Source organism: Solanum pennellii, chromosome 5 (genome assembly GCF_001406875.1).
Source record: "Solanum pennellii chromosome 5, SPENNV200".
In the NCBI taxonomy this organism is placed as follows: domain Eukaryota; kingdom Viridiplantae; phylum Streptophyta; class Magnoliopsida; order Solanales; family Solanaceae; genus Solanum; species Solanum pennellii.
In genome coordinates, this window is record NC_028641.1 from 48383637 (window position 1) to 48455725 (window position 72089).

The following is a 72089-nucleotide window of genomic DNA, read 5'->3' on the forward strand; positions in this document are numbered from 1 at the left end:
TAAATGGAGTCTATTTCAGGAAAGGATATGCAAGGAAGTATGTAAACAAATCAACGAGAAAAACATCATTGGGTGAAGAACTATCTGGCGCGAGGAACCTAGGCCAAAACTATTGAAGGTCTTCTCAAATGCACCGTATGGAGTGAGGCGCCAAGGCCTCAACTACTGAAGCACATTTTAGATGCACAGCTTGGTGCAACGCTCCACAACTTGAACTACTGAAGGTTCCTGCTGGTGCACTAATCTAGCGGAGCGCTCTAGCCTGTGTTCGACTTGGCCAATGGAGGTTGAATTAATTAGGACTCTTTTGTAATCAAGATTTAGAAAATACTTTCCCTAACTCTACAAATAGGGCCTTAGAGTTGTTATTTGGGGGCTCCACTACTTTTGGTGTGCAAGATCAAGATCAAAGTTTTGTAATAGGTTTTGATTTTCTAACTCTTATTTATTTTGGGAATCGCATCAACAATACTCTTTTGTGATTTTTGAATTTATGAGTGGGTAAATGCCCTTGTTTTGGGGGTGTTGCTACATATTAAGTGTTGGGCATAAAAGATTTTTGAATAATTCATAGTTATCATTTTTCAGTCACTTCTACATTTTTGTTTTAGTATTTCTTGACTGACCATCATAGAGATAAATCTCTTGTCTATTCTTAAAATTGGGAGAGGCTAAGGTAGATAGACCAAACTTTATAAAAAGTTTTAGCTTCCATTCAATTGAGTAGATTTGTGTTTAGGAGAGACACCCAAACAAACACCTCGCTTGGTTATAAAACAAGATGAGAAATAAATGTTTGCCAATTAGGACAACCTATCCCCGCTCAACGATGTAGTTTGACAGCTAATTAGAGTGGACAATTAGAGGTAAGGAGACCATAATCATATGATTAACCATATGAAATAATAAGTTGATGACAATAATTAGTTCATTGCCTGAGTTACGATACATGACATCCAATGCATGATACATCCCTGGAATTTTATTTTACTTGCTTAAAACCTCCATTTGACATTGTTCATATTAGTTATTTATTTATTACATGAGTCATAGTAGTAGTTAACAACATTCAAACTCTTTTAAAATTTACTTTTATCGAATTGTGGAATTAAGTTAGTGAATCTATGTTGATAATAAGTACCATGGGAAAAAAAACTCATTTCAACAGAAAATATATTACTTTTGCGACTACATACACTTGCGTGTGCAATAATTTTTTGGCACCGTTGACGGGAACTTACAAAATTAACTTATATTTAATTTTCTTAAGTCTACAATTAGATTGTTCAAGTGCTAATAACTTGATATTAGCTCTTGTTTATTAGGAAAGTTAATCGCAAATCTTGCGAAGTAAGGAGATCTTGTTGAACCAGACGACGAAGCCGAAAGAGCTTTACGAATATGAAGAACGCTGGTGAATCAAGGGCGGCACATGAATTGAGGTTGGGCCCCCGAAAAATATTGAGGGTGACCGATTGGAGAACATGAATGGTCAAGAACAAGAGGTACCCCCGGTTATATTGGAAAGACTAGTTTTTGATGTGGCAACCCCACTCATAACCAATGTGACGTCTCATACAGGAAAACCACAACCGGGTGGAAGATTTTATCTGAAATAGAACATGGTATAACTTATCTATGCAATAGGAAAATTCACTAGTCTTCCTCACGAGGATCCTCAAATTCACATTTTAAACTTTGTGGAGATAAGCTAAACATACATCTCGAATGGTGTTTCATCATACTATGTGACATTGAGTCTTTATCCATACTCATTAGTGGGAGCCGCTAGGCAGTGATTAGATTCAGAGCCACCAAATTCCATCACTACATGGGATTATCTAGAAAATAAGTTCTTGAGTTGATTCTGTTTCGGCAAAACTACATGGTTAAGAATTGTAATAATGATTTCGAAGTAGAAAAATAGGGAGGACTTGTTCCAAGCATAATCTTGTTTCAAATAATTGTTGACTTCCTGTCCATATCACTACCATGCTAATGCGGTAATTGCTCACACTTGGTTTGAGGGTCTGGATTAAAACGTACGAGTACTTCTTAATAGTGCAACAAATTGATAAGCTTTAGCAAAGAACGAGGAGGAGCTATTTGACCTCCTACATAGACTCTTCGAAGGAAACCCCGTTTGGGATGGGGAAGTGCCAAAGACCACAACACAAAGGGTTGCAAGAGTTTTAAATGTGGATCAAGATACCAGAATAAATGAAAAACTGGATAATAAACCACAATATAACCATGCAGTACAAAAAAATTTCATTACATCAAGCAGCAGTGAATGCTATGCAACAATCAACAAATTGGGGCAGTGTATGTGCTAGTGGAGCACATGACAAAAAATCATGGGAAGCAAATCCCGATTCAGTAAACAATGTAGGAAATGTGCAAAGAGGTGGAGGTCTACAAAGTTTTTGAAATAATTATAACTCTTGTTTGAGAAACCAACCTAAATTCACATGGGGTGGAAACGAAAGCCAAAAATAGGAGCAAGGGTCTAAACAATATGAAGCATAAGGAATGGGGAAGAAATATCAAAATACTAGCCAAGGAGGAAATCCTAGTGCTAGAAAAGGGGCGATGACTAATAAATATTAATTCCAAAAGATAATGATAGAAATCGGTATGAAGATTAATGGATGGATAGATAAGGAGGTTGAGAACATAAGAAACATCCAAATGTCCCAAATGAGTCTGGAAAAACAAGTTTCGCAAATGGCTAATTCACTAAACTTGCATCCACAAGGAGGTTCTCCTAGTGACACTAAACCCAATCCTAAGAAATTGAATCTTGTGAGAACCAGAAGCGGGACACAACTAGAGGAACTAGCTCCAAAAAAGAGAATAATTAAGTAGTTAATAAAGAAATAAACATGAAGAGGCAGCAAAGAACTCCAATGATGAGAAGAATGTTCCTCAAATGAAACCACCCCTTCTATTTCCACAAAATTTCAAAATGTAGAATGAAGATGTATGCTTTGTTAAGTTTCTCTATCTCATTATTATATCAACCTATCTTTGGTTGATATTCTGCAGGGAATTTCAAAGTATTCCATGTATGTGAAGGAGATAGAGGCAAACAAGAGGAGACTCACGGAGTATGAACTGGTAGAACTTACTGAGGAAGGAATCTCTCGAATTCAGAATAGAAGTGTCCATGCCCGTGGTTTATGTGATTTGCGTGCCTTCATTAATCTTACACCGGCATCCTTTTATAAGTTCTCTGGTTGGGGAGTCTAAAACCAACCATTGTTGTTCTCCGACTTGTAGATAGGTCCATAGCTAGGCCACGATGGGTAGTAAAGGATGTGTTGGTGCAACTGGAATTAGTGATCTTTTTAATGGACTTTGTGGTCTTGAACGTTGATCCTGATGTAGATGTCTGGAGGTCCCATTTATTTTACGGTGTCTTTTCTTTACCGTGGGGAGAGCATTAATTAATGTAGAATTTGGGCAGTTGACTATGAGAGCACACGATAAGGTTGAAGTATTTGATATCTATCACTCTTTGGAATTACCTTCTCTTTATGAAGAGTTATCCATCATTACTATTATAGATCTGGTAGTAGAATAATAGTTTATTGCTTCCGAGGATCCCTTAAAAAGATTTCTAGTAGGATATGACATAGAGGAAGATACAAAATCTCAAGAGATAGCGGCTAGTCTAAATTTGGAAATATCGAGAACACGAAGAGGTAGGGTGGAATTATTGGATCGTGAATTTGGTCCTCCACCAAAACCATCAATTAAAGAAGTATCTAAATTGAAGTTGATATCTATGCTTTCTCACTTAAGGTATGCGCATTTGGGTACCAATGAAACCTTACTAGATTACTTTTTATACATTTAGTTGAAACACAGGTTGATAAAGCATTGAAATTCTTAAAGAGAAGGAAGAGAGATATTGGCTGGAAGATGGCAGATATCCATTGAATTAGTCTAGCGTCATGTATAATGCGTATGGATAATATCAAAAACTAAGTGCAGAACACCAACGTAGACTAAATCCCTTGATGAAAGAGCTGGTGAGAAAAGAATTAATAAAGTGGTTTGATGTTGGAATCGTGTCCCCAATTTCTGATAGCAATAAGTTAATTCTTATGAGGTGTATCAAAAGAAGGTAGGTATCACAGTGGTTTACGACGATAAAACTAAGTTAATTCCCATTAGAGAAGTAATCAAATGGTGAATTGTCATGGATTACCAGAAGCTAAAAGAGGCCACATAAAACGATCACTATCTTGCCCCTTTCAGTGATTATATGCTTAACCGGCTAGCAGGAAGGAATACTATATAATCAGATTTTGATAGCGCACGAATATCAAGAGAACAACACATTCACTTGTCCTTATGGTACATATGCTTTCAAACGCATGACATTTTAACTTTGCAATGCACTGATAACTTTTCAAAGGTGCATGATGCCAATTTTCATGATATGGTAGAGTACTTTTTAGTGGTATTCATATATTATATCTCGTTCTTTGGTAAGTCTTTTGATATATGCCTCCAGAATTTTGATAAAGTACTTGTTAATTGTGAAGACAAAAATTTAGTTCTCAACTAGGAGATGTGTAACTTCTTGGTTCGAGAAGGCATAGTATTGGGTCATAAGGTGTTGATGTCTTGACTAGAAGTAGATAATTACAAGGTGAAAGTTTTTGAAAAATTTCCCCATCCTATCTCTACAAAAGGGGTGCGAAATTTACTTGAACATGCAGGCTTTTACCATAGATTCATCAACGATTTTTACAACATTGCAAGACCTATGTAAAGTATCTTGGGGAAAGAGATGAAATTTGAGTTTGATAAGATATGTTTGAAGGATTTTGAGGCGTTGAAGAGGAACATAATTGAACCTCCAATCTTGATTACTCCTAATAGTGAGTTACCATTTCAACTCATGTTGGATGCAATCAACTAGTAGTGGGTGCAGTATTTAATTCTGCTTAAGCTAATTACATAATGGCTGTGAAGTAGATCCTGACTCTAGTGTTCGCTTTCAATAAATTCAGATCATATTTTGTAAGTAACAAGGTATTTATGGACCATGCAGTTATTAGAAACCTATTTAATAAGAAGGATTCTAAAAGAAGGCTGATTTTGTGTTCCTTCTCAAAGAATTTGACCTTGAGATCAAATACCGAAAGGGTACTAAGAATCAAATAATCGATCATTTGTCCAGGTTAGAAGATTTTTACCATGAACTTGATCTGGAGAGAGTATCCGGATTAATAGTTGATAGCACTGGATATCTCTCGAGTGACTTTGTCTGTTGATATAGTGAAGCTGGTAGTAAGTAGAGAGTACCCTCCACATGCAACCACCCAATAAAAGAAAAAGCTAACTAATGATGCTAAGTTCTACAACTGGGATGGACCATCCTTGTTCAAGGAAAGAGTGGATTGAGTAGTAAGAAGATGCATTACAGAGTATGAGGTAAAGAAATTACTCGAAAGTTTTCATGTCAGCCTATATGGAGGACACCATGGAGGAAAGCGCAAGGCACATAAGGTACTATAATTTGTTTTTTTTAACACTTTGTATTTACTGATTTTATTGCTTATGTGAAGGGATATGATGAATACCAATGGTTGGTACTACATTAAGAAGACATGAGATACCACTGAGTAACACTCTTGAGGTAAAAATATTTTATGTGTGGGATATTCACTTCATGGGTATCGTCCCAACATCTAGTGGAAATCTATATATTCTAGTTATTGTTGATTAAGTGTCCAAATGGCTTGAGGTTGTAGCTCTTCCCACTAACGACTCAAGAGTAGTAATTAAATTCATTAAGAAGCATATTTTCACTTATTTTGGCACTCCGAGGGAAATCATAGTTGATGGAGGTAATCACTTCATTAATCATTAAGTGAAAAATCTTCTTGAGAAGTATGGTATTCGACATGAAGTTTCTACAGCTTACAATCCCCAAACAAATAGACAAGAGGATGTATCGAATAGAGAGGTGAATAAAATATTAAAGAAGAAAATGAATGTGCAAAAAAGGACATGTTTGAGAAGCTGGAAGATGCGTTATGGGTCTATAGAAGTGAATATAGCATCCATAGAGACTTCTCCCTATCACATGGTGTTCGGCAATGCATGACATATTCTGGAAGAATTAGAACACCAAGCATATTGGGCAATTAATAAAGTTAAATCTAGTCCCTGATCTCATAGGTAAGAAGTGAGTGGATCAATACATAAACTTGAGGAGTTTAGGCTCCATGTGTATGCGAAGGCCAAGCTCTACAAAGAAAAGATGAAAAAGTGGCATGAATAACACATAATTCCTCACACGTTCACTCTAGGAGAAGAGGTACTACTTTTTTACTCAAGCCTTAAGTTATTTCTCGGAAAACTAAGGTCGAAATGGAGTGGTCACTTAGAAGTTGTGAGGATGACGCAAGATGGTGTCGTTAAACTTGAAGGTAAAAATGTGTCGTCATTCTTGGCGAATGGGCAAAGGGTCGAGCATTACTTTGGTGAAGATGTGAATCATGATCAGGAAGATATTGAGCTTAATGATGATGATCCAAGTTGTTTCTTGCCGCGACGTTAAACCAGGCGCTCCATGGGAGGCAACCTGTAAAGCTATCAAATATATAGTTAGCTTGTGTAATTTTGATTTTTGTAATCACTTAATTTCAAGTCCTAGTATTTAGTGACATTTTGTTATTTTTGGTATTACATAGTTTGAAGTATAATTACTTGTTACCTATTTTGTAATACATAGGCGAAAAAGATTTGAGGTGGACACACTGATATGCACGGAGTGCGATAGACAAAACCACAAAACAGGTGTCCTGGCACACTGAGTAGGGTGCCATGCCAGGACCAAAACCTCAAAGTCTTTATTTTTGTGCACTACCTGGCGCTACACACCATCATTGCTACCTAGTGTATATTGCTAAACCTTGTGTTTGACCCGACCCACCAAATCCCATTCTTTAATTTTCCCAAGAAACATTCATCCCCTATTCTCCCTAAAACCCAACCAACCTAACCTTAAAATTATCTCAACTCTTATACTTCTTTTTCACTTATTCTCCTAACTTCCTCCATAAAACCCCCAAATTGTCCCATTATTCCTTTCGACAAAACTTTTTCACTCTTTCATTCTCCATCTTCGTCTTCCTTCTTCCCATGAGAGCCCCTCTTGTTCTTTTTCCCGTAAGTTTTTCTTTTTTCTCTCTTTTATTTCTCTTGTTAGTTCTAAGGGCGCCTAAGAATAAGAATGTGGAAGGGGGTGAAGGTTCTAACTGTTCTAGGAAGGGTGATGCTCTCAAGTTTTCTAGTAGCCGCACTCCATTTCAAAAGTTTGGCAACCAAGTGGTGGAGAAATATGGAAAAAAATGGTTTGAATTCCCAAAAAGACAAATATCTCGGTGATGAGTTTTTCAATGAAGTACACATACAATCTGAATTTCTGTTGATTCATGATACTATGTATAAGTTGTGGCAGCACTTTATTTTTCAAAATTAAGGGGATTGTAATTTCAGTTTTGTCAGAGATTTCTACTCCAATTGGATTATTGATACTTGGTATAACATGTTTGTTCCAATTCGGGTTAAGACTGTATGCTTTACTTCTAAAGTTTTAAACGTGTTTTGGTACTCCGTATTATGATGCAGATGATTATAATAGACTGAAAGAAACCCCTTTTTTATACATATATTAAACATTATTTGTATGGGGTGGACACAGGTAGGTGGACCATAGTAAGGATATCAGTAGACATGCCACTCTCCACTTTTCCAATTTGAACGAAGTGGCTAGAGTTCAGACAAAAATCGTGTGTAATGTCTTATTACCAGGTAAGCGCACCTAGGACGTTACTAAGAATGGGTACTTTTTGTTTATATGTTGATGAAAGGTATGCAAATTAATGGTTGGACCGTGTTGCGGAAAAAGATAATGAAGTTTCACAACAATAAGAGATTGAGGTTTTGCTTTCGTTGTTTGATAACCTGATTTCTGTAGGATTAGGGTATTGAAAAAGAAGGTCTTGATATGATTGTACCTAGGGCCGTCTACCATATCATGTCACATGGACCTATCCTAAGCACAAGAGATACAAGCGCAAGATTGAAGTTGGATGGCCTTTATGTTTGGTATACCCGTGTTGCAGCTTAGGATCGGGGTCCACCCTTTTATTAATGATGAGATGGAGGACTTAGCGAAGAAAAACCCGATGATAGACAATGCGACGTATATGTACAGCATAGGTTTTGCATTTCAGAAACCTTCGAATGATTATGAGGCTATTACTGACAAAGCAATGGATGAGAAGGACGATGATGTTGTTGTTGTTTTTATTTTATGGAGACACTGATGTGGTGGATGGTCGTGATGATGACGACGAGGCCTAGAGTCCTGAAGGAGTATCTCTTACTATATACTTTGTGTTATTTGTGTGCATTTAGAATGGTTCTATCTTTAGGTGTTGTGAGGGATCTAAACTCTCGGTGCATATATTTTTACTACTTTATTAAGTCTAGTTTTCTTATTTTGGTTGCTCAGTTTTGTTTTCGGTACTTTTCCTTAAAATAGTCCCATTGAACTTACTAGGTCTATATTTTTTATTTCTGTTGAGTCTTAGAGTTTTCATAGTAGTGAGATCCCAATGATGGATTTATGATGATCCTCTTAAGCGGACTTTATTCACAAAGAGGAGTAAAATCGAGAATCCAACCTATTGGAATTTTTAAATCATGTGCTAAAATGTTATCCATATGTCGTAGGTAGTGATAACTGTATATAACGTTGAAATGGTAATGTTGAAACAAAAATGTGTTCGTTGTTTTGACTCTCAATGAATCTAAGTGGTCTTAATTGAGTAGAAACAATGTAATGCAATTTATATGATCTTTCTAGAAATGATGTTTTTCTTGTTTATATTTTGATGCCATGTGTGGTGATTGATTGCTTGGTTCTTGCTTAGATTGATATTTAGAACTTTCCAGGCGTGTTAAATGAATAGCTTGTATGAATTAGGGAAAGTGATTGGGGCATTTCTTTTTAAAAAAACAATTCTTGACTCTATTATATGCCTACCCAGGTCTAGGAAAGCAAAATTATTTCTGGTAGAAGAGTATCCCATGAATAAACAAGGATTAGACTTAGGATCAACTTTAATTGACGTGTAGGGATATCACCATGGATAAACAAGACAACCAAATACCATTAGTTTAATAGGCTTTAGGGTAGTGTCATATGGCCACTCAAAATAGTGATTTAAGACCAAAAGTGGGGTTAGCAGCCTGTTAGTGAGGTAGACTGCAGACTGGAACACGAGGGGCCAAAATTTTTAGATGGATCGAAGCATGGTGAAAAAGATTTAAAGTGGTGTCAGGAACATGGCGATGTTTTGTCTCGGTAGTTCCATCTTTTTTGGGACTGTATGTAGGACTTATGAGTTGTTGGATCCCAAAGTTCAAGAGAGTGAATGTAAGGCCGATGTATTCAATTTCTCCATTAGTGTATAAGATTTTAATTCTCAATTTAAATTGGTTTGGAACAGCTAGAACGTAATTGGTTAAAAACTATTTCATGCCTAATTTGGATTTGACAGGAAATAACCAAATATATTTCATGAAATTATCAACGAAAAATCATAGATATGAAATTATCAAACGAGATAGGTTGAGAGGGACCCTAAACATATGAATAAACAACATCAAAAGACGTAGAACTTGTAATTTAATTATTACTAAATGGTATACAATGACTCTTATTGCATAAAAATGAATTACAGAATGTAAAAGACTCGACATGGTTCACTGGTAGGTTGAATGAAGAGACACAAGCTTTGGTAATATGTGGTTGACGATGCCCAAGACGAGAATGCCATATATGCAATGATGTAGATGATGATGCAATAAAATATGCTTGAGCACGAGGTGTGAATGATTTTTTCATGTCCGTGTGCCACTCAAAGAGATAACCCTTTCTTGAAGAAGACATGTCGTTCTCAAATCCTTCATAACAAAAGAATAAAAGAAAATCAATGGAAGTTAAATTTCCCCAACAAAATTGAGCAAAAAATCAATTTTTTATAGACAGAGAATAAATAATATATTGAAAAAGAAAGTTCGTTGTAAGATTAGGAAAAGATAAAGTAGTGTGACCAGTATGAGTGATAGGAATTATTTTACCATCACCAATAATTATCGCATCCATTCCACAAAATTCAGTTGGAGTCTAGAGTGAGATTTGTTTATAATATTATGAGAGGCTCTGGAATCAACAACCCAAGGGATTGGGTAATTTGAAGCATAAGTGTGATGATTCAAAAAATTTGCAAATTCAGCATCACTATGTGATTTTGACCTACAGACCTTAGCAAGGTGACCGAATATATCACAAAGTTTATATTGGACACATTGATTGTACCCTTTGGTGGTAATTGATGGGTGAATGAATTGTATTCTAGGCAGAAGATTGATAGTGAAAGTTGTAGGAACTGTTGGACTAGTGTTCCTATGGTTAGAAGAGTTAGGATATTTATTTTTGGGACCGTTATTGGTGGAATGTTGATGATGTTGAGAAGTGACAATGGGTGTGTCGAATTTAGATTCTCAATGTTTGATAAACATCTCTTATATATATAAGATAGAACATAGTCTTCAAAGATTGTCTCATCTCATAACCATCTAACACGATTAGCAATTTTGGTATAGCTCATACATTAATTTAAAGAGAGCCACATATAGGCTTTATACAATCCGTACTCAAATGAAAGGAGATAGAATATAAGAGTTTTACAACTAAAACAACAACATAGGTCGATATTGGCATTGCCTTCGGAAAATGAGGACCTACACTACTTGGATGATCAAAGGATCCAAGCCTTCTTCAAGTCTCCTTCCAAAACACTTCAACGACCAGAACCTGAAATGTTGGGGAAGAAGGAAGAAATGGGGTTAGTACGCCACTTGGACTAAGTATGAGATCATATGCACATATAAGATCAAATCATGCTAAAAGGAACATTTTATTAAAACATGCTACTTTATTGTTTGAAAAGCCTTATGCGTCATCAAGGAAAACATACAAGTCAAGAAGGCATATTCATCAAGTCAAAGCAAATAAAATACTTGTCAACATACTTTAACCCATAATCCAATATAACCCTACCATCAAGTAATTAAACCACAAGCATGGATAAGAGTTCATCATATCATAATAAAGCAAGACTACTACCCATGAATCCTGATAAAGCCAACAAGTGCAATAACAAAGCAAAGCTCCATAACCTTACTCAATCAAGTGACCCAACAAGAATCATGTCTAATGTTCAACTTCACATGACATAACCTTTTAAGTATATACAACTTCATACTTTTAACAACATATAATATATACATGTTCATAAGAGTATCAATCACCATATAGTATCATTTACATTTAATGTCATCATATTTTGCATTCATTAACATATACTTGCATAACATCAACCTTCTAAAGCTTCCATCAAGGCAAACTAGTGCAAGGCATAGGTAGAGACCCATACCCCTACCTAGGCTAAGTCAAACCTCTCAAGTCACCTTAGTTAGTTTATCTTCATTTGTTCATTTTAATTTAGGGAACACTTTCCTTAACCGAGATACACCACAAGAGATAATAGTGGAATCCGATGTTGTAAAACCTTAGACCGATGGAAGGTGGTCTACCGACCAAAGTAAAATCAAACATAAACATAGCTTTCTAGGTGGATCCACTAGCTAGTCTTCCTATGGGGGCAACATAGTTCAAGAACAAATAGATAGGTATTCTCCTTATATATATCACTTGGTAATATGGGACTCCTCTCATGGGAATACATTGGATGAGTATCCCTCTTTGGAGAGTCAACACCACATTTAGAACTATAGGGTGAATCTTCCTCTATGGGAAGTCATCACCTCCCATTGTCAAGTTCACTCGGTGCTAAACTAATTCCCTTTATTGAAATGTCTTTATTAATCATCATAAATTATTGTATGTCATAGGCTCTAACCCTTGTATAATCATCATCATTATATCTCAATAAGAATTGTATGAGTATAGTGTTTTCATCACAATTCACATCAGCTAGGCAGCACATTTCATTTTTATTCATAATAAGGCACATTGGTAATTATCACCACCCTTATAACATTTAAATATTAATCAACCTCACAATCATAATCAAGACATTTCAATTAAACATAATACCACCCTTTCAATTCTAATACAAGACATATTCCAACACAACATCATGACTAAATCATAATTAACAACAATTTGAAGTGACGAATAGAGATCATAAGACTCACCAAGTCTCCTGCATAGTTCATCATCAAGGACTTACCATAAATTCTCAATACAACCCCATTTTGGGTATACATCATCATAAACCAGTAATTAACATTATAACAAGGCTACAAGAATCACTACAACAGAATTTAATACTAGATCATAACTTAAGATAAGATACTTAGGTTAATTCACTTCCTAACCTAGATCATCTTATCAAAATCTATCATGAAAGACTACAAATCATAATAATTTGTCCGTGATTAATGTAACAACATTATCTAATAGTAATTCAAACAATAACCAAATCAATTGAATCAAATACAACCTTATTCATGGCAAGATCAAATCCAGGGTTAAGGGTTAAGGGTCATCTTCAACATCTAGACCAAACCATCAAGATATATCATAATTAGGTTAGGATACATGTTATTAAATTCATATTATCCAATAGAAAACATAAACAAATCAATTCATAACATAATTTTCGAGATTGAGAAAGACCCTAATGAAAACCCAACTTTTGAAAATACTTTGAAGGAACCCTTTGAGGAAAGAGGTCTCAAAGTTGAATTAGATCTCATACTTCAACATTTGATGAAAATTTGATGGTGAAATTGTCCCTTTTCATATCAAAATGCACAAGATAACTCAAACAAGCCAAAGAGCAAAATTTCAAGATCAAATGCACAACTTCACTGTAAGTCACTGTAAAGCTACTCAAAATGCACATTTTGCAAGACTTCTCCGAAATAAAAACAACTTCAATTTTTTTCTTTAGTCATTATTTTCATTATTAGTAAGAACTACTAATCTTAGTGATCAAATAGATGAGTGTAACGGTAATTCATGTCGACCCCGGCCTCCAACATAGCACCCTCAACTAGGTGATTCTTCCATAATACCTTTACGGAAGCCACCTCTTTATTTCTCAACTTCTTGACTTGCCAATCAAGAATTTGAATTGGAACTTCCTCATAAGAGAGGTTATATTTCACACCAAGATCCTCAATAGGAAGAATAGACTAAGGATCACCAATAAATTTTTAATGTATGGAAACATGGAAAACCAGATGAACCGAAGCCAATTCACTATGAAGTTTCAATTCATAGTCAACCTTACCAACCCTTTGCAAGATTTCATAAGGACCCACATAACTAGGACACAACTTCCTTTTCTTGCCAAATCTGACCACACGTTTACAACCGGTTCCTTATGATGTGAACTTTCTCCAAAGTCTTATCAATCAAATCGGTACCCAGAAGCAAAGTCTCTCTCACTTCAAACAATTCAATAGGAGACCTACACCTCCTACCATACAAGGCTTCATAGGGAGCCATAGAGATAGATAAAATGAAAACTACTATTATAAGAAAACTCCACCAAAGGCAAATGTTTAACCAATTTCTCTTGAAATCAGTAATACAAGCCCTAAGCATATCCTCAAGGGTTTGAATAGAACATTCCGCTTGACCATCCGTTTGGGGATGAAAAGCGGTACTCAACTTCACCTTAGTACCCAACCCTTTTCGGAATGACCTCCAAAACATAGATGTGAATTGTGTACCCCAATCAAATATGATGGATAAGGGAATACCATGGAGACACACATCTCATCTACGAAGATCCTAGCATAATCTTCTTCCGAATACTCAGACTTGACGGGAATAAAGTGAGCGAACTTCGTTAACCTATCCACAACCACCCATATAAAGTCAAATTGCCTTTGAGTCTGAGGTAAACCCACTACAAAATCCATATTGATGTCTTCCAACTTCTAAGTAGAAAATTTGATTTCTTATAGTAATCCATCCGGCTTTTGATGTTCGTCTATTAATTGTTGGCAATTTGGAAAATTAGCGACAAACTCCGCTATGTCCTTCTTCAAACCTTCCCATCAATGTACTTCCCTATGTTCATGGTACATTTTTGTCGAACCCGGATGAATAGAGTAGCGGGACCCATGGGATTCTTCAAGGATCTAGTTCCTCAACTCATCTACATTAAGAATACACAATCTTCCTTGGTACTTCAAAATACCATTCCCCCCCCCCCAGGGAGAATGCCTCATTAAGATTGCTAGGGACCGATTCCTTCAACTCCATCAATGATTTATCAAGGTGTTGTTTAAACTTCACCCCAACTTTCAATGATGACTCGGATTTAATATAAACCATGAAACCACCATTCGGAGATTTTTCAAACCTCACACCCAACCTAGCTAATATATGAACATCTTTCACTAGGTCTTTCTTGCCTTCTTCAATGTGTTACATACTACCCTTAGTCATATGGCTTAGAGCATCTGCAATCACGTTGTCCTTTCCGAGGTTATAGATGACACTCATTGCGTAATCTTTCAACAATTCTAACCACCTTCTTTGTAAGAGATTCAACTCCTTTTGGGTAAAAACATACTGAACACTTATATGGTCGTTATACACATCAACATGGACACGATACAACTAATTCCTCCATATTTTCAAGGCAATTACCACAGCCGCTAACTCAATATTATGAGTTGGATAGTTTTGCTCATGCACCTTAAGTTTCCTAGAAGCACAGGCTCTCACTTTCCTATGTTGCATAAGAACATAGCCAAAACCCACTCGAGATGCATCACAATACACAACAAAACCATTTGTACCCTCCGGTAAAGTCAACACCGGAGCAGAACTAAGCCTATCTTTAACATTTGGAAGATTATCTCACATGCCTCTGACCACTTAAATTTCTTACAATTCTGGGTCAAAGTAGTCAAGGGAAATGCAATGGACGCAAAACAATCCACAAACATCGAATAATAACCCGCTAAATAAAAGAAACTCCTAACATCGGTTGGAGTCAATGGTCTAGGACAATTTTTCACGCCTCCGTTTTCCTTGGATCAACCTCAACTACTTCACTACAGATGATATGACCAAGAAATGTAACCGACCTCAACCTAAACTCACATTTGGTATACTTCGCAAACGATTGATGTTTTTTAAGTACTTGCAACACCACCATCAAATGGTTCATGTGATCACCCTCATTTTTCGAATATACCCAGATGTCGACAATGAAGACAATGACAAATGAATGTAGATAACTTCAAAATACCCTATTTATTAGGTCCATAAACGCCACCGGAGCATTTGTGAGACCAAAAGACATTACTAAGAACTCATATTTACTATATCTAGTAAAATTGTCATCTTTGTTATGTCCTCACCTCTCACCCTAAGTTGGTTATACCCCCATCTCAAGTCAATCTTAGTAAAGTACCTTGCCCCTTGGAGTTGATCAAACAAGTCGTCAATCCGAGGGAGAGGATACTTTTTCTTGATTATGACTTTATTGAGTTGGCGATAATCAATACACATTCTTACAGACCCATCCTTTTTCTTCACAAACAAAATCGGAGCACCCCATGGAGAAATATTAGGTATTATGAAGCCTTTGTTTAGTAAATCTTTAAATTGTGCCTTCAACTCTTTCAATTCATCCGGATCCATCCGATAAGGAGGAATTGAAATGGTTTTGTATCGGGTAGCAAATCGTACCAAAATCAATTCCCCGTTCTGGAGGAATATTGGGAAGATCACTACGGGGACCAAATCAATGGGAGGAATTTCAGAGTCTAGATTTTGGAATCTTACAATATTGTATAGAAGACCTTTAGAGATCATATTTCATTCTTTTAGACAAGAGATGATACGACCTCTAGGAATAGAATTTCCCCCCTTCCACTGTACAACAAGTTCATTTGGAAAGTTAAACTTCACCACCCTTGTCCAACAATCAATAGAGGCAAAGAAAGCATGCAACCAGACCATACCCAAAATAAAATCAAAATCAACCATATCAAGTTCTTCTAGTTAAACATAAGAAACTCTATTGGGCAACATTATAGGACAATTTTTATACACCGTTTTTACAATAACCAAATCACCCACCGGAGTACACACTATAAAAGGTTCATGCAAAATATCGGGTAAAATGTCAAATTTTTTAGGTACAAGAGGGGTAACAAATGATAAAGTGTCACCAGGGTCAAGTAAGGCATATTCATCAATAGAGAAGACATTCAACATACTCGTCACCACGTCGGGAGAAGTCTCTTCCTCACCCCTAGAGCAGGGAGAATAGAAGCGGTTTTTCTTTGGAGCCTCATTTGAACCACTTGCTTAAGCTTCACCACCCTCTTATTGACCCTTTATATTAGGGAAATCCATAACCTTGTGTCCACTCTTGCCACAACCAAAAAAATTGCCCGTTCCAACCAAGCATTCACCAAAATGACGCTTTCCGAACTTGGCACATATAGGCTTCTCATGTGGTAAGTTTTCACTCCTTACCTTTTTGGCTCTCGGTTTACATACCTTATAATCACGAGATTTAGGGAACTTCTAAGGAACTTTATTAGAAACCTGCTTTTTAAATGTAGGCTTGTATTATATCTCAACCCTATTCTTTGAACGACCTTCATCAAAAGATCTTGCCCTCTTAGCATCTCTACTCTTCCTCTTAGCCCTTGCTTCCTCCACATGTTTGGCATGCACCATAAGGTAAGAAATGTTTATGTTGTCATGTAGCATAGCCGAATGACACTTCTCTTGCAAATTATCTGACACCCCCGTTATAAGGCGGCTAATTTCATCTCTAGGATCGGAAACCAAAAAAGGAGAATATTTTTACAATTTAGTGAATTTCAAGGAGTATTCATGAACACTTATACCTCCTTGGCGAAGGTTGATGAACTCAACCACTTTAGCTTCCCTCATCTCCCTAGGAATTAACCGATCAAGAAAAGCCTTCTTAAAGGTCTCCCAAGTCACTGGACCACCCCGTAATGGTCTATTATCCCTCCATTGGACATACCATACTTGAGTGACATCCATGCGTTGATAAGTGGATAACTCGACCTACTCACTAGTCGACAACCCTATAGCCAAGAGTATCTTGTAGACTTTATCAATGAACTCTTGGAGGGCTTCTTCAACCTTAGACCCATATAATGTAGGAGGATTCATCCGACTGAAATCCCTTAGATGGGAGTCCACAATAGCAACTTGTTAATTAGGATGTGGTACAACGTCTCGGTAAGCTTGGGCCGTCATAGATTGGGCTTGAGCAGTGTCATCATGAGACAACTGGATAAGGGAAAACCTTATATCACCATACATTAAAGGTGGAGTATTGACCGGAGCTTGTTCATCTTTCCTATATTTCTCAAAATGAGGAAATTGATCACCATGGGGAGGAGCTCCCTGGTGGCAATATCCTCTTTAAGCTTTCGTGCCGCATTCCTTCAAGTATTCATTTCCCTATAATCACAACAAAAAGATTAGATGAAAAAGCACACAATAAGTATACTCTAATGGAACGATATTAGATTTCCAAGAAAGTGAGAGTTTTAGAGGCATCATGTAGGTTCATATTCATAAGTGTAACGCGCTTCACAATTATGATAACGAAATTACATAGACGTGGTTGAGAGATACATTGACTCTAATATAATTCAACCTCATGCTATTATACCAAGTTTGTCACATCCGGGTTTACCCCCTAGACGTAATCGGCGTCGTCGTCCTCTTTAAGGACTAAGTCTAGCCTCTTAGTTTACATCATTACATGCATAGGTCAAATTTAGCGGAAAACTTAAAACTTTTCATTATTTCTACTTGGAGGTTTAAAGAGACCTCTACATACACATAACATGTATATTTCGAGTATATATTGACCCTTCATATAGGAAAGTTACATAGGCTTCTACTATTATTGTATATAAGTATATCTTTAAGATAGCACATAGTCTTCAAATATTGTCTCATCTCATAACCATCTAACACGCTTAGTAATTCGGACATAGACCATACGTCAATGTAAAGAGAGCCACATATAGGCTTTATACAATACATACTCAAATGAAAGGAGATAGAATAGAAGAGTTTAGAACTAAAACAACAACATAGCTCGATATTGGCATTGCCTTCGGAAAATGAGGACCTACACTACTTGGATGATAAAAGGATCCAAGCCTTCTTAAAGTCTCCTTCCAAAACACTTCAACGACCGGAACCTAAAATGTTGGGGAAGAAGGAAGAAATGGGGTTAGTACGCCACTTGTACTAAGTATGAGACCATATGCACATATAAGATCAAATCATGCTAAAAGGGACATTTTATTAAAACATGCTACTTTATTGTTTGAAAAGCCTTATGCGTCATCAAGGAAAACATACAAGTCAAGAAGGAATATTCATCAAGTCAAAGCAAATAAAATACTTGTCAACATACTTTAACCCATAATCCAATATAACCCTACCATCAAGTAATTAAACCACAAGCATGGATAAGAGTTCATCATATCATAATAAAGCAAGACTACTACCCATGAATCCTCATAAAGCCAACAAGTGCAATAACAAAGCAAAGCTCCATAACCTTACTCAATCAAGTGACCCAACAAGAATCATGTCTAATATTCAACTTCACAAGACATAACCTTTTAAGTATATACAACTTCATACTTTTAACAACATATAATATATACATGTTCATAAGATTATCAGTCACCATATAGTATCATTAACATTTAATGTCATCATATTATCATATTTTTCATTCATTAACATATACTTGCATAACATCAACCTTCTAAAGCTTCCATCAAGGAAAACTAGTGCAAGGCATAGGTAGAGACCCATACCCCTACCTAGGCTTAGTCAAACCTCTCAAGTCACCTTAGTTAGTTTATCTTCATTTGTTCATTTTAATTTAGGAAACACTTTTCTTAACCGAGATACACCACAAGAGCTAAGAGTGGAATCCGATGTTGTAAAACCTTAGACCAATGGAAGGTGGTCTACCGACCAAAGTAAAATCAAACATAAACATAGCTTTCTAAGTGGATCCATTAGCTAGTCTTCTTATGGGGGCAACATAGTTCAAGAACAAAGAGATAGGTATTCTCGTTATATATATCACTTGGTAATATGGGACTCCTCTCATGGGAATACATTGGATGAGTATCCCTCTTTGGAGAGTCAACACCACATTTAGAACTATAGGGTGAATCTTCCTCTATGGGAACTCATCACCTCCCATCATCAAGGACTTACCATAAACCCTCAATACAACCCCATTTTAGGAATACATCATCATAAACCAAAATTCAACCTGATAACAAGGCTAGAATAATAACTACATCACAATTTAATACTAGATCATACCTTAAGACAAAATACTTAGGTCAATTCACTTTCTAACCTAAAACATCTTATCAAAAACTAGCATGAAAGACTACAAATCTTAATAATCTGTTCCTGATTAATGTAACAACATTATCTTAAAGTAATTCAATGAATAACCAAATCAATTGAATCAAATCCAACCTAATTCAAGTCAAGATCAAATCAAGGGTTAAGGGTTGAGTGTCATTTTCTACAAACTAGACCATATCATGAAGATATATCATAATTAGGTTAGAATACATGTTATTATCCATATTATCTAATAGAAAACATGAACAAATCAATTCATAACATAATTTTTTAAATTGAGAAAGACCCACATAAAAACCCAACTTTTGAAAATAATTTGAAGGAACCCTTTGGGGAAAGAGGTCTCAAAGTTGAATTAGATCCCATACTTCAACATTTGATGAATATTTGATGATGAATCGTCCCCTTTCAGACTCCAAATCCCTCTCCTATCTTGTCTTCAATGGTGTCTTCCAATAGAGAGAGAAAGAAAAAGAGAGAAGGAAGAGAGTTTTGTTTTGAGAGTTGTAATTAGACTAATGGAGTTGGGGTCTTTATATGGGGGGTTAATTAACTTTATTAGGCTTCCATAATCCCCTAAATAACAACCTTATTGAAACTTAATTTAAAATGTGTAGGAAATTGCAATACCACCAACGACACCACGATCGACGGATTGTGGGTCAGTCGACAGACCAGGCCTCATCCGTGCGGCACATCCGTGGTTTTTGTCATATACTTGAGTAGGCGAGGGCTCCAACAATTTTTCTAAGTGTTGGACAACGGTTGGCAATGACGTCGCGTTGATCAACACACGAATCATCGATGGCCTCTCGTCGTTGCACACTTCCCAGGCAATGTGGACTCCAACGTGCAAGGGTCCTCCTCAAGGGCCCTTGGTTGGTCCTCGTGGAGTCGTACCTGGACGTTTAAACCACGAATCAACTTAAACACATGTTAGACCCCTTCCACCAGTTTTCACCATTTTTCGACACCTAAGAGCTAGTCAAATAGGCTTAGGCACGATAGTACCTCATAGAACTAGTTTTCGGACGTCATGAACGTTCTTGGACGTTTTGGTTTTTAAACTTCCTAAATTACATATAAACATTAAAATAATCCTCAAAACAGTGTCTAGACCTTACGAAACTTATTTTAGGCTTTGAGACACGTCTTGGATTTTCGAAGTGTTACTGGAAGCATGGGAAATGAGGGGATCGATCGTAGTGTCCACTGATTCCATTATGGCATTGCGAACAAGAGTTTCTTATTACTGCCAAAATTTGAAGGTGGGGTTAAGAAAACAGTAATTGTTTTTTCTAGAATGTGCGCAATTGGAATGGGAAGTGAACCAGAAACAAAGGTAAGAAGATCGTAGCCAAACAGTAGTGTGGTATCTTGAGATTTTCAAGTTGGATAATTTGCACTTCGGACGCAGGGTAAAAAGAGATCAGTTGAGAGGGCTGAACGACACCCCCTTCAGTAAGAGTGACTGCTGGAGAGTTAGGAGCGGAGGAAGAAGAAGTTGCAAACATTCTAGGGAAAAAAAGAAGGAAAAATGTTGGAATTCTGGAAAAAAAAAAAGAGGATTGGATATACTCGTTGGAGTACTTAGTAGGCTCTTGATATCATATAAGAGTTGAATAAGATTATGAAAATGTAAGTATTATTGATATAATATGCAGTTTTTATACATGTACAAGTATAGTAGAGAAAGGAGTTTGCTGAACATAAGAAACCTATAGAAAAGAGGAACTAACTACGTATATAACTCAAACATACTAATGTACTATGACTATAGTACTTTGCACCCTTATCCTTATTAACTTTTTACACGACCAAGATTATATTCTCATATAATGGATAATAGTAAAGATATTATCATATCATAAATAACAGAATTTTTTTTTTCCAAAAAGAATTTTTTTTTATTATTTGGAAGGTGTTATGATGTGTTAAGATTTAATTACTATGGAAAGATAACTAAGTAAACTACTTCTATTGTGTAATATTTTTTTAAATTCTGTCTAGTCATATTTTCTTACCCTTGTATCTTGGTTATCTTGTGGCCAGGTACCACAAAGAAGCTTGAGTTTATACGAGTTCGTATTTTTAGGTACAATAATTAGGGGTGTTGAATATTCGTCAAGAGTATATATTTGATGGGAAAATAATAATCTTATTTTATTAATTGACCTATCTTGACTTGCTTAGTTCAACCTATTTTAAGTTGGAAAAATTACATAAATTTCACTAGTATAGGGACCAGTTACAAAGATTCTCGGTAGTTTAAAATATTACTTCATCTACCATATATATTTATTTCTTAGGATACATGAGTCTAAATCCGCGAGATATATATATTTACCGAACCTGTAAATCGAGATACATATATTTTCTATTTAAATAAATTTCATAAAAATTAAATTAATAACATCTCTTAATATAAGGTATAACTCAAGGAGTGTATCTATGTTTATTTTATTATATTATTATTTTTTTGAATAATAAACTCATTATTATTAATAAAAGACAAAAATATGTATATCTAGGTCAAATAATTTTATTTGTTTCATTTTATTAAACTTAAAATAATAAATTCATTAATTTAATGTATCTATTATCAAAAAATAATGTATCCAACAAATTAAGCACTTACATACATGAGTATAATACAAGTACAGTAATGTGTATCATAGAAGTATCTGGTGATCATTTCATGTATCGATTTATATGATATAATATTATTTCATATATCTTTTATATGTATCAAGTATATCATCTTCATACGTTATATCCAAAAACATGTCTTAGATAAATACAACATTAGTTAGATGTGTTGTTATAACATAACGTGTGATTGTGCGTGTGGGTGTGTGTGTGTGCGACCCTGTGTGTGTGTGTGCGTGCAAGTGGTGTGCGAGCGTGTCCGCATGTGGGTGGATGGGATGATGGACAAGTGAGTGAACGGGTGTGCGTGTGTGTGGGTGGGCGTGCGGGGTGCGTGCAAGGGTGCCGGCAGGCGTGCGGGAGGGATGCAGGCGGGGGTGCATGTGGGGGTGCCTTTGGGTGTGTGTGCATGGGTGCGTACGTCGGTGGGTGTGCGCGTGTGTGCGTGATGGAGTGTGCGTGCAATGCATGCGTGTGTGTGTGCTGAATTTGATAAATCTATTGGGCTTGAAATCTCGGTTTACAACGATATCCATTGTCTTTGCGTGCGAGGGGTGTCTTTCCTTGCAAGAAAAAATGGTGGATTCCTGGGGTATTGGTTTGAGAGTGAGGAAATCAAAGGCTAAAAATTTGATGTGTGAGTATATAAGTTGTAGAACAACCATTTTAGTGGAGTGTTTTTTCTTAGTAAATTTCGACTGATCAAGGGAAGAGCAAGAATTAGAGTTTGAGTTTTACTCTAACTCATACTCTCTTAGAGAATGATATTTGTTTTTAATTGAAAAAGTAATCTTCGAGTTTGAATGTAAAGATAAGATAAAACATCCAAATGCCCCCTCAAACTCTGAGTGAATTTCCAACTACACATATTTTTACGGAGGTCCTATTAGCTCCTTGAAATACTTTAAAATGGATCAAGTAACCCCTTAATTGTTGACATGACATAGAGAGTGCATTTCACTCTCTTTTAGAGAGTGAGAAGCGAAAAACAAATAAAAAGAATATTTTCAATATATTCTTGTTATAATTAAATTGTATATTTTTCTTTTTATTCTTTTTATTTATTTATTTTTATAAGAAAAATTACCCCAAGGCAATTACTTTTCCTTCAACTTTTGTGGGAGAAGAAGAATGGTAGTCCCAACATTTCTATCATTCATAGATAATAAATCCTAATATTTTTCAGAAAAACTCATAGAAAGAGTCGGTAATGAAGAAGAAATAATTACCGGTAAAGATTAACACACCAACCAATTTGACAATTAGTTTTCGAGCTTCAAAGCTTTTTAACAATGGTTATCCATGAATTTGCATTTCCTCCTTACTTGTTAATTTTTTTTAACTCAAATCAATTGATTTAGATGTTTTAAAACTCAAGAACTCAACAGTGAGATTCCCATAAAGGATTCAATTTAGTCTGTACAAATTCGTAATTGACAATGAAAGTTTTCAGATATGGATTCAAACCCAACAACCCACAATTTTATTTATTTTGACAATTTTGTAGGTTAATGGAGTTCCCTAATTTTTCTATTAGATCTTCACACCTATTTCAAAATGAATTAACAAATAATATGTAGATTCAATACGCCAAACCAAGTCAAATTCACAAACATTCCAGATTTGCACAAATTCAATGAACACAATGAAGAACATACGTTTTTTTTCCTTTCAAAGTTTAAGAAATTAATAAGGTCAAGAAAACAATTGAATAATTTAAGGTAATTATTATTGAATTTGTACTTTGAAGGACCAATTAGTGTATGAATATCACTTAAAACTTTTAAAAGAAAAAGAAAAGAGGTAAATAAAATAAAGATGAAAAAAGGATCTAAAAAAATTAAAAAAATTATTATATGTACTTGATAGTTGGCAGTGTGCACCACTTCAGGTTATGAGTGTGGGTGTTTACTTTTATATGATATTTTTACTGCATTAAAGTAGAACAAGCAGGTAATAGGTGTGACACCTCTAAAATGACATAGGTGAAAATAGAGCCTAACATGTTTTTCATGAGGGTCTAAGTTCCTAAAATGGTATATAGTGTGGTAATGAGGTAGTGTATAAAGATTTAGGTGCATTGGAAGTCAAATGTCAAAGGAAGATCAAGAAATTCGACGACTAGTCACCTATGTGCTTCATGTGTATTTTATGTTTTTATGAGTGTGTTATGATCTTATGAGGTCCTTATATGAGTTATAATATTTTTTATAGACAGTGTGTAAAGTTTCATTAAGTTTGGAGGTCAAACATCCAAGAACGTCCATGATGTTCGAAAGGTTTGTTTTGCAATGACCTTGTGTGTCTTAGCATGTGTCGTCAATTTTTTTGTGTTCGTTTTGGATGAAATGGATATGGGAGGTCCTAAACTCATATACGATCATACTCCGGTTGGAAACATCCGGGGAAAAAATCCCCAAGGACCAACCAAGGGTACTTGAGGAAGGACCCTTCACCAGAACAAAAGCTATCGAAACCAGCCCAACCTACGGATGCCAATCGATGGCCAGTAGGTCAGTCGAAGCCCCGTAGGTGGAGGGATTTTGTTGACACTTAGACTGGTGGACTTGATCTTCCAAAAACAAGCCTCTGACTGAAACCACGGACCAGCAAGACGGTCCGTTAGTTGGGAGACTGCCCGTCGATGGCCAGGCGTAGGTGAAGTCTGCAATTTCGCAGTAGTTATGGAGTTTAATAAGGGTATTATACGTATTTTAAGTGGCATTATAAGTCCTAATTACCTGGATGAATTCACTATTCTAAAATCAAAACCCCAAATTCTCTAAGAAATTCTCTAGAACTCCATTGAAGCCAACACTCAAGGAAGGGCTTGGATTGAAGATTTGAATGGTGATTGTTCAACAATTTCGTGGTTTAGCTTTATTGAGTTAAGTTTTTTCATCCTTGAAACTCTCTTCATCAAGGATCCCAAAATTCAAAGTGATTTCTAAAGGCTTCCAAAGATGAACTCGTCCAATTTTATGATCTAGCCATGGGTTATTGCATAAAGCATTTGAGTCATTGATTATTGATTGAATTGATGTTAGTTTGATGATAACCTAAAATCTTCATACACCAATTCAAAACATAATCTCTTCAAATTGGCTATATTATGGATGTGATGATCTTGTCTCAAAGCTTATGAATTCTAGTATAGTTTTCTATGGGCTATTGAATGATGTAAGAATTGTATTAATTGATGTATAAGCTGTATTGGATTGATAAACCTATATTGAACTTCCCTAGATTCATTGATTATTATGATTTTTGTATTAAATTGATGATCATGGCCATGCTTTTGGTAAGGAATTGGACGATTTAGCTATGAATTGAAGTTGTCAGAATGGATTGGTGGTGCACTTCCCTAATTCTCTTTATTTTATGTAATGTAGGTCTTTAATTATATTGTGATTGGTATGGTCCACTTATGGTGGTGGTGCTATGTGCTTTACTTGTGAATGTGTGGCCTCGTCGGTGTTACTTTACGCATTATGATGATCATGGCCTTGTCGGCAACTACTTCATACATAATGATGCTTGCATAGTTGATTTATTTGAAGTGTGATAATTTTTATCTACTTGTGATTTTTATGTGAAAGTATGTTTTCTTCCATTGATGTCATTAGGTGATCATGTTAGACTATGACTATGTCCTTATGTGTATCATCTTAGAGTTGATGAATGGTTCTTCCTACTTGACTATATGAGTGTATGATGGTATATTGATAATATTATAGTAGTCTATAGGGTGACCTATAGATGATGTTGGTTATGCCTATGTGTTTCTCATTTGATATGCTATATGTGACAAAGTGAAGTATGTGTGTGTCTTGTTTGGTAGACTTGTGTCCCTTACTTGATACCTATGTAAAACATCTTAGTCTTTTATGTATAAATTATATGTGGCCATGAACATAGTGAGAAGGTCCAACTATGTGGATTCCTCAACCTAGTTGAGAGGTTATGATATCCTTGAATTCAAAAGTCATAATGGTATCCTTTTTGTATGATTGGTGGACTTAAGGTTAGTTGGATGGAACAACATGAAATCATCCTTAGGAAAGTCATTAAGATATCCTCTTCTCTATTCAAAGGCAGCCCTAGGGGATTTCTTTTGTAGGGTGAATGTGATTTGGTTATGAACTAGATATGGAACCTCTTCATGTGATCCTTTATGTGAGTTAGTCTATGAGAACAAAGGCTACCACCGAGAGTGTATAGTAAGGGAAGTAGATCTAGTTAAGAATGAGGCTAGAGTGAAAATAAACCCTTCATATTCCTTATCCATGTGCCTACATGGGATGTGTCGAATTTCTACCATTGGCAAGTAGAACACCCTCCATCGGAGAAGGTTACAACTTCGGATTCCATGCTTTGCTACCATGGTCTATGTCAGTTATTGCATATTCTCATCATACTGTATGGAGAAGTTCTATGAAGATTAGGTGGTGGTATGTGACACTATCTAGATATTGCACAATAGGCTTTAATGATGTTAGTGAGAAAGTCACTAGGTATTCTCCATGACCATTACTTAAATATACTTTTATATGATGAATGTCTCTTAAATGAACTGATAAAGGTAATGACTTAAGTTTGAAGGCATGTAAATGAATAAGCACTTACCTAGAGTAGTTAAAGGTTGACTAATTAAGGTGTGAAGGGGCCGTAGGAATGGTCACTTCATGCCTTACCTAGGTAAGTCTTAAGAATGACTCTAGATAGGAGAGTTGGTTGATTAAGTAGACATAATCTAAACTTTGGAAGTCTTAAGGATAATTTAGGTAATCTTGGAGAGGGTGTATGTGCATTCTCTTCTTGAATTACTTAAGTAAATCTTTCGATAACCTTTGTCCGGAGAATTTCATATTGTATATATGTTATTGTATGAAGTGAGAATGATCTTACTAAAGATAGTCTAAAGAATTTATGTGAGGTGTTTGGTTAATTGTAAGTGTATTTATATCATTATAGGTAGCCTTAAAGATAATTTAGGTGTGCTTAGAGACGGTGTATGGGCGGTTTCTCTTTGTTTTACTTAAGTGAGTCATAGGATAACCTTTCGTGAGAAGATTGCATGCTAGAAAGAGGTCACTGTAAAGTTGAAGAACTTCACTATAACAGTGACATAGTTTATTGTAATGTCCTTAGAATGTGATAAAATGTTTAAGTGTAATCGTATGAGTTTCTAAGGTGTTAAATGTTGTTCTTATGCTTATACTATGATATTTTAATCAAATAGCAAATATTTTCATTAAATGTCCGTTATCACGATTTTTATGCATTATTCCATACTTAGTATATCTGTTTGTACTAAATACATGTTTTTATCTATCTCTAAAGTGATTCACAGGTGAAGGTGTTTTAGGATTGAAGCTTGGATTAGAGGATCTTACAAGCAAGTTTTAAGTATGTCATCATTTGACTCGAGGGCATAGATGTCTGTTATATTTTTTTTTATTGAGGCATTGTAATAGAATTAGTAGTACTATATTGCTATTGTATGGGCCGTGTCCCAAGCACTCTTGTGTCTAAGATTTGATGATACGAGATTTAGTATTTCCTATGGTTTTTGTATGAAAGATATTTTGAAAGACTATTCGAATGTTGTGAAAAGTGTTAATTCCGCACTACTTTTCATATATGTATATACGATGAATGACAGAAAAGGGCTTGTACAAGACCTCTGAGAGGTTAAGTACGCCGTGTTACACCTAATAATGCTCTAAATTCTAGGGTATAGGTGCGGGTCGTGACAATAGGACACCTATAATTTGTAAGTGTATAGTTGGAAATCGGACTATAGGTTGGGGGTCATTTGACTATTTTCTGTAAAGAAAATCAATCAATTCTAGTTTAAAGGGATATGGGTATTGATTGTATATGCAATGTCACACCCCATAATAAGTGGAGTAACCGGCACTTGATACCTTATAAGATTGAGTTACCCACTAAAATATACTAGATAAACAAATTGTGAGACAAAAAGTTTATAACACAACCTCTAAAAAGTGAAGCCTTTGACCTAGAAGGTCATGATTTGAATGAGAAAAAATCATAAAAACAATGGTAGACAAACCAAAAAAAATAAAGATGCACTATCTAGCCGATGAGGACACAACCGAAGACATATCAACTTACACACATATATATACATGCCAAGACTATGGGTTGGAGATTGAAACATACATAAGAAAACCCAGAATATTGTGTCCACAATATCCTTTATGTGTGATATAAGCACTGTTGGGACAAGGCCCTTACTATGCCCAAACATTATAACAAAAGTAAACATCCTCTAATAGCCCTAAGATAAAATGGAGCTTACTAACTCACAGTTGAACCTGAATCCTAGAGGGTGGGTAGATTACCTGCGCAAACGAAACAAAAGGCAGCAACCCATTTACGAATAAAAATGTATCAGTATGTAAAGCATAAAGTAGAATCATAATACCAGCTGAAACTAAAACTCAAATAATATCCATGTCTGACATTTAGCCCCCTACTATTTAAATATGCATCGTATGCTCGTATAATTTGGTGTTGTGAATACATATATATTGATGTAGATACATGACATACCCAACCAAATTCTTTCAACGGTGATTCTTTTTGGAAACTAACCGACATCACATACGCCAACATGTGGCCATCGGTGTCTCATACGTATAAATATAGGCAATATTCATTATACCTCCCGATTATACATCGAGAGTAGAATGCATAGCATGTCATGTCATGGATTTATAACACCTATATTTTATTGTTTTCATGTTTCCAATCTTAGCCTATTTGTAGTCCAATTCTCATAACCCCATAATCACCTTCATATAAAATGTAACCATCTCATAGAACCTCATATGTTCTTTTCCAATAAGCTTGAAAAGTTAACTCAAATATCAGAAAGATAACCTAACCATAGAGATATTCATAACAAGTTTAAGGTGATTCACTTAGTTCCTAACTTGGTTCCTATATAATTTATAAAATAAGTATTTCAAAAATCAAGTTCTCTAATAGTTTAAACATTTATGTTATATTAGAGAGTTTTGATGATCGTGAGTTACTTCAAAGATTTTTCGTAATAACTTTAGTGGGGAAAGAGGGTTGGTTACAAGTAAGAAGGGTCTCCCGTCATATTTTAAGTTACATCACCCAAAAAAGAGTAAGAATTTATATATGCAGACTTATAATCAAGGAAACCGATAAAATGACATGTAGACGTCTAATACTCTATTTATCTGAACGAGGGGAATATCAAAATAATATAATCGTGAAAATAATTCAGTTGAGATCCTAGTGCCTTTCATTGAAGGTTTTTCTAGCAAGAGAATAGCAAAATATCACATTCTGCGTATTAGGAATTTCCCAGGAGTGGTGCTTAAATGAGGGACGAAGCTTAGCCTTTACATACTTTTCCAATGAACACCCGAGTGGCCGTAACTTCTTCATAAAAGTTGTTCCTTACGTCCTAAGCTTCACAAACACTATATTTACACAGCTGGTATGCACCTATGAGAAGTTTATCATTGATCTTAAATCGGCATATTTTCCATATGGCCCCAACATGACGTAACGTCTGTAGAACTTAATAAAAACAATCATAAAAGAGTCCCGAGATGATTAATTTAGTTAACCAAGTATAAACCTTGAAGAAACAAAAATAAATACAAATTTATTTCTTTAAACACTAATTCCAAACGCAGATAACAGAAGGGAAACCGATCGCTGCATGTAGAAATCACGTGTCTAGGCACGACGGCAACCTTTAATGGCAGAAATCCTAAAAAACTAAAGAACTATCTATTAAGATTTCATTCTGTTTAGGGAGTGAAAATGATTTTTTTGTGGCTTAAAACGTTGAGTAAGCCGACATACCATATTTATTGACCCGATCCAGATCGTGACCCAAATTTTTCCCAAGCAGTCTCCAGTAAAATCCTCGTAACTTTTTACACGATTCTTCGTTGGACACTGGATTGTGCATTGTAACAAGGCTTGTAGGTCTTCTATTTGATAGGTCATAGGCCTTCCAAATCTTTATATATTGGGAGAAAACATCGAAGAATTAGATCAAATTTAAGATATATTGTTAGAAAAACTTCGATAAATTTTGTTGACCTTAGTTTCGCTAATTTTCTTGAATTCCAAACCTAACATTCAACCTTTATTCTATTATATTACGTCATTACACGTTATTCTTGTCGTGTTTTACGCTTACAGTCTTATCCACAAGGTATGGGACAATTTAAACCTTTTAAACCGGTGAAATTCTACCCGAGCCATTTCTTTAATCATGAAATTTGTCTGAGGGGTCCCATTGACCTAAAACTTTAGTTTAGTTCCTTGATATTGCCACCTATTTGCAATAATAATCTCCAATGTATGATACAAAGAAATATACACCTCATCTAACCTTTTCATACTACGCCTTATAAATTATGCAAGAATAAAGAAAAATAAGGGATATTACATTCTCCCAACTCCGTATGAACATTCTCCCACAAATGGATCTAGACAATTCCTTGGTTGTGTTTTTTGTTTTTCTCATAAAACTTAATTTATAAGTCTATATTTTTTAGAATCGCAAACTTGTAGTAAAATTCTGAAAATTTTAACTATTAAGCATTGCATAGCTATCTCGTAAGAAGACATATAAATTGAACTTTCAAGCTACTTCAAATCTATTTAAGTTATTCTGAAGAAATAATTTCTAATTATCCAAATGTGTCTCATCTTATTTCGTAAAAAGTTGGGGGTACTCCATTCTTATTTCCTCTTCAAATTCCCATGTCATTTCCTCGACGTTGTTATTTCTCCATAACACTTTCACAAAAGATACATCTTTAGATCGAAGCTTTCTTACTTGCTGATCTAAAATCGCTATTGGTACGTCTGTATAAGATAAATATTCAGCGGGACAAATATTTTCAATGGGCATAATACTTCAAGGATCTCCAATTCACTTCCGCAACATAGTAACACTAGATACGTGATGGATTGCTTTCAATTTTGATGGCAAGTCAGGCTCGTATGCCACCATACTAATCTTCTGAATAATATTTTACGGTACAACGTACCTAGGTCTGAGATTTCCATTCTTTGTGAATTGCATAATTCCATTCATAAGCAATACTTTATGGAAAAGCCAATATTCTACATCAAACTCTAAATTCTCTCGGTGAACACTTGCAAAAAAATTTTGCCGACACTGTGTTATATGAAGAATATATAGAATATGCTTAACTTTTTCAATCGCTTGTTTGACTAAAATGGGACCTAGAAAATATGGTCGTAAAGCTCAAACCAACCGACCTGCAACCTACACTTCCGCCCATACAGTACTTCGTAAGGGGCAATCTGATACTAGCTTGAAAGTTGTTATTATAAGTGAACTCGATAAGAGATAGATGTTTATCCCAACTTCCTTTAAAATAGTGCAGACAATGTAACATATCCTCAACCATATGAATTGTATGTTCTGACTGTCCATTAGTTTGTGGATCAAAAGAAATGCTAAGGTTTACCTAAGTGCCTCGACGCTTCTGAAATAATCTCCAAAAATGTGATGTAAATTGTGCTCCTTGATATGAGATAATAGATAATGAAACTACATGAAGCCAAACAATCTCCTGAATGTATATTCTGGCATAATCTCAGCCATATATGGAATCCTAACATGCAAGAAAAGAGTAGATTTTGTCAGCCTATCGATAATTACGCAAATAGAATCAAACATTTGTGGAGTCCAAGGAAAACCAGTGAATGAAGTCCATATTTATCATCTTACATTTCCATAATGAAATCTTAATATGCTTGGTTAGGCCTCTAGTCCTGCCATGCTCTACTTTAACTTGTTGGCATTCTCTGCTAAATTTTTTTCATGCCCTTTCACCAATAGATCTTCTAAAGGTCCCAATACATCTTCATTTATGTAGCGTGAGCTGCATATCTAGAACAATGGGCCTCTGAAAGAATCTTTCTACGGAGCTCTCCAACTACCGATACACATAAGCGACCCTGGTATCTAAGGACTCCATATAGAATTAGTTCAAACAAATGTTGTTGTTGCTGTGGAATATTTTCCCTCAATTTCCTAAGCTCAGGATCTTCCTGTTGCCACCTTTTCACTTTAGTCACAAAGGAAGATTATGCCATATTATTAACGACAACACATATCCTTTCTACATATACCAAACGTACTTGTAAATTAAATAGCTACATAGGTATTTTGTAATTCCAGCCTTATCAGCTTCAACATGACTTAGAATACCCATGGACTTTCAGCTGAGCGCATTAGTAACAACATTAGCTTTGTCGGGATGATATGAAAATCACCACTATAGTCCATTAATATGTCCAGCCATCTCCTTTATCGTAGTTTCAACTCCATCTACTTTAGTAAGAACTGAAGGCTATGGTGATCGGTGAAAATATCTATATGAATCCCGTATACACAATGTCGCCCAATTGTTACGGCACATAAAACTCTATCCAATTCATGATCATGTGTAGTATGATTATGTTCATGCTTCTGTAACTAACTAGAGGTGTATTCAATAACCTTACCATGTTGCATAACAAAACAACCTACGCCAATTCTTGAAGCATCACAATAAACAACATAGACCTCATTACCATTCGGAAAAGTTATGACATATGTAGTTGTAAGCCTTAGTTTAGTTCCAAAAAGCTCTATTTGCATTCCTCAATCCACTAAAACCTAGTTGCCTTATGTGTCAACTTTTATAGTGGTGTGGAGACGGAAAATAGTCCTCCACAAACCTTCGGTAATACCCTGTCAAGCCGAAAAAAATTGCAAACCTCTATTGGATTCAAGGGTCTTAGACAAGGCATCACTACTTCAATCTTTTGTCCAAAAAACATAATACCCTCACTTATAATAACATGAATAAAACCTACTGAATTAAGCAAAAAATCACATTTAGAGAATTTAGCATATAACCTGCAATCTCGAAGAGTCTGTAATATAGCTCGCAAGTGGTCTACATGATCAGCTTCCGACCGTAAATATATAAGAATGTCATCAATAAAGACAAACAAAAATACATCCAAGAATGGTATGAAGACCCGATTCATAAGATTTATAAAGGGTGTTGTGGCATTTGTAAAACGGAAAGACATAACAATGAATTCAAAATGTCCATATCTTGTCTAAATGAACTTTTGGGATATCAACTTCCCTGACTCGCAGTTGATGGCAACTAAATTGCAAATCAATCTTGGAAAAGCATTTGACACCTTGTAACTGGTGAAATAAGTCACCAATCCATGGAAGAGGATATTAATTTTTATAGTGACTTTATTTAGTTGTCTACAGTCAATGCACATTCGTAAGGATCCATCTTTCTTTCGAACAAAGAGCACTAGGGCACCCTATGGGGAAGTACTTGCCTGATAAAGCCTTTATCGAGCAAGTCCTTCCGTTGTGCCTTGAATTCTTTTGGCTCTGCAGGTGCCATTTTATTCTATATCATTACCACATGAATTTCATTCACAGTATGAATTGACTGAAGAATCATGGTCTCCTTATTCGTATCCTATACATGAAACATATTATATATACAACCTTTAGCAATCACATTTTGAGCCCTAAGGTTTGAAATACGATTACCCTTAGGTGTGGCTTCATTACCCTTCCACTCAAAGACTGGCTCACCTCAAAAGTAAAGTCTTACAATATTTGCATGGAAATTAATTTTAGCATAGAAAGCTACAAACCAATACAAACCCATAATAACATCAAAATCTAGAATAATCAACTCAACTAAATCATTGGGGGTTGGACAATCATTAATTAACAACATGAAACCTCAATAGACATTACTAGCAAAAATAGAGTCGCTAATCGGTATAGACACCTCAACTAGTTTGTAACACCTCGTATCCGAAACAACATAATATTCTGATTTAAAGAAGTTGCAGGTGATACCCATGGTTGCCACCCATGGACCATAGGTCAGACAATGGCCCGTGAAGGTAGTATGTGGTTCACCATTGCATCCCCTTCCCAAGCCCAACTCAGAAAATTGGATAAGTCTCAACCCACGAACAAATATACAATCTTTTGTCCTGCCACGGTACATGGATAGTGTCCATGGATCGAGGCCCCTTTACCCATCCTCTGATTAAAATAACATCCGACCAGCACGGACTATCGTTTAATTCATGATCTGTAGTTGATGAAAGCCATTAGCAATTTATGGTAGAATTTCTGATTGGGTCTACTTCAAATGGTAACTAGTCTCAGCACAAAATGAATTATGTGTCCCATTACCTATGATATGAAATATAATTTATTCCTCATTCCAATACCACCAACATTACTAAGATTTGACCTTCGAGTAAGACGTTATGCTCGTTTTAGTAAAGACTTGATGGGAAAATTAGAACTATGACCCCAATCTATGGACAGTAGGTTGACCTACACCCGTAGGTCCCCTCCGCCAGTCACTCCGACAGTAGTTGAGCCAGGGGTATTTTGTTTTTTTCCTATTTCATTATACCTCTAAGATATGTTGTTTAGACCCTAAATTATGACGTTTTAGTCAATTTAAGCCAAGAAACATAACTAAAACATACCTAAGTCAAATCACTAATCAAAACATAGAAAATTAAAATCAAGAGAGAAGTTAAAGTCGAACAGCCCTTACTATAAGAACGCAACAATTATTCTTCAATTTTATCCCAAAAATAAAAGAGATTCTCTATGAAACTCATCACCAGGTATGTGGCATTTCACTAGTGGGTTCCTTTCACTCAATAACTCCCACAGTTCAGTTAGACTCATTCAATTGACCAAATTTAGTACTAAGTCTCAGCATGTTATAACATGGTCATTGCATTCAGATTAGTCATGTTCTGTATTTTAGCATCTATATCATGTTCATATTGTTTCATTGCCTTATTGCTTTGTTCAGTTATATGTTATTTTAGTTTTACTCTATCCTGCATGCTCAGTACCTTTCAAGTATTGATGCATACATGCATTACATTTTCTTGTAATGTAGGTTCACGTTCTCAGCATCCATATCACGCTTTTATCAATTCCCGATATTCAATTCACCAGAATTAGTGGTGAGTCGTCATTCTCCAAGTACAATAGTCATGAGTTTATTTTAAGTTTTTTTGTCCTTTAGTTTCAGTTTTTCTAGATCTACGTTGGCCATGTCCCAACATTTCTACTCAGTTTAGAGGCTTATTTGAAACATAGTTAAATTCATCTTATTATTGAGTTAATATCTTATTTATATTAAAATCATTTGTATTGCATTTATCTCAATTATAGTATATGGGTATTCCACATCCTTTAATTTTTATGATTTAACTGCTGCATTAGTGTATTATATTTAGTATGCTCATGATCATGCCAACAAGGTTAGATTGGGACTTGTGGTCTTAGGTCCCATGTCCGCGTCTAGTGGGTAGACTAGGGGCATGACAAACCTGGTATCAGAGCATGAGGTTTAAGAGTCCTAAGATGTCTAAAAATTTGCATTAAGTAGTGTCCCTTTCGTGGGTCTCAAGTGCGCCACATCTAATTAGAGGGATGCTACAAAGTGATTTACGAAAAATGTTTATTTTCTTGTTACTCTTATCTACCTAATGTATGATTTAATTTCATATTCTAACTCGACGTTCTACATTTTAGTGATCATGCCTCTTTGTATAGGTAACACTAGGAATGCTAACGCAACTCCTCCAGTCCTAGTTCAGGAAGTCTACAATGATGAATTTGGGAATGCCATTCAGATGTTGGCTCAGAGAGTGGCAAACCTGAAAAATCAGCGGGTTCAAGCTCCTATGAATGCTAATAATGAATCAGCAGCAACAAGGGTACATAATTGGTTAGGGTTAATCCGCCTCAGTTCTTAGGATTTCACACTGGTAAGGATCGCCACAATTTCATGGATGAGATCAAGAAGATCCTTGAGGTGATATAGAAACCATATGAATAAGTTCTTGTGTGGAGTGTAAGATTTGGTAAACACAGAGTGAAGAAACGATTTATTACTAGGAGAGATGAACATCGCTAGGCTGATAACTCACACTCAGCAGGTAAAGGGTGATAGCTTAGGGAACATGCCAAGGAGAAAAAGAAGGCTAGAACTGGGAATTATGAGTGTTCTCAGTAATACTAGGGTTGTGGAAATTGCTCGCAGAGTCATCAGAAGTTTTAGCCCCTGTCTCTTCATCAGCTAATGTTCAATACTCTTAGAACATGTATGATCATTAGGGTAGGTCACTAGGCTCTAGGTATCAGGGAAGTGTTTTAGGCTCAAACACCTACCCCACTTGACCTAAGTTTGGTAAGAACAACCCGGGTGATTGTCTTGCAGGAGAGAAATGACTCTTTGACTACAGCCAGTCTCGTCACAGGTTGAGAGATTATCTTTATTGACAAGTTTAAGGAGGTAGTATTAGTAGAGATCAGTCTACAACATCAGCGGCACCAGAAGTTCGCCTGAATAAGCAGGGTAACTTATCTCGTACGGGTGGCGTCAGTGCGAAAACATGTTTTATGCTCTTCAGTCTCGCCTTGATCAGGAAGGTTCTCCTGATGTAGTGACTAGAACGTTACGATTCTTTGATCATGATGTTTAGGCTTGGTTAGATTCAGGGGTTACCCTTTCCTTTGTAACTCCTCATATAGCACTCAAGTTTATAGTTAGTCTAGAAACTCTCTCAGAAGCCTTCTTAATCCCTACTCTAGTGGTTGACCCAGTTATAGCTAGATGCATAAAGAAAAATTACCTTGTAACAATCTCTTAGAAAGTCACCTCAACAGATCTTGTAGAGTTAGAAATAGGTAGACTTCAATAATATTTTATTCATGGATTGGTTAGATTGTTGTTATTCCTCAGTTGATTGTAGTCTTAGGATTAATCTTTTTCAGTTTCCAGAAGAAGCAATCATACAATTGAAAGGTAGAAGCAAATAGCCTATTGAAAGATTCGTTTCTTACCTTAAGGCTAGAAAGATGTTCTCTAAGGGTTATCTCTATCACATAATTTCGGGTAAGGATACAAGGTTTGAAACCCCAACTCTTGAGTCTGTACCTGTAGTCAATGAGTTTCCAGAAGTGTGTCCATAAGTCCTTCACAGAGTTCCTCCCGAAAAAGAAATTGACTTTGGAATTGATCTCCTTCCAGATGCCCAACCTATTTCGATTCCTCCTAACATAATGGCTCCAGTGGAGCTTAAAGAATTGAAAATTTTATTTAAAGACCTTCTAGATAAGGGTTTCATTAGACCTAATATTTCACCATGGAGTGCACCATTGTTGTTCATGAAGAAAAAATATGGTTCTCTCAAAATGTGCATTGACTATAAGAAGTTAAACTAGGCCACAATAAAGAATAAGTATCCCATACCCATGATTGATGAATTGTTTTACCAACTTTAATGTTCTAGCCATTTCTCAAAGATAGACCTCAGATATGGTTATCATCAACTCCGAGTCAGAGATAGTGGCATTCCATTATAGTCTTTAGAACTCAATATTATGAATTTGTAGTTATAGCATCTAGACTAACCCGTGCTCCTGCAACTTTTATGGAATTGATGAACATAGTGTTCCAACTGTACTTAAACTTGTTTGTTATCATCTTTATAGATGATATCCTCATTTACTCTAGGAATGAGAAAGAACATGCGAGTCATTTGAGGGTTGCCCTATAAACTCTCAATGATTTCGAGTTATTTTCAAAGTTTATCAAATGTGAGTTTTGGTTACAATATGTTACTTTCATTGGGCATATAGTATCCATCGAACGGATCCAATGGATTCCCAGAAAATAAAAGCAGTGAAACAATGGCCAATACCTACCTCCCTTACAGATATCAGAAGTTTCTTGGGTCTAGCAGGTTATTATAGAAGGTTTGTGGAAATATTTTCGTCCATAGCCTCTCGATTGACTAAGTTTACTGAGAAAAAGGTAAAGTTTCAGTGGTCATATGATTGTAAGAAAAGCTTCACAATAATGAAAACCAGGTTGACTACAGATCCTGTCTTAACGCTACCAGAGGGTTTTGACAGTTATGCTATATATTGTGATGTATCCAAAGATTGCCTAGGTTATGTGTTGATACAGCGAGATAAGGTTATAGCTTATGATACTAGACAATTTAAGGTGCATGAGAATAATTATCCAACTCAAGTCCTTAAGAATGGAGCAGTTGTGTTTGCACTCAAGATCTAGAGACACTACTTGTATGGTGTACACGTAAATATGTTCACTGATCGTAACAACCTTCATAGGTATTCACCCACAAAGAGTTTAATATTTTTTAGAGGATATTGCTTGATTTCTTTAAAGATTATGATCTGAGTGTACATTACCATCTTACTATCGCGAATGTAGTAGAAGATGATCTTAGCTGACTATTTATTGGTAGTGTAGCCCATGTTGAGGAAGAAAGGAAGGAACTAACCGAGAATGTTTGCAGGCTTGCTTGCTTGGGAATTCACCTTATGAGTATATCATATAATAGTATCACATTTAGGAATGGGTCAAAATCTTATTTATTAGTAGAGGTTAAGAAAAAGCACGACAGTGATCCAATCTTTATTGAACTTAAGGGTGCAGTCCACAATCAGAGAGTGGAGGTTTTCTCCCAAGGGGGAGATGGTTTACTTCTCTATCAAGGTAGATTGTGTGTTCCTGGCGTGGGTTAATTGAGAAAACATTTCCTCACAGAAGCCCACAAAATAGATATTCTATTCATCCAGGGGACACTGAGATGTACCATAATATGCGGGAAGTCTATTGGTGGAATGGCATGAAGAGAGATATAGCAGATTTTGTGAGTAAATGCCCCAACTACCAATAAGTGAAGGTAAAACATCAGAAACCGGGGGGTATGACTCAAGAGATTAACATTCCTACTTGGAAATGGGAAGTAATCAACATGGATTTCATTACAATGTTACCTTGTAATCGCAAATAGAATGACTTTATCTGGGTGAGAGTTGACAAAATAACTAAGTCTTCTCGCTTTTTGGCGGTCAAGACTATAGATTCGATGGTGGACTATGACAAGCATTACATTAATGAGGTAGTCAGGTTGCATGGGTTTCCTTTGTCTATCATTCAGAGAGAGGTTCTCAATTAACCTTACATTTCTAGAAGTCATTTAACAAGGGTCTTGGTACTCAGGTAATCTTAACACAAGATTTCATCTGCAGATAGATGGATAGTCAAAGCATACCATTTAGACCTTAGAGGACATGTGGTGATCTTGTGGGATCGATTTCAACTGGATTAGCATGAGCACCTTCCTCTCATTGAGTTCACCTACAATAATAGTTATCATTCAGGAATTCAAGTGTCCCTTTATGAGGCATTGTATGGGTGTAGATATACATCTCCAGTTGTTTGGTTTAAAGTACGTGAAGCAACCTTGATAGGCGTAGATTCAGTCCACGATGCTATGGAGAAAGTGCAACCCATTAAAGATAGACTTAAGACTTCCCAGAGTCACAAGAAATCTTATGCAAATGTGAAAAGAAGGGAATTAGAGTTCAAAGTTAATAAGTGGGTTTTCTTGAAAGTGTCACCTATGCAAGGGGTGATGAGATTTGGCAAGAAAGGGAATCTCATTCCTATATATTAAGGCCCTTATAAGATTTAGAAGAGGATTGGTAAAGTGGCTTATGAGTTAGCGTTTCCAACTGAATAAGCAATAATGCATCCGATTTTTCACATTTCATTTTTGTATAAGTGTTTGGGGATCCAACATCCATAGTAGCATGAAAGAGTGTACCAATTGAGATTCTCGATCCTTAGGTTACAAAGTTGAGAAACGAAGAAGTCGCTTCAGTCAAGGTTTTGTCGAGGATCCAGTCCGTAATTAGGTCTACTTGGGAAGCGGAAGCATCTATGAAGTCCAAGTATCCTCACCTCCTTCCTTCCTATTCCATTCAATCTAGGTAATAGTTCCTCTTTAATTTTTCAGTTATTCATGTGCTAATTCAGTCTTAGTACTTTGTTCCTTCAATCAACCTTTAATTTTTCACGAATTTGCATGTTTTTTAACTCAGTTCAGTTAGAAATCAGTTTCTAGTACTTAGTGGTATGCATCTTGTTCCCTCCACACTCAGATAGTTTAGTCTTCATTCGATTACAAATGGTCCCAAGGGAAAAATAATGTAACACCCTGTGTTCGAAATAGATCAAATGCAGATTTTGAGAAGTAGTAGGTGCAACCCACGAACCATAGGTCACACCACGACCGGTGTTGGTGTTCTGTGGTTCACCACTACAACTCCTCCCCTAACCTAGCTCAGAAAATTGGTTAAGTCAAGAACCATGGACATACCTACAGTCTGTAGGCCAGACCAGAGTCCATGTTCAATGTCCAAGGATCAAGGCCCCCTTTACCCAGCCTCTGACGCGAATGATGACCCACCAGCATAGATCGTCGTCCGATCCACGGTCCGTAGATCTGATTCTTTTATGAAGGCTAGCATAAATTTAGGTGCAAATTTCTTATTGGTCAACTTCAAATGGTCATCACTTCTAGAAGAAAAGGAATTATGTGCCTCATGACCTATGATATGATATATAATTGAATGATCTTTCCAATGCCACACAGATTGCTAAAATTCAACCTTTGAGTAAAATATTATGCTTGTTTTAGTGAAGCCATGTCGGGAAGACTTGACCTGCGACCCCAATCTATAGACAGTAGGTCATATCCGTCGGTTACTCCGGAAGTAGTTACATTAGGGTTTTTTTCCTTTTTTTGGACCCCTAAGCTATGTTAGACACTAAATTATGAGGTTTTAGTGAATTTAAGTCTAGAAACATAACTAGAACTTACCTAAGTCAGATCATTAATCAAAACATAAAAAATTAGAAGCAAGAGATGAGTAAAAGTCGACCAACCCTAACTACAAGAACACAACAAGTTTTCTCCAGTTCTAGCCTAGAGATCAAATGATTTCTCTTTGAAATTGGTCACCATGTGGGTGGGATTTCACTAGTGAATTCCTTTCAACTATTAGGTCCCTATTTATCAGTCAGTTTTTTGATTCCCATATTATGACTAGACCTAAGGTTTCTTGAAGTTAGAATTATTTTGTTCTGAGCTGTTAGAATGATCCAAATTAGATTAGTACATTGATATTTAGTTTATTGCATGAATTCTAGATACCTTGCTATGTGTTTCTTTAGTTCTTGAATTAAACATGTTAGGTCAGATATTTCAATTACTCAGTTATACATGACTCAGTTATTAATGCATCAATATCAGTTTAAATGTTGTATCCTCAATTTGCATGTTTAGTTTAAGATATCTAGTAACTTACAAAAAATTTGTCATAATGTGTAAATTACTCAATCTATCGGGAGTAGCATAATACCGAGTTGGACTAGGGTTCACCAACCCAAATAGTCCTAGAACTATTATCCGAGTTGGTTATAAGTCCCCTCCGTGGGTATCATTTTAGTGATCATACCAACATGTCTCTATACCTCCTTTAGGGTAAACTGGGTCCTCTCGATGGGTCATTTACATAGGACTCCACATTTAGCTTATGTGGTTTTATTATTGATTATTAGTATCTCCCACAGTTTAGTTAGACGCCATTGCATTGACCACATTTCGATATTTAGTCTCAGCATGTTCTAACTTGGTCATTACATTGAGATTAGTCACGTTCAATATTTAAATATCTATATCATGTTCTGATTATTTCTTTTCTTTATTGCTTTGTTCAACTATATGTTAATTCAGCTTAACTCTATCATGCATGCTCAATACCGTTCCAATATTAATCCATATGTGTGTTACATCTTCTCATGATGTAGGTTCATATCCTTACCATCAATATCACTCTTAGATCGGTTCACGATCTTCAGTTCAACAGAATAAGTGGTGAGTCCTCATTCTCCAAGTACAATAGTCACGAGTTTCTTTTCAGTATTTTTAGTCCTTTAGTTTCAGTTTTGCTAGATCTAGTTGGGGCATGTTCCAACATTTCTAGTTAGTTAAGAGGCTTATTTTGAACATAGTTAGATTCAAGTTATTACTAAGTTAATATCTTCTTTGTATTAAACTCGTCAGTATTTCATTAATCTAATTTATAATATATGGATATTCCCCAACCTTTAATTTTATTCATGATTTAGCTTCCACATTAGTTTACTATCTTTTGTATGATAATGATCATGAGAACAATGTTAGTTTGGGATCAATTGTCATCCTATGTCCCGTTTCCGGATCCAGGGTTAGCCTCAGGGTGTGATGGTTGTGGCAACAACTCATATTTCTTTTCAATCTTAGTATATATAAATGGAGTACTATATGAAAATGCAGAGTGAGTGTCTATCAATGCATAAACATCTTGAGAAGTTATCGTCAACATACCTGAAACAACATTAAGGGATGCATCTGAATCCTATCGTCCTATGAGTGCATAAAAGTGCTTCTGACCACCGCTCGAACATGTATCTCCTCCACCTCTAAATATACCACGACTATGAGTAGAGTATGGTCCTGGTAATGAGTAACAGACGAAGGATGAAGATGCTTTTGTAGAATCTGAAAGCTGAGCTAGATCACTTCTCCACTATGGGCACCGACAAACAAAATATTTTTTCTTCCCATAATGATAACATGCAGTTGAACCGTGTCTACACTCCCTAGTGTGTTGTGATACGCTCAAACTTACTTCTCAAATAAGAAGTAAAGCGGTCGTATCGAGTAAATAACCCAACTAATGAGGTTGGGATTGTTCCCACGAGGAAAATAGTTCAGACTTAACTTCAATCTCTTATTACTACTATTTAGTAAATTATTTCCTTGGAAAGAAAAGACAATGAAAAGGTTTTTTTTACTTCTAAATGAATGAAAATAAGTAGCTAAATTAAAGAAGACACTAACAGTTTCAAATGTTGGAGTTTAATCAATTAATAAAAGTAACTAGGGTTTACCTGTTCCCCACAGGTTCATAACTTGATAATTCTAACTATAACAATTCTTTCCTAGTATCTTGCATGCAAAGTGATAAGTTATGTATTTCTAAATCCATGGTCCGGAATCTAGAAAATTTCACTCCACACCTTGGTCCGGCTACGTGTGTTGCTATACTAACCCTTACCTTTACCTCGTATTAAGCATCGTATTTGATATTTGACTAAGTTATTACCTCATACAAATACTAGCCTATTAGATAGTATACACTAAATCTATGTTGATAATTCTTTTCCTATTATCTACCTCCTTGGTCCGGCAAGTAGCATTAAGGAGAGTTCTAACGTTGGCCATCTGTTAAAAAGACTCCTAAGTGAAAAAATTATCAATGCATGCAAGATACTATTCTAGAATTGTTATATTAGTTAGGTTTTACCTCGTTATTCGCCTATGGTTCCCACAACCCTAGTTATTGACTTTAGCTACCCATCATAATCACAATATTCAAATATATAATATAAGAATTCATGCACTTACTTCAATGAGAAAGAATAAAAGCCATAAGTTCACTTGATTAATCAACAAAAATCACCAACAATCAATTACCGAAATTAATTGAAGACTAAAGATTCTCCAAAAATGTATTAATAATCACCAAGTCTAATCCACAAAAGAAGCTCAAATAACCAAGAGTCTAACAAAGAGTCTAAAAATAATCAAGAGTCTAACCCCAAAAATGAGGTTTTTCGAACTATTTATAAAAAAATAAAAACCTAATTAAATAAGGATTGTATTTGGTGGAAATCTGTCAAAACGCGGCTGGGTCGACGGACCTCGCGACGGATAGTCGTGGTAACAACGGGCCGTCATGGACTCCGTCGTCCCATACTTTTGCAATTTCTTCTGCTGCTCTCTTCATTACCCTCGACGGCAGGTATGACGGATCGTCTTATATTCTTTCACCTTGCTATTTTCCCTTCTTTCTTCATTTGTGTAAGTGACTCTCCTCTTTTCTTGCTTGTATTTATTGTATTTTTTTTTATTTCACTTTTCTTTCAATTGATTCTTGAGTCACTTTACTTTTGTTCTTTCTCTCCCTTTGTTTTTTCAACCCCACTTTCCAGAGCACTCCTCATAATAGCCACCCTACACGCATGGCTTTGCCATGAGTCAAAGTACACAATACCCAAAGTTGGGTCAAGGCCATAAAAAGGGTTGTTTACTGCATTAGCCACCCTCAGCTTATGCTTTTGGCATAAGCTGAGGTGCACATGTAAAAGGAGGGACCAGGGCCAACATATTATTCTCAGAAAAGATCGGTTGTGGTGAATAAGAAAGGTCTAGTTTAAACTCAAATCATTTGGATCAAAGAAGGATTAATTTCATTTGGTTTTCTTTTATTTAGGCTAAAAATGGGCTATATTGAACAAGGGCCTATGATCTTTTCCTAATTGTCTATTACAACTTACTTTTAGCAGGACTAACCAGGCAAGTTCTATCTAAGTACAAATAGTGGACTATTCAAATCTTCCTCACACTCACTTGACATCTCATTACTCTACCAGATTATCAGACACCTAGTTCTAATTTTAGGCTTAGGGTAATGCAGTGGTGTACCTCTATGTCATGCTTAGAGCCACACATTTATCAATTACGATGCCTAGTCATGCATCATTTTCATTTCATCATGATTTAATTTTATCCATCATGCATCAGAATTAAACTATGTACACAAGATATAGACATGCCGGTTCAACAGTAAAAATAATCAGTCTCTTGGGGAAAAAGAACACAGGCAAGAAAACCCCAAAAGAGGATAGTGAATTGGGCTACTCAAACTTCACCCTAGCACTCACTATCCATTTACCCCACCCCCAACAAAAAGACATGCAATTGTCCCCAATGCATAAAAAATGAAATACAAGAGTGGTAGGTGAAGCAAACCTGGGGCGCAAAGCGCAGACGATCAGCAAGCTGGTGGGTCCGGTTCCCCGGAACACACTACCTCTGTAATCTGGACACCCTCAGTAGTGTCCTCAGCATCAACAACACTATCAGTAGTGCCTCCCGCTATCTCTTCATTTCTGGAGCTAGATGCCCCAGCATCTGACTCTATAGCCCTCATCCGATGCACCTCCTCATCAGCAAGTGAGGCTCTTCTCGCAGCCTCCATCTCACTGCGCTCTTTCTTCTGCGCTCGAGCCTCATCATCCTCTCGACCCTTACGCCTCTTGGCATGCTCTCGAGGGGAAGGTGGTGGAATCTCAGATGGCGAATAAGGCCGCCATCATTGTGTCTTCAACAGGCTCTGCAGAAGGGGCCTCAGACTCAGGCACCCTCACCTCTAAGATCATATCGATGTTTGCGCGAAGACTGTCGACCGCAGCCAGAAGGGTCGACACATCCACCTGAGGGGCTGGCCAGGCTAACACCCTCAACTCAAAATCGTCCAAGCGCTGATGAACCTCAGCGATCTTCTACTCTTTGTGCTGGACCATTCTCCACTCCAAGCTCTCTTCTGCCTCAGCAATAGACCTCTGCATCCAAGGCTAGATGTGATGTAGAAGTGTAGCCATCTGTGCCTCTAATTCCTGGACCCTAGCAAGAGGGACCAGAGCAGGGAAAGAGGCTGAGCGAGAGGAGCTCGGGGCAGTGCTACTACCCGGGATAGACTCGACTGGGGTAGTGTCAGTGGAAGCCGCCTGCGTAGACATGTGGGCCTGTGCTACTGTATCATCCAGATTTTCACCAAGTGGAGGTAACTCAGGACGGGGCCCTCTGCGTGGAGCCAACTCATTGGCCTCATCCCTGATGAGGCCGATATCGACAATGCCTAGCGGGGTCTTGAGCTGATCAACGTGCCATATAGGCAGACCTGCGAACCTGCATAGAGAAAATATCATGCACGGGAAAGGGTAAGTAGTTGTGACCTTAAAAGCCCTCTCGTGCATAACCGCCTGTAGAAGCCAAGCAAATTCCACTTCAAACCCGGCTATATTCGCCGCCATCAGTACCGCACGATCCCGTGTTACTATTTTATCAGCGGCTGTGGTGGAAAGGCAGTGAAGGAAAATCAACCATAAAAACTTCCCCGTTAAGGTAAGGTTAGCCTTCTTTATGGCTCCCTTCGGCTCGGTTACCCAGTCAGCACCCTCTCCATCAATAGACAAGTGCAGAGCCATCCACCTCTTGGTGGTCTCTCTCATCGATGGATCACGCAGGAATTGGCCATCTTTGACAATTTGCCACCGGTAGTCAAATTCGGCGGTGAGAGGGGTCCGATTGGAATCAACATCCTCACTGTATAAATACCGATGGATGGCAGGCAGGGAGAAATCAACTTGAATGCCACATAGTCGGACATGCTCCAGTGGGACTTGTTTGGCGAGGGCAGCCCGCCTATCAATCAGTGATCTGAGAGTAGCCACGTAAGAGGCGTAGAACTCTCGGACCAACTCTTCACTATAACGTCCCAACGAACGCGCTGTCCACTCTTGTTGATGTCTGGTGAAGAGATTGTGGATCTCTGGCATAGTCGGGAGACTTCCCGTAATGACCCGCCGCTGCAATGTAAGTGTCTGTGTCATGACTCCTTTGTCATTCAGAAACTTTGCATCTGAATAGACTTGATACTGCCCGTCGACACACCACCGGTTGGGCTGGTCGGCAACCGTGGTGAGAGCACGAGTCGGTGAGATGGGTGTGGATTCTGAACTGTCAGCCTCATCAGACGAGGCAGACTGTGCAGCGGTGGCGGGTGCAGGGAGCTCTGCAGATTTGGAGGCTTCCTCCGACCACGAAACTCCTAAGGAGACAGACGGTCCTTCTTCATGCGTAGCTGACCTAAAAGGTGTGCCGGTCAGTGTGCGCTCATCATCAGACTGGGAGGCAGTGACTACGCCGGACGCCACTTTTTTGGGCGTAACTATGGCAGCACGTGCAGCTCGGGATGGGGTGGCGGTGCCTGGGGGCACGTATTCAGGGTCATGCTCATCATCAGAGCCAATGACTAGGCGGGCAGACGGGGCGACAGACTTCGATCGCCTACGTGCATAGACTTGATCTTGTTTTGGTGCAATAATTGATAGTACCTGTAAAGAATCACTATTAGTATTACAAGGAGCAAACAAGACAAGCAAAATGACACAAAATAAATAAAAGAGTCAAGATGTAATGACATTTATATAGTAACATTGAAACACGATGGACCAGGTGACGGCTCATCATGAGTACGACGGACCGTCATGGGGTCCGTCATGTCTTACTTGAACTATGTTTATGTGGAGACCCCTGAAGGAATGTCTCTGTCAAGTATGACGGATAAGCAGGACAGACCTTTGTGATGATGACGATCCATCGTCGATGTCCATCATGGGTCACTTAGATAAAAAAGAATGGGGACCCTTAGGAGAGGGGTCTTTGACCGTCATGACTGAATGTGCAGGACGGACCATCGAGGGTATGACGTTCCGTCGTAGGTGTCTGTTAGACGAAACATAGAAAAAGTATGGAGACCCTTAGGAGAGGGGTCTCTGACCGTCATAACGGTAATGCAGGACAGACCGTCGGGGGTAGGATGGTCCGTCGTAGATGTCCGTTGGAAGACACTTAGAAAAAGTGAGAGACCCTTAGTAATAGGGTCTCTGATAACCAAAACAGTTGTGCAGGACGGACCGTCATGGGAACGACGGTCCGTGGCATGTTCCATTGGTGGACAATTGGAGAAAACTGGACAGTGGGGTGTTAGGGATGTTGTGACGGACCCAATGACGGTCCGTCCTGGATACGACGGTCCGTCATTGGGGTCTCGTTCTGTCATTCAGTGACAGAACTGGGGATTTCCCATTCATCCCCTATGACCCAAATGGAATTGTTAGTGTTTTAACCTACATTTGTCTAACCCAAATACCTAGTAAACTAGCAATGCTAAAGCACCTATTTCTAGAGTTTTAACAAGGCAATTTTGAGGATTCTCAACCTAGGTCAGATAGAATATGTATTAAAGAATGAACCCATCAATAAGAAATAGGCTAATACTAATTGATTAAACAAAAATGCAATGTAAATGGGTCGAAATAAGAGACACATACCTAAGAATTTCAGAAAAACAAGTGAGGAACGTACTTGGTGATCAAGTAGAGAACCACTGCAGCAGACTCCGGCTAGTAAAGAGTGGATTTTAGAAATTGTGGAATTTGGGAAAATGATCGGTTGAAAGAAACAGAGGTAGAATATTAGATGTTGAAAAGGGAAGGAAATGGGTGTAATGAAGGGGGTGGGGGTTTTAAATGTTAAGAATTTTTTAAAAAACCCTAGCCGGGTCGGGTCGGGTATGCTTCATTAGTGACGCGACGAGTCCCCGACGATGGTACCTCGCAGCTGCGACGGTCCGTCATTGGTTTCGTCGCGTGTGCCCTAGTTTTGAAAATAAAAGAAAGATGTACCTTGCACGACGGATTCATGCGACAGTCTGTCGCAGTTGTGATTGACCATCGATGGGTCCGTCATTGACTGCTGCAGAGTGATTTTCTGCAGAATTTCCAGGTGATGTGCCTCCAAATTTAAAACCCATTAGTAGAAAATTCTACCATTACTAAAAAGAGAAAAATAAACAAAAAAAACTATAAGTATTGGGTTCCCTCCCAACAAGCGACTGATTTAACGTCGCGGCACGACTTAGAACACTTGATTACTCAGCCTTCATCAAGATGGTATGCCTGTATCACTTCATTCGCCGACTCAACATGCCCAAAATAGGGTTTTATTCGTTGTCCATTTACCTTAAACTGCACACCCTCCTTGGTTTCTAACTCAACTGCTCCATGAGGGAGTAGTTGGGTAATCAAGTAAGGGCTGGTCCATTTGGACTTGAGCTTGCCCGGAAGCCAACACAACCTGGAACTGTCTAAAAGCACCAAATCCCCAACCATAAACTCTCGTTTTTCACTTTTTAGGTCATTATCCTTCTTCATCTTTTCTTTGTAGGATATAAAGATACAGATTGGAGTTCACCACTCTGCCCATGGACCTACAAATGTTGAAGGTCGCTTCTTCATTGTTCAACCAAAATTTCATTTGCCCCTTTTCCATATCAACTAAGTCTCTACCCATAGCAAGGAATGGCCTCCCAAGAATAATAGGCACTTCAAAATCGACTTCACAATCAAGAATAACAATATTTGCCGGAAATATGAATGACTCCACTTTTACTAGCACAGCGTGGAGTATCCCTATAGGCCTTTTAACTTTTCGATCAGCATCCGTAGCCGCATCGCAGTGGGCTTTGGGTCACCCAAACCCAACTTCTTGTAAATCAAGAGGGGCATGAGATTTATGCTTTCCCCCAGATCACATAATGCTTTCGCAAAATGTAATAGCTCGATTGTACAATGAATAGTGAATGCACCCGGATCTTCTTTCTTTTGTACCAGAGATCTTGTAGCAATAGCACTACAATGCTGCATTCTATCATCATCCTCAAAAGTGACCGATCTTTTCTTTGTAACCAGATCTTTCATAAACTTGGCATAACCGGGCATTTTTCTAAAGGTTCTACCAAAGGGACATTTATAGAAAGTTGCTTCAACATGGTTGTAAAACGCCGATATTTACCATCCTCGATCTTTTTCTCTAATCTTTGAGGAATGGGGGTGGTGGCCTAGGCATGGGAGTCACCTTTTTAGGCACTTCAGCATCTTTTCCAGTGTTATCTTCTACTTCACCATTAAGCTCTACCACTTCAGTATCTTTGAATGGGGGTGGTGGCTTAGGCATGGGAGTCACCTTTTTAGGCACTTCAGCATCTTTTCCAGTGTTATCTTCTACTTCACCATTAAGCTCTACCACTTCAGTATCTTTTGACACCTTTTTCTCATTAGACGGCACAGGGGGGTCAATGGTTCGCTTACAACCGCGAGTAGTTATTGCCATACAATGTATATAATTTTTCGAATTTTGGACAGTGTTACTAGGAAGAGTGCCCAGTTGCCGTGTGTTCACAGTCACAGATAATTGGGCCAATTGTAACTCAAGTTGCTTAAACGATATTGCATGTGTATCGACATTCTGCCCAATACCCGCTAAATCATTCCTCAACTCTTTGGTGTGCTTATCACTAGCATCTAACCTCCTCATCATTTTATGCAACATATCCTCAACTCGAGCCATACTACCTCCACCATCCCTAGGAGTAACTTCACGATTTTGAGGAGGAACATAGGGCCCATTCCTATCATTTCTATTACCATAGTTACCCCTGTTGAAGTTGTTTTCGCGGTTGTAATTTCCTTCTCGAACATAATGACCGTCACGGTTATAGTTACCATAGATTCGACCTTGGTTCCCTTGACCTTGGCGCCAATTCTCCTGATTAGATCCTTGGGCACTCGGTCGTAAACCCCATGTCTGCTCATTTACCGCATATGAATCCTCCTCATAATAGTACTCATCATTTGGTGGCGGTGGTTTCGACAAGTAGTTGACTGCATTTATCTTTTCTGCACCCCAGTGACATGTTTTAATACCAACCCAAGCTCAGTTCTCATCTGAGCCATCTCTTCACGAATCTCATCTGTGGCCGGGTTGTTAGTGGATTACACTGCAAAGGTATTTCTCCCAGTATCCAACTTCCTAGTACTCCAAGCTTTATTATTCCGGGAGATTTTCTCTAACTTTTAAGCAATCTCAGCATAAGGACACTCCCCATAAGAACCACCCACTATAGTATCCAACACCGCTTTATTATTATCATCCTGTCCCCGATAGAAGTATTCCTTCAATGACTCATCATCTATGAGGTGATTGGGGACGCTTCTCAAAAACGAGGTGAATCTATCCCAAGAACTACTAACTGAGTCTCCTGGTAGTGCAACAAAATTGTTCACTCTGTCTTTGTGGTTTAGTTTCTTGGAGACCGGGTAGTAGCGTGCTAAGAAAACGTCCCTTAGTTGGTTCCAAGTGAAAATTGAGTTGTAAGGGAGCTCAGAGAAAACCAAATAGCAGCCTCTCCCGTCAGTGAGATAGGAAACACTCTTAGCCCTATTACATCCAAGTCCAAGTCAGGCCTCCCTACACAGCTTTTACACACTGCCCTTACCTTAGCTATATGGGCATGTGGATCCTCAAAAGGTAGCCCTGAAAACAAACCTCTGGCAGTGAGCATTTGCATCAGGCTACTAGTTACCACAAAGGTGTGGCTTGGTGGTAGAGGGGGCGAGACAAGTGGCACATCGGAGTCTTGTATATTGTCATATCCTTTCTAGAATTCTTGGGGCAGTGGAGCGGGATTTTGTCCCCTCAGTTGGTTTTTACCCGAAGCATCGGGTAACAATCGACCATGAACATCTACCGGAGCTGGGATATTCTGGTTGGGATCATCATCATTAATTCCCAAGTTTCGATTCATGTTGCGTAGTGTACGCTCTAATTCGTGATCGTAGGGAAACAAGAGTTCTCTTCCTCTCATTGTATTTGGCATACAAGGAAGATGGTTCTGCAAGAGTCAAAACAATAAACAAAGTAAAATTAAGAAACTAAACTATAGTAATAAGCTTAAGTTAATCTAAAAGCTACATTCCCCGGCGGCGGCGCCAAAATTTGATACGCTCAAACTTACTTCTCAAATAAAAAGTAAAGCGGTCGTATCAAGTAAAGAACCCAACTAATGAGGTTGGGATCGTTCCCACGAGGAAAATAGTTCAGACTTAACATCAATCTCTTATTACTACTATTTAGTCAATTGTTTCCTTGGAAAGCACAGACAATAAAAAGGTTTTTTTTTACTTCTAAATGAATTAAAATAACTAACTAAATTAAAGGAGACACTAACAGCTTCAAATGTTTGAGGTTAATCAATTAATAAAAGTAACCAGGGTTTACGTGTTCCCTAAACGTTCATAACTTGATAATTCTAACTATAACGATTCTTTCCTAGTATCTTGCATGCAAAGTGATAAGTTATGTATTTTTAAATCCTTGGTTTGGCATCTAGAAAATTTCACTCCACACCTTGGTCCGGCTACGTGTATTGCTATACTAACCCTTACCTTTACCTCATATTAAGCATCGTATTTGATATTTGACTAAGTTATTACCTCGTACCAATCAATACTAGCCTATTAGATAGTATACACTAAATCTATGTGGATTATTTTTTTCCTATTATCTACCTCCTTTGCCCGGCAAGTAGCATTAAGGCGAGTTCTAACGTTGGCCATCCGTTAAAAAGACTTCTAAGCGAAAGAATTATCAATACATGCAAGACACTATTCTAGAATTGTTATTTTAGTTAGGTTTTACCTCGTTATTTGCCTATGGTTCCCACAACCCTACTTATGGAGTTTAGTTACCCATAGTCATAATCACAATATTCAAATATGTAATATAAGAATTCATGCACTTACTTCAATGAGAAAGAATAAAATCCATAAATTCACTTGATTAATCAACAAAAATCACCAAAAATCAATTACTGAAATTAATTGAAGACTAAAGATTCTCCAAAATGTAATAATAATCACCAAGTCAAATCCACAAAAGAAGCTCAAATAACCAAGATTCTAACAAAGAGTCTAAAAATAATCAAGATTCTAACCCCAAAAATGAGGTTTTTCAAACATTTTATAAAAAAATAAAAACCTAATTAAATAAGGAGTCTATTTGTTGGAAATCTGTCAAAACGCGGCTGAATCGACGGACCTCGCGACATATCGTCGTGGTCAGGACGGGCCATCATGGACTCCGTCGTCCCATACTTGTGCAATTTCTTCTGCTGCTCTCTTCATTACCCTCGACGGCAGGTATAACGAATTGTCACTGGCATAACGGTCCGTCGGGGGGTCTCCGTTCCATAACACTTGAACTCTTGAAAATTGGGTACTTGGACTACTTCTCTTATCTTCATGACGAACCAGCAGGACGGACCATCACGGCTACGATGGTCCATCACGCACTCCGTCACCCCACACATGGTCAAACTTCCCCATCTTCCTTCAGCAGTTGCACTGCGATCCCACCTACGGACCGTCACAGGCACGACGGACTGTCACAAGCTCCATAGCTGGTACTTTTCTGCATTTCTTGTTCAAAAACCTCCGCATTCATATTTTAGACAGATTTCCTGCAAATAAAGAGAAACTTACATAAAAATTAGTACAAAAAGGCTTTTGGACACACTAAACTTAAGGAAAAAGTATAAAAAATACGGTGAAACCAAGGTATATCAACTTGCTTATCGCATTTTGTAAATAGTGGATTGGGATGTCTTAATAGTATGGAATGGTCATGTCGACAACCCTCAAGCTGGCCTGAGTTATGACCTGAATTACTATAAAAATCAAACTGCGATTCCTGCACCTGTGGTTAGACACTACCTGCTGGCCGAAGTGGATATTGATGGATTTGGGGGCCTAAAATAACATATGTCTCCCTATAATACCCTATAGTGCGGTCCCTCTTACTTTGCTCCATTTTTTGTGGGTATCACGAATCTGTTTAGAAAGGTCCTTTGTAGTCTAAGCGAAAGCATGTATGCAAGAAGTATCTACATCATCAGATAGGATGCTACTCTACAATCTCTGATCAAAAGATGTCCCAAAGCATCAACATAATGATGAACTCTATCTCTCATTGTACGTATAATACCTACTGCTTTTCTTGAAAAATATTTAAACATGTGGCTATAATCTCTCACACTCATGGTTACTTGATCCATATTGATAAATTGTCAAGATGGGTCTTAGACATCCCGTGGAAAATAGTTGGAAGGAAAGTCCATAGAGGAGTCCTCCTACTCTTCTAGTAAAGCATTAGGTCCTCTAGATCACTCCGATGATTCATACAAAAGGATGGCTACATCATGTAGCCGAAAAGAATACAACTTGACAGCCTCTGTGACAGAGGCATGCATCACCCTTGATTATCTATATATATGGTGTATAAAGTCATGGGGATCCTTGGTTGGACTATATATTGTAAATAACATATTGTCGAAATTAAACAAGTCTCATACCTTTGAAATTTTTTATCAATCTTTCCGAATATCTACTCCTGACTCCAGTAGACACTCATGAACAGAAACCATCTCCCTCATGACCTTCTCCCCAGTATTTGGTGGAGAAACAATAGGTACTAGATTTCTTATGTCCCTAGCTTCCTCAAGTAAAAATGGAACTGGTGAGGGTGAGGGGACTACATCTCCTCGGGCTTTAACAGATGTTATGGAGTAGAAATAAGGGTTACTTGAGATTCATTTTTTTTCTTCTGAGGGAAATTTATCCCATTGACCTAGTGCGGAACGGTAGTAACTTCCCTTGAATTCATACATATTTCTCGATCTATTCGTCGGTGAAGGATGTCCACCCTATCTAATCCACGTTCAAGTTGGAGAAGACTTGCATTGAAAAGTATTTGCATCTAAGTCTCATATATTTAGAGGTGAAGGGTAAGAACCTTATCTATTCAGCGTTCAAGTTAGAGAAAATTTATATTGAAAGTATTTGCATTTAAGTCACATCTATTTTGAGGTAAAGGATATAAACATTATAAATTTTGCATTCAAGTCATAGGAGACTTGTGTTGAAAGATATTTTCATTTAAGTCACATTTATTCAGGGTGAAGGATGTGCATCTTATCTATTCTGTGATCAAGTTGGACAAGACATATGTTGAAAGATATTTCCAGCTAAGTCGTTTCTATTCAGCGTTCAAGTATCTGCACCCCTATCTTGTCACACCCGGTGAGAACACCCCGGATGGGACCGGCGTCGTCGTCCTCTCGGAGGACTCAAACAAGCCCTTAGCATTCGTCATAACATGTGATCAGTAAGAATTCCGGAAAATTAAAAACTTTTAACATACTATTAAAGTATCCTTAGACTTCATTCTATCATTCACTGACCATGCGATATTCTAAGAAATTGTCTCACATATATAAAACCATCTAAAGAGTGCAAATCTATACTTTTCCAATAATAGTTAATATGTTGTATAAGCCTTTATTCAAAACAATCCAAAGAACTTAAATTGGAATCTAATACTCTTAAATTGTACTAATGTCTTCATAAAGTTTGAAAATGGAATATAGAATCCTCGAACATGAGGACCTACCAATACTTGGAGAAAGAGTTCCAAGCTTCTTCAAATCGACCTCCTTAAACTTCAATAGCCGGAACCTACAGTTGTAGTAATATAAAGTAATGGGGTTAGTACGTCACATGTACTAAGTATGGGGGTTTGAACATAACACATAAGGACATTCATGAAAAACAATCATTTATCGTTTCATTAGAAAACATTCTAAGTCATACAAAAGTCTTCAATGCACATACCATATAACGTATACAAGTTAAGTATTCCATCAAAAGACATATTTTAATAGAGTCATGTTAACATTTCATATTTAATAGATCATATAAACATAATATAGAAAACACTTACCAATTATCGCATCCCCATCTTACAACTGCAATGGCCAGGTGAAGCCCCATAACCCCACACAACCAAGTAGATAAAATACGAAACCATAACTAAAGCTTCGCTTCATGTAACTTGTAACATAAGTAGTCATCACTTCATATAACAATATAACATAGTAATATATTCGTCATACTGACCAGCATCATATAAGAGTAACATCATGTATCGTAATCATCATACCTCTCATATTATCATATTGCATAACAACAATATCCTAGGGCTTCCCTTAGAGTCAACCTGTGCAATGTCTAGGTAGACTCCCATACCCCTACCTATACTAAGTAGACTCCTCAAGTCACCCTAGTTGATGTTCACGTACTTGAATTTCATTTTTTACATGAGGGAAAATTCTCCTTAACCGACATAGACCATGTGAACTGAACATGGAATCCCGTGTCTTCCCCGTACAGAAAAGAGGTGATTTACCAGCAAAAGTAGAATCTACATGACATAGCTTTCTAGGTGGATCCACTAGCTAGTATCCTATGGTGGCAACACAGTTCAAGAACTAGGAGATGTATTAGAAACCCATAGTTCCACATTACATGTCAATCTCATCCTCATGAGAATCATTGAGAGCCTACCTTCCACTAGGGAAGGCACACTTCTCATATCTAGTCTATCGGTGCTTAGATTAAGTCCCTTTTCTTTAAATAACCTTTATGTTTTTTTTCATCATAAACTAATTATAGGTAATAGGAGGTTAACTCCCTGTATAAACATGATCATGATCTCTTTTAGGATTGAATGAGAATTTCCTTTCGTAGCAACCCTTTATATGTGAGATTAACATAACATAGTCATCTTGTGTAAAGCATACAAGAGAATATCATAGCTTATGTTTTCGTAGTGTTATCATGATCTCACATTTAACATGTTCATATCCCAGCATATACACATAAAAACATCATACATACTTTCATAACCTAACATCATTTTTCATAGGCTAACATAAACATTGTAGAGTAATCACAACTTTATAAAACGGGTTGTTAAAGGGTTCATTGAAGTCTTTATCCCAATCCTAACATTTACATGTTATCAAAAGCCATAAACAGCCATTCAAAACCACCAATTAGAGAAATATCATGTATGACACATCATTAAAACATTATCCATCAAATACTCAATAATTTGTGTGAAATTAGATATGGAAAACGTTTACTTTTCGTTGGAAAGCATAAATCTAGGGTTAGGAAGAAAATCCGTTTTGTAGAGTAAAAACCCTAGTATTGAGGTTCTTGAAAAGTTATCTTTAAATTACCTCTTGGGAAATGGAATCCCAAGAGTTAAAAACCAATACCTTATAGATGAATAATCCACGAAAATCTTATTGGAAACTTCGAAACCTTCGTCTTCTTCCTTAAGCTTCTCTTGTTCTTCAATGGAGTTTGGAAAAGAGAGCGTTCTTGAGAGATTGAGAGAATTTTTGTTTTTTCTGATTTGGGACGTGTAAAAGTTGTCTAAAACTGACCTATTATACGTATATAGTCGTCCCATGAATTAACCAAAAGACCCTCCACTTAAATTACCAAAATGCCACTCCTAAATTGACTAAAAATAGGAGAGCATTTGAATTAGCCAAATCTGAAAATTTGTTAAGGATTTAGGCTTTGAGTAGGATTTATAATTAATTAATTAAGTTTATAATTTAATTAATTAAGTGACCTAGGGTAATTACAAAAGTACCCCTAAGTCACTAGGGCCATAATCAACTCCTTTGGACCATCCTAGGTTAGGTACTAGGATGTTTCCTTAGTTAGTTACCCGGCTAGTGTCACCCGGTTAGGTTTTAGGATTTTGGGTAAACTAGTTAGTTTATTTCGTTTATTCCTAGGTCATTTAGCTAGTTAGGTAAGTTAGTTAGGGCATAGGATTTGTTAGGAAGCTAGTCCCCATGTGGCATTACCCGCATGCGCGCCTGCCGCCTAGCCGCCCTAACCGAATTCGGTTGGGGCTTGGTCGCTTGGTCTCTTGCACATGTGCTTGCACATGTGTTTCACATATGATTGCACTTGTGTTGCTGCATTTCTTGTCCATGGACACTCACTATATCCTTGGGCATTGTTTAATCTACATGATCATTTTAAATGATCATGTGCTATGGTACCTAGGCTTGACACTTGGATACCTCGTAATGTGTAGAACTAAGAAATTAATATTTTAGCTTAGAGTCTTCATTGAATATCTTGAATTGGAGAATTTGAACATCAAAGTATATCCTAATACATAGAAATTTGCTAAACATCAAAGTGTATTTTATGTTAGTTGTTAATACATAGAAATTGGCTAACATCCTTAAGCCAATATTCTCTAACATGCCGAATATTACTCAATATTGGGCATTGGGATGTATCTGTACCCCAATACATATTCTTAAAACCTAATAGACTCTTAACTAGACAAGTACATTTTCTAGAATGTTACATATCTATTCCTCATAAAAGTCGGAGGAGACTTGCATTGAGAGATATTAGCATTTAAGTCGCATCTATTCGGAGGGGAAGGATGTTCACCATATCTATTAAAATTTCAAGTTGCAGGAGACTTGCGTTGAAAGATATTTGCATTTAAGTCGCATCTATTTAGAGGTGAAGGATGTGCACCCTCTCTATTCTACGTTCAAGTCAGAGAACAACTGCATTTAAAGATATTTGCATTTTAGTCGCATTTATTGGGAGGTGAAGGATGTACACCCTATCTATTCCGCATTCAAGTCGGAGGTGACTTGTGTTAAAAGATACTTTTATTTAAGTCGGATTTATTCAAAAGTAAAACATATGCACCCTATCTTTTCTACGTTCACGTCATGGGACGTGTTGAAAGATTTTTGCATTTAAGTCGCATCTATTGAGAGTTTAAGGATGTCCACCCTATCTATTCTTCATACAAGTTAAAAGAAACTTGCGTTGAAAGATGTTTTCATTTAAGTCGCATATATTTGTAGGTGAAGGATGTGCACCCTGTCTATTCTACATTCAAGTTAGAGGAGACTTGAGTTGAAATATATTTGCATTAAAGTCACATATATTTGGAGGTTTAGGATGTGCACCTTATCTATTACACGTTCATGTCAGAGGATACTTATTTTGAAAGATATTTGCATTTAAGTCACATCTATTCGAAGGTGCAGGATATGCACCCTATCTAGTCCAAGTTGAAGTCGAAGAAGGATTGCGTGGAAAGATAAACATTCAGATCCTACCGATGGATCATTTTCATTAGTCCTGCCGATGGACATATATTCAGATCCTCCTGATGGATCATCTTCATTCATCCTACTAATGGACACTCATTTAGATCCTATCATTTGATCATCCTCATTCATCCTACCGATGGACATGCATTTATATCCTCTCATTAGATCCTCTTTATTTGTCCTACAGATGGTAATGTATTTATATCCTACTGATGGATCATCTTCATTCGTTGCATCATAAGAGATGCTACCTTTTCATTCATTTTGTCTCTACAAATGAGTTCTATATTTGTTTTTTCGAGAACTTCCAAGAGAAAGCATTCCTAAATTGAGCCACAAGTGTGTACTACTTTAACAGGAACGCAACATAAAATAAAACCTTATGGAGGTAAGTCCAGGATAACATCCACCACATTCAATCCACACTTTTATATGAAGATCGTGTGTTCGACGAAAATTGGGTTTGTCAATTTTCAAAATCCATGATTTCCTTCATCAATCATATCCAATGAAAGGGACAACATTTGACACTCAATTTTTGCCTAACATTTTCAAAATTCATAAAATTTTAGTTTTATTTATTTGATAGTTGAAAATATATTTTCTATAATTTGAAATAAGTTTATTTATAACTATATTTATTGGTCAAAATTTAGAATTTTTTATCAATAAATTTTAATTACATTATTTTTTGTCACAGACGGTTGAATAGTTCAAATATTTATTCAATTTGATTAAATCATTAGTTATTAAATTGCATATTTTACATGTCATTAGTTACGTTTATTGAATTTTTTAATATTCATTTTATTTGTTACATTTTTTAATATTCATTTTGATATTTCGCACAGTCTAGAAATTCATCCACATATGAATGATGTTCATACATAAATATTTTATTAACTAGTGGTTTTGGTCCACGGTTTTAAGATAGTGATATTTGTACTATAGGTGGTTTTTTATTTTTATTTAAGCTATTTCTTGGTGATTAAGTTATGGGTGGTGGAAAAAAATATAGGGGTGTAATTTAGAGATTTTGAGATTCTTTTAGTATTCATTATTTTTTCAGGTAAAAGCTCACTAGAGCTACGACCTTCAACCCCCGAACCACCACCCAAAAGACCCCAACCCATATCTTCTCCTATCACTGTTTATTCATGCTTTTGTCCGGCGAATTAGCACCATCGATAATTGATATATTATGACTTTACAGGATTTCTAACACATTTCATGCAAGAGTTCTGTGTATCTTGGGACATTTTGCATTAGAACTAATTCTTATTGTGTCATATTCTCAAAAAATAGCCTCGGACGAGGGCAAGAGAGAGGATAGATGAAATTTTGCATAATGAACCATACACAGAGGTGACCTACGGACCATAGGTCCCCTCAAAGTCCTTCATAGTTCGAATGAAATGATCATCATGGAAGTCTGACAGATTGCGGAACTATGGATGCAAGAGACGGGGCGTAGGTCGACCCACGGGCCATCCTGCATATCCATTGATGGATCCGAGAGTTTGGAATTCGAGTACGTGATGAAAAGTGCAAGTGTGGAGCTAGGAAAGAGGACCCACAGACCGTACTGCAGACCCGTTGTTTGTATAAGAGAGCTGAAGGTTCCGTCCCTTGTGTAAAAGTTCCAAGTATTAACCTACGGAAGGGACGTACAGACAGGAAGGTCGATCCAGAGTTTGTAGGTCAGTATTATCAATCAAAATCACATCTAGAAGTTTTATTATGTTTTTTTAGGACATGTTTTTCTATAAATAGGGTATGTAAAGCTCATTTTTAGGGGTTAGACATTATTGTTTACTTTTATTCCTTGGTATTTTCTTGCGTATTAACTTTTAAACTTTAGAAATTTGATTTTCACATTTTGGTTTATGAAGATTTTCGTATTGAATTTCAATTGGAGATTCTGAGTTTCTTCTACGTTAATCGTAATTTCATGAATTCTTTTTATCAAGATATGAATAGTGTTCTTCCAAGCATGAGTAACTAAATCAGCAAGTAGGGTTTGGGGAACCATGAATGATTAACAACATAGGAATAATAACTAAGTAATTCTTGAATAGTGTTGATGCATGCATTGGCAATTCTGTCGCTTAAAAGTCTTTTTAATGAATGCACGCGTTAGAACTCGGCTTGTCACTACTTGTCGGACAAAGGATGTATCTAATATTATAATGTAAAAATTGGTGCAAGGATGAAAATTAAGTCATACATACATGTGATGTCTAATTTGTGGGAAAGGTAAGCATTAGTAAATTATACACATGTAGCCGAACAAAGGTGCAGAGTGAAATTCCCTATTTGGAGGATCACTCACTTAGTGATACATAGCTTACCAACTTCACTTCTGATACACTAGGAAAGGATTACCATTATAAGGATTACCGTGTTAAGAGTTTATGTGGAACACATATGCCCTAGTTTCTCTCTCTCTCATTGATAACAACAAAGTTCGAATCTTGCCTACTTGTTACCTATCAACCATAAGTTATTTAATTAACAAAATTAAAAAAAAAACTTTTACTTACTTGTCTCGTAAATAAGTTGGCTAAATGAATATAATAGTGAGTTAAGTTTAAGTCTAAACCATATTCCTCGTGGGATCAACCCCAACCTAAAAATTGGGTTCTTTATTTGACAACGATTGCTTATACTTATTTAGGGACGTGCAATTTGAGTGTATTACTAACAAAAAAACAAATATCCCATCACTATCCACTATACATTTCCTCCTCTATCATCTTCATTTCCACCAGAAAACCATCACTGCCTTTGCCACAAAACCACAGCTAAAACCATCTATTGAAACAACCACCTCCATAGCTGGAACATCACCAAACAACCCCCAAATCGCCCATTTAACCTTACTTTCCAGAAACCATTTCCATATGAAACAAACTGAAACACCCCCTTAAACCATCCCCTTTTCCATCAAAAACCATCACCAAAACAAAACAAAACCCCGACCAGAAACCCCCAAGCTTCATTCTCCTCTCTCTTTGTTTATTGTTTTGCTGCCAGCGGTAATAACGACATCCAAGCTACCCTTACAATCAGCAAACATTTCTACAAGAAACCACCATTAACACCCATAATTTCCGACAAGAAACCACCAGATCTGTAGCAAAACGCAATGGAAAAACAACCAACTCGAAACAACAACTATCGAACCAGCCGTTCAAATCCGCAAATCGGCGACCAAGTCCCCTTCCCCTTTCCCGTTAACATTACTCTTTATTTTATCGTTAATTAACCACACCATGAGCTCGTGACCATGTCTGAACGACGAAGTAATGAAATAACAACTCCTGTGAGCTCGAAACAACAAGACAACCTACCAAGCTCCGACAAAGGGCAACCAATGAAAACCGTTTTCATATCTGGCTGGAAAACTTACCTCTGGCAACCCTCTTTTATTTTTCTTATTTAATAATATTTCTTTTTCTTATTTTCTATTAAATGATTTTATTTACGGTGGATTTTGGTGATTGTCAATGTTGTTGTTTCTTGTTATTATCATAATTTGGTATTGGTATAAAGTATTTGATAATAGATGAACCTTTGAACTTTCCATAATAGATATTTGTTCTGCTTAATGCCATTTATTTAGTTTTAATTTGATTATGCTCGATTGTTGCTTTATGTTAAATCTCCATAACTGAAGTTATTCTAGAAGCTTCTATGAAGGAAAGCTAATAGAGGAAGAGAGAAAATCACGTACGGTTTTATTTCATATTTTCATTGTTACATTAAGAGAGTGAACTTCTTCTATTATAGACATTATCAACTAGTTAGGTATATTCATATTAACATATTAGATGACTCGTTTTCCCTCAACTAACTTCTAACCGACTTAATGATAGTTAAACTAACTGTTAATACATCAGCTTGCATCTCTTGGTTCAACTCTCCCCCTCAAGTTGATGGCTTGAATATGTCTCTTAGTCCCAGCTTTCTTATCGACTATTCATGTTGAACTCTTCCTAACTCCTTTGTGAGTATATCTTCTTGTTTTTCTATAGTATAGACATGATTTTTTCTAATCATTCCTTGACTTATTCTTTCTCTTATAAAATGTCAGTCAATATTTATGTGCTTGGTTCTCTCATGTAATATAGTATTAGAAGCAATTTGAATTGCAGCTTTGACTGACCTCCTAGTTTTTAAATAAGCACCCCAATCTGAGTCACAGTAGGCAGATAGTTGATTACTGTTCTTAGCAGGAACTAATAAACCCAAAACATGTGTATCCTTTATATATCTTACTACACTTAGTGAGGCATCCTTATGAGACTTCTTAGGACGATGCATATATGGCTGAGAACTTGCACTACGAATGTTATATCACTTCTAGTCATACATAGGTATAGTAACATTCCTACTAGCCTCTAATACATATCCGGATCTTTTAGTGCATCATCATCATTTGATGCTTCATGTTGTCATACACTACAATTTTCAAGTTTCAGATTGGTTTCAAGTGGAGTACTAGCTGGCTTTGCTCCACATTAATTTTCTTCTGATATTAATCCTAGAGCATATTTTCTTTGACACATTACTATTCCCTCGTGTGACCTTGAAACTTCTATTCCCAGAAAGAATTTAAGTTCTCCAAGATCCTACATTTTGAACATTTCTTGAAGATCTTTTTTATCTTGATATATCAATTTTTTGTAGTTCCCAGTAACTAATAGATCATCCACATATACAAGAGGTAACACAAACTTCCCTTCTATCATTTTTGTGAATAATAAATAATAATCATGGCTCTGTGTGAATCTCATCTGGACAAGAGCATCAATCAATTTTGTATTCCATTATCTTGGAGGTTGTTTTAGTCTATACAGTGATTTGTAAAGTTCGATAACCTTTTTACACTCTCGTTCTATAGAAAACCCTTCAGGAACCTGAATATATATTTCCTCAATAATATCACCATTGAGTAAGGCATTGTGAACATCTATCTAATAAGTGCACCACTTATTGGAAGTTGCAAGGGAAACTAGGGACCTTACAGTGGTCATATGTGAGAAGGTTTTCGAATAATCAAACCCAGCCTACTAATTGAACCCCTTTTCCACTAATCGAGGCTTATATCTTTCAACTTCCACTAAGGCTCTATACTTTTATTATAAATCCATTTACAACCAATAGGAGTTTTTCACATGGCAGATCTACAATGGACCAGGTATGATTATGCTCTAGAGAAGCCATCTCAAGTTTATAGCATGAATTTAAGAGGGATATTTGACATCTTGAGTAAAAGATGTAGGTTCTTGGATTAAAGGAAAAACAGATACAGCATGTTGAAAATATTTAGAGAAGTGAGTGTTAACACATAAAAACATAGGATAGGAACAAGAATTAGATGAGATGAAGTTATTCATCATGGTAGGAGGATGTTTAAGTCTTACAGATTTTCTGAGTTAAACACCACAAGGGTGGACAGGTTTTGGATGTGATGAACATGCAGGTTTAGGATGAGATTCTTGTGTATGAGATGATTGAGTGACTCTAGACTAGGAGAGTGGTGAGGTTGTGATTGAATGTTGGCCTACAAAATAGGAATATCCAGTATAGGAAAAAGTGGAGTGCCAAATGACTTAACATTAGTGAAAGAAAAAACTGACTCTTGAAACACTACATTTTTACTAGTGAAAAGGGTTTTGGAGTGGATATCATACCACTGATAGCCCTTCTTAGTTACGGCGTAGCCCATAAACACAACACGAATGGATTTGGAAGCAAATTTATCAAAGGATTTGGTTGTAGAGGCCTAGTTTAGGCACCCAAAAACTCTGATATGAGATAATAGGGGAGGTTGATGATATGATAGTTCATAAGGAGACTTAAAATGAAGAAGTTTGGAGGGGATTCTATTTAGTAGATAGACTGCAGTTGTTACACATTATCCCCAAAATTGTAAAGGAAGGGAGGCTTGAAATTTGAGTGACTTCTTTATACCTAAAATGGTTTAATGATCCCGAACTTTATTATGTTGTAGAGTATAAACACAAGAACTTTGATGGATTATGACAAGTTAAGATAAAAAGGATTTAAAGTTATTCCTGAAGAATTTACACCCTTTGTCTATACTTAGCACTTCAAAAAATGTAGAAACCACATTGTTTATTTCTTGTAACTACCCATAAAACTAGTAAGTGAAAGTAGAGTTAACGAGTTTTATTTTAAATTTGATATGAGGTTTTGAGTTTTAAATTGAGCCCCGAACTTAGGTTGAGGAATTCAGGGTTTAAGAGTCAAAGTATGGCACTCCAAGGACCAACCAACGGGTCCTTAAGGAGGGCCCTAAATCCTAATCCCCAAGACCACATGAAACCAAAAAAGGGTCAAATATATAGTGACTCGCGAATGGGTCCTATGATCCGTAGGTCTATCCATGCCCCGTCGATGGCCTTCGTGGGTCGAGTTACAAAATGGAAATCCACAAAAGCAAACCACGAGTAGGCAGGATGGCTTGTGGACCCACCCACGGTCCATGGGTAGGGGGGTTCTTGGGTTGGACCTAGTGTTATCAAAGTCGCAACCAAGATGGGGATGGTGTGCTAAATTCATTTTTAAGTTTGGTTAAGTTGTGGGAAATTATGATTGGTTAACTAAAGTATTTAAAGGGTCTTAAAGCATTAAATCATTCTTTTCAATTCTATATTTTAAAACACTCAAATTAGAAATGTCCTCTCCTAAGAATTATCTCTAGAACCCTCAATTGTAAAAGAAGGATTAAAGATTCAAAGCTCAAGATAACATTTTTTTCAAGTAATTTTCATGGCGTTATTCCTTGAGAGTTATGGTAGTCTTCATCCTTAATTAAAATTCATTCAAAAAGCCCTATTACAAGTGATTTCAAGTTTTCAAATCCCATAAAACCTGGGGTTTTCAATCTATCCATGGGTCTAATTCCAAATGTTTTAAAGGTTTTAATGTAATGAATTAGGAATTAATTATCGATCTAATGATGAATTTTGGTGAATGGTGAAGAATTCCCCATGTACCCATGTTTTCCCCCAATTTCAAAAGTGAATAAATGTGATTTAGGATTGATTGAACATTAAGTATGCTGAACTGTTTAAGCTTATATTGATTTAGTTCATTGAATAATGTCACTACTCATGACTAACTGCAGTATTCTAGGGTTTATTGGTGAATCGTGATTCATGGCCTTGAGAGGAAAAGTATGAAGGGCTTGTGTATGATTATGATGAGAAGTATACAAATGTGAGTTCAAGGAATGTGTAATGATCATGTTTAGAATCTAATAGTGTTACGATTGAAGGCTTATTCTCATTCAAAACTCATCTAGATGATGATAGAATGTGAAGGGGTTTATTTAATGTATTGTAAACTTTGAATTGGTAGGCTTACACATCATGTTGTTGAAAGAATGAATGTATTGATGATTTAAGTATCTTAAATTGGTAGGCTTCAGCATCCTATTCTTCTATTGCTAGTGTATTTGGCTTAATGAACATGAATCCATAGTCCTATGGCATTCCTTTCATAAATGACCTTTTAATGACGACTCTTGAATCGATAGGCCTAATGCATTCCTTTCATAATGAGTCAATGACTAATGTACCATGAATCGATAGGCCAAAGGCATTCCTTTCATGTTCATGATGATGGATAATGTAATATAAATCGATAGACTTATGCCATTCATTTCATGTGTATGTAATGATGAACCATGAACCGATAGGCTTATGGAATTTCTTTCATGAGTAATGATGTGCCTTTGGGTCGATAGGCCAATGGCATTCCTCTCAAGTACAACAATGTAACGTGAATGAAATACTCTATGGGAATGTATGCTAAGCACTGCGTGGATACCGTAAGATGAAAACTCTCCCAATGTTAGGTTAGGGTTCCAATGAACCTCTTAATATCCCATAACTATGTGCCCATATAGTTATAGCTAGAAGATCTATCTAAGATAAAATGTTACCGGCCCTACCTTAGTCAAGTAAACCACCTCATTACGGTTGGGTTATGACATTAGATTCCATGAATTAGCTCTCATGGTCTCTGTTGGTTAAATGTTTATTCCATCATGTGATATGTGCACCGTGGTTTCTTGAGAAGTTCGATAAGTGTAGGTGTTAGTATGGGATGACATCCATTCATTGCATGAGTAGTATTTGAGAGGGATATTGTGAGTTTTCTGAGGTACTAATTACTAATGAATGAATTACTGAAGCTAATGAAGAATATTGACTTATGGCTTAATGAGATGACATATGTTTTACTTGGATTGTATTTATGACTTATGATTGTCATGACTTATGAAATATTTATGTTCCTTATGTATGAGTATGGTTCAAAGATGAAAAGGAAGAATGGTAAGTTCACTTTTGCTGGCCTTAATGTGGTACTTGGTGTGCATTGTGGAATGGGACGCTATTCATACATTACACATAGTATAGCTTGAGGTCACTTGAGGTGAAGGCTGAATGTAATGAAATGACTTGTATGTTGATTATGTTGTATCTTATGCCTCTTATACTTATATTCATGAAGTTTTCTAAAGCTGGCATATATCATGATTTTCAAAGACAATGTCCATTTTAAACATAGTTTTTGCATGGATATCGTACTTACTACATTCAAATGTTATAACCCATATTTCTTCTATTTTTTATAAACTAGAGGGTTTGGCACTCAATTTGATTCTCCTCATGGCTAAAGTCTTGGATTGAATTCTTCCAAGATTAGTGGTATGTCTTCATGGATTCGTGGACAGGTATTTTGATGTTTCATGTCTTTTATTCTAATAGAATCTTTTTAAACTTTTGTTAAGACTTTTGATTGCAAAAGGTCGTGACCCTAATTTTGTTTCAAAGACTTGTTTAGATGGCCATGTGAGATTGTAGACTTCTTGGTTTGTTTTTAAATAATGTTTTTCGATTTTATGGATTTTAATAAAGGTTTTAATTCCTTCCTATTTTGATTATCTTATGTAATGAATGTTACATGGCTTGTATGAGGCTCTTTAGAGTCTTGTACGTCATCTAACGCCTAGAGTGTAGACTTAGAGTTACAAACATGGTATCGGGGCCCAGATTTTGGAATGGTTTTCGTAATTCATGTATCACAAGCCACGTCGAGTAGAGTCTTATTCATGAGTGTGAATCGCGACACATTTTCTGAATGGTAGGCTTTAAGACGTTAGGAAATTTCCCTTTCTTCATTAATCTTGAATCGTGCCATTGAGTTCATCTCTGTAAGTGTCCTTTTTCCTAAATGTTATCTGATTTTTGTAGGCATTTTTATAATAAGGTGTGCCATAAGAAGGACGAAACATGATATTGTGAATAATTGAGTTCTCCTTAAGAGCCCCAAAGTACTCAAGGTGACCAAGCACCCCAAGTCATTCAAGTTCTGGTTGATCCTTCACCTATGACCAATGAAGAAGTTAGGTAGGGTCTTATGATATGCATCAAGATGTAACTAATCAAGCCAAAGCTATGATGGATCAAGACACTTGGGGTATTGAGTCTCATGTGAAGCCCAATGTGAGAACTATGGCTTCTAGTTTGAGGGATTTTTTGAGGATGAGTTCTCTGGTGTTCCTAGGTTCTTAATTTGAGGACGATCCCTAAGATTTCATGGAAGAAATCTATAAGTTAGTGAATTCTATAGTGGTAACCTCGGTATAAAAAGAGGAGCTTGTCGCTTATCAATTGAAAATGTTTCCCAAGTTTGGTTTGTTCAATGAAAGGGTAATAGGCCGATAAGAGTGGGTCCTATAGGCTTTCCCCCATGAGAAGATGGAGATTTCGATGGAAGAGTTTATCAACCTTTATCAAGGTAGAATGTGTGTGAAAGAGTACCTTGAAATTTACCTTATTCTCTAAGTATGCTCCATCTTTGGTGTTTCACACGAGGGATGAGATGAGTAAATCTATGACGGGTGCGTCTGTTCTAGTTGAGGAAGAATTTCATATGGCGATGCTCCATGATAACATGAACATCTCTAGAATTATGGTATATTCTAAATCTATTTAGGAGTCCAAAGTCAAGAGAAAGAATAGGGAGATGAGGAGATCTACGTCCGATGGAAAAGGTCAACCAAGGTTCAAAGAGGGATTTTAACCAAGATTCTTTAAGAACTCCTAGGTTAACCAAGATAAAGGTAATGGGTCTCCATTTGCTAAACCTATTACCACCACTTGTGGGAATAAGCATTATGGGAAGTGCCAACCAAGTACTAGGGTCTGTTATGGTTGTGGAAAAAGTGATATTCAAGTGAGAAATTGTCCTACTCTTATGACCAAGGGAATAGAGGCCAAAAAACCTTATCCTAATGACCCTAATCCTTATTTTCCAAAGAGAAGTTATTTCTATGCACTTCAATCTAGGAAGGACAAAGAAGCTCTTCCAGATGAAGGCACTGGTATGTGATAGTTCCTTATAGTTGTGAATGTCTTGTTAAGGTTCCTATGTTGTTTTCATGGTAACCTTAGTATACATTTGTTCCCAAGGGGGATATAATATGTTGAATATTAAGGTTTTTGAGTGTTTTGATATCCTTATCTCTTATTTTCGATTCCTATTCAAGCTTGAGACTAAGAGTTCCTTGTAGCTTGTTTCATGTTTTGGACTCATGTGTAAATATGTGTTTCCATGGTCTCCTTATGATATGAATGTTTTTGATTATGTGTTTCCATGGTATCCTTATGATATGCATTATGTTTTTTCATGGTATCCTTATGATATACATGTTCTTGATGAATTCATGTTTAAATGAGAAAATGAGTTTTTATGATTTATGTTTCTCATGTTGATGTAAATTTAGTATGAGTCGCCTTGCATATTTAGCTTAATGATATTATGATGATCATTATTTGAGTTGTAAAAGATATTTCTTCCAATGAAATGATAAATGTTTAAGTTTTCATGCATAATAAGTTTGTAGGAATAGTTTCTTGTGTTGCATTGAGTATGTTTGAGATGGAGTTGATGCTTCATCCTAGTTTTGTGCATTTTTATGATGTTGCATGCATGATGGGATGCTGGTATTGAGTCTTTATTTCCCTTAAGTGTGTAAAGTGTCATTCGAGGATGCATTTTCCTAAGGGGGAGCTAATGCAACAACCCGTAGAAATAGTAAGTGAAATTAGACCCTAACTAGTTTTGTTTTGAGTTTGATATGGGTTGTAAGTTGTAAATTGACGCCCTGATCTTCGGTTGAGGAGTTTAGGGGTAAAAATTCAAGCTACGATTCTCCAAGGACCAACCAAGGGGTCCTTGAGGAGGAGTCAAGGACCCTAAAGCCTAACCCACAAGACCCCAAAAAAACAAAAAGCTTCCAAATATATAGTGACTCACGGATAGGACCTATCCCCATAGGTCCATGCACGCCCCGTGGATGGACTCTGTGGGTCAAGATATCTAATGGAAAGCCACATAACAAAAAATCGAGCAGCCAAGATAGTCAGGGACGCATGCACGATCCATGAGTGGGGGGTCATAGGTTTTACCTGGTTTGTTGTCAAAGGCTCGGCCAAGGTGGGGTGCTTTGGTAAATTCAATTTACATTTAATTATGTTAGGGGACGGTTATTATTTGTTAAATAAATTATGTTAAGGATTTTAAAGGCATTAATGAAAACACCATTTTCAATTCATTTTTCCAAAACACTCAAATTAGAAACCTCTTCTCCTAAAATATTCTCTCTAGAATCCTCCATAGGAGAAAAAGGATTCAAGCTTCAACGCTCAAGATCTCATCTTTTTCAAGAAATTTTTGTGGAGTTCTTCCCTAAGAGTTATGGTATTTGTAATCATTTATGATGTTTCAGTCAAGGAGACCAATCAAAAGTGGTTTCATGTTTTCAAATCCCCAAAAAAACCTAGGGTTTTTCATTCCATGCACGGATCCAATTCCAAAAAAAATTTAAACATTTTGAGGTAATGAATATGAATGAATAGTTGATTTAATAATGAATTCTGGTAAATTTTTAAGGATTCCCCCATCGACCCATGTTTTCCCCGAAATTTAAAAAAATGAATGAATGTGATTTGGGTTTGATTAATTATGAAGTATGTTGAATTATTTAAGTTTATATTGATTTAGTTTATTAAACCATGTCACTATAATGCCTAATTTTTGTATTCTAGGATTTATTGGTGAATTGTGATCCATGTTCTTGAGAGTCAAAGTTTGAAGGACTTACGTATGATTATATCGCGAAGTATATGCATGTGAGTTAAAGAAAAGTGTAATTATCGTGTTCTGAATGAGATAGTGCTATGATTGAAGACTTATTCTCAATTAATACTCACGTATGATGATCATGATGATAGAATGTGAAGGGGTTTCTTTAATGTATTGAACACTTTGAATTGGTAAGCTTATGTGTCCTATTCTTGTGTAAATAAATGTAATGGTAATTATGTATCTAGAATTGGTAGTATTAGGCCTACTCTTATTGAATGAATTAATGTATTAAGAAATGAAGAATTGGGAGGCTTAGGCATCCCCTTCTTGTTTTTCTAATGTATTTGACTTAATGAATATAAATCGATAGGCCTATAGCATTCCTTTCATAAATAAACTAATGTAATGACGACTCTTGAATCGATAGGCCTAAGGAATTCCTTTCATAATGAGTCAATGAATAATGTACCATGAATCGATTGGCCAAAGCATTCCTTTCATGTGTATAGTGATGTGATAATGTACCATGAATCGATAGGCTTATGGAATTCCATTCATCGGTACGCATCTAATAATGAAACATGAATCGATAGGCCCATGCATTTCTTGCATAAGGATTCAAGAGATATCCTAATAATAAACCATGAATTGATATGCTTATGGAATTTTTTTCATGTCTAATGATGTACCTTGGGTTGATAGGCCAATGAAATTCCTCTCAAGTACAATAATGTAATGTGAATGAAATACTCTATGGTAATGGAGGCTAAGCTCCAAATGGATATGGTAAAACGGAAACTCTCCCAATGTTAGGTTAGGGTTCCAATGAACATATTCCTATCGCATAACTATGCTCCCGCATAGGTATAGCTACTGTATCAAATTAAGGCAAAATATTACTAGTCCTACCTTAGGCAAGTAGACCACCTCTTAACGGTGTGGGGTCATGAAACCAGATTCCATGAATTAGCTCTCATTGTCTATGTTAGTTAAATGTCTATTCCCATTATTTGAGATGTGCACTATGGTTTCTTGAGAAGATCTATGAAGTGTAGGTGGTAGTAT